This window comes from Mauremys reevesii, linkage group 3, assembly GCF_016161935.1.
Source record: "Mauremys reevesii isolate NIE-2019 linkage group 3, ASM1616193v1, whole genome shotgun sequence".
NCBI lineage: Eukaryota > Metazoa > Chordata > Testudines > Geoemydidae > Mauremys > Mauremys reevesii.
The window spans coordinates 115425772-115497860 of NC_052625.1; the positions used below are offsets into that span (position 1 = coordinate 115425772).

General features: G+C 41.1%; 1 long non-coding RNA gene across 1 annotated transcript; it reads right to left on the bottom strand.

Annotated features, from left to right (window-relative positions):
- Nucleotides 1-13118: 13118 nt before the first annotated feature.
- Nucleotides 13119-56647, bottom strand: LOC120401763. Its single transcript, XR_005596718.1, has 5 exons — nt 56546-56647; nt 39615-39830; nt 36417-36555; nt 13582-13743; nt 13119-13263 (listed from the first exon to the last, which is right to left on the bottom strand). It is a non-coding gene; the product is annotated as an uncharacterized LOC120401763 (long non-coding RNA).
- Nucleotides 56648-72089: the final 15442 nt, after the last annotated feature.

Here is a 72089-nt window from a genome sequence, read left to right on the forward strand (position 1 = left end):
AGGCATTAGAGCCCTTTAAAAAGGAAAGCTGGTTAACATTGCTTAGATTGTATTCACAAAAACAACTGAAACCTTTCCCAAAAATATTCAACCCGAGACAAAGTCCAAGGATGGAAAGTTTCAGCCTGAATGGTTAAAGTTTGGCACAGTTATAAGCAATTGAAAATGGGGATATAACAGGAAATGTCAGGAAACCTTAGAAATAGGGACTGCTACCATAATTCCTCAAAATGTTCCAAAATATACAAATGAGGACAGAAGAGAATGAACAACAATCCTCCTTGTGTTGAAAAGTTGAAACCAACAAATGTTACCTGTTTGCTTTTTTCATGAAAATTCTGGGTGTGTTCCCAGAAAAAGTCCACTTTTTTGCTCCGTCATTTGCCTTCCTTGTCTGCACTCCTCAGCTTAGAGAAACAACCCAAGGTGATGACCTGTAAAAAGTAAAGGAAATGATCTTTAAGAGATCCCACTTCTATTCAGCTGACAGTTGCAGATGGGCTAAGTGTTCCCATTTTGTTCTTGATCAGTCACCTGCTGTACCACAGGCCTTGCTCTTATCTGCCAGGCCAGAAGAACAAAGGGTCTACACTGCAAAAATATCCTTGAGGTTAGAGCAGTTTCAAAGGACTTGGGTCTTACAATTCCCTGTCTCGGGGTGGCTTTGGTAGATTTACACGAGAGTTGAATCTGGCCCAGTCTGTAATGGTCTGATGATAAACCAGCCTATGGAAAGGAGTGTAGCTTTGCAGAAAATTACATGATGGTGCAATCAAACAAATGTTGGTTGGCCAGCATGATATTCTGCACTGTTTTGGAGAAAACTTTGATTACATTGCTGTTCTCAGTGCATATTTTGGGAGGAATCCTCCTGCTGCAGAAGTGGAGCCCAGCTGAAAGCCAGCAATGAAGCCTTCTCACTTGAGGGGATCTGGCTAAGGCCTTGGCTACACTACAAACTTCTGTCAACAAAAGTTATCCCAATAATCAAAAAGCACTATAATTACATTTCTAGTGAATGTTCACACTATGCTTCCTCTGTTGGCAGAGCGTGTCCACATTTGGTACTCTATCATTGACAGTGAGAGCAGTGCACTGTGGGTAGCTATCCCACTATGCTGCTCGCCATCTTCTGCAGCTTGCAGCTTGGGGAAAGTGGAGTTCAACATCCCATGATGCAGTTTTTTCCATCCCAGCATTCCATGGGCTTCTGACTGTGTTTCATGGCATTTTTTCAATGGTCATGTTTACTATGCGCCGCCATCTCTGTCTGGAAGGATGGATCCCACACTGCTCTTTACTGTTGTGGTCACTTTTATGAACACATCGCAGATGGTCATGCAGTATGTCATGAGCACCCAATCTGAACAGAAACCAGAGTTGCCTGACTTGCTGTGTGCCATGGAAAGAAACAACACCAGGTTACTTCTGGCATTCACTGAGCAGCTGCGCATGGTGGACCATTACTTTTGGGTGCAGGAAACAAGCACTGAGTGGTGGGATCGCATCGTTATGCAGGTCTGGGATGACAAGCAGTGGCTGCAGAACTTTCGGATGAGGAAAGCCACCTTCCTGGAACCATGTGCGGAGCTTGCCCCAGCACTGTGGCACAAGGACACCAACGTGAGAGTTGCCCTCTCAGTGGAGAAGCACACGGTGATTGCTGTGTGGAAGCTGGTGACTCCAGACTTCTACCAGTAGGTCACAAATCAGTTTGGAATCGGGAAGTCAACCATTGGGGCTGCGTTAACACAAGTGTGCAAAACCATTAATCTCATCCTGCTATGAAGAACCATTATTCTTGGCAATGTGCGTGAAATAGTGGATGACTTTGTGGAAATGGGTTTCCCTGACTGCGGAGGGGGGATAGATGGCACGCATATCCCAATTTTGGCACCAGACCAGTTATGGTGTTGCAGGTGCTTGTGGATCACCACGGGCATTTCAACACATGGTAGTCAGAGAAGGTGCATGATGCATGTATCTTCAGGAACACCAGCCTGTACAGAAAGCTGCAAGCAGTGACTTTCTTTCCAGACCAGAAGATTCAGTGAGGGATGTTGAACTGCTCATAGTGATCCTGAGAGACCCTGAATACCCTTACTCCCATGGCTCATAAAGTGTTACACAAGAAACCCAGACGGCAGCAAGGAGCGCTTCAACAATAGGCTAAACAGGTGCAGAATGACCGTGGAATGTGCCTTTGGGAGATTAAAAGCACGCTGGTGCTGCCTTTATTGCAGGTTAGACCTAAATGAGGATACATTCCCATGGTCATAGCAGCATGCTGCACACTCCATAATATTTGTGAGGCTAATGGTGAAAAGTTTCCCCAGGGGTGGAGTGCTGAGGGAGATTGCCTGGCTGCTGATTTTGAGCAGCCAGATATCAGGACTCTTAGAGAGGCACAATGGGGGCTATTAGAATCAGGGAGGCTTTGAGGCAACATTTTGATAATGAGCACCACTAATGTGTATTTCTATACAGCAATCTGCCATGCTTCAATAATTTCAGTTGTCTTCTTTTGCCTAAAAATTGTGATGATTCCTCAGCGGGATTTGTACTAAGCAAATGATTAAACTGCATCTATGTATTACTACCAGTATCAATCATTACATGTAGGACACAAATAAAGATTGGTTCTCTTTCAGAGAGCTTGTTTTTATTAAACACCAATTCCCACACACAAAAGATAGGGATATAACAGTGAAGGGCAGTATAGGCTCTCAGAGCTGTGCATAAGTCCAATTATCATTTTGGAAGCTGTCTGAAGGGGTGGAGTGAATGGGGTAGCAAGATGTGCTGGGAAGTTGCAAGGAATGTGTTGGAGGAGTTTGGGGAGGACATGGAAAACAGTTCCATATCAGTTGCAGGAGTTAGGCAAGTACTCATCTCTAGGGTGATTAGGGACTTCAACATCTCTGTTTGCGTGTCTATCACTGTTATCATCTGCGCCTGGCCCTTCGTAATGTGCTCCTCACTCTCCCTTCTGTCCTGCCTTTCCTTTTCTCTCTACTTCCTGTGTTCTCTTTTTTCGGCCTCTGAGGGTTGGAGCCCTTCGTGGAACACGTCCTCCTTGCTACGCCCTGATCACTTCCTTTTCCGGCAAAGGTGCTCCACTGGTGTGTAGTGGGTTCCCCTGAAAGCCACATCTGCAGAAGCACAAGAAACAATAAACAGAAGCATGATTGTAGTTAACGCACAGCATTCAGTCATGACAGTAAAATACACCTCTTGTAACATACCAATCACTTTCTCATTGACCCTTGGGAAGCAACATCTCAGCGAACACCCTAAACATGGTGAGTTAGGCCCAGGTGGGGTGTGTGCCTTTGTGCCACTTTGGTCCCTGGACAAGTGATAGCTGAGTGGCACGGGAAAGTTTTCTACAAAGCAGCTCTGCCACGGAACCTTCGGCAGATGATTGGCGAGTACCTCCAGGAAAGTTTCCTAGAGAGCTCTCTGGAGGATTCCCATGAAATCTCAGGATGCATTAACAAACTGTTCCACCGCACTGCTTAGCTGCACAGGAGACTGAAAAGCACACACAAATACAGCTAGTCTTGTATATTTCTATACCTTCACCCACTTCTACAATACACAGAGCAAAGGACAGCTCTACTTCGTATAACGAAGCAGCATTAACTCAAAAAGATCACTTACCAGGATTCTCCTCTTCTACATCATGTGCACCAGAGACAGAGACAGACTGCTGCGACTAGCTAGACTCCTCCGTAGTGGAAAAGAGGCCCTGATTCTCCATGCCATCTGACAACGCCGCCACTGCTCCATCTCATCCTCTCACTCAAGCCACAAGAAACCTGCCCGTAGGTATCAAAGTCCCTATGACTGCAACACAGCTGGGACTGGACAGCCTCCTCTCCCCATGTACTCAGCAGGTCCAACAACTCAGCTCTGGTCCAAGTGGGAGAGCATTTGCTGCACTTGCGTGGAACTGCCATGGTCACCTGAGAAAATGCAATGTGAGCAAACAGAAAAAGGAATTTCAAACAGTCCGGACTGCTAAAGAGGTAGGGGTGGATGCCTGTGTACCTGCATGCCGGGCAGCAGCATTCAAACTGTTGACCAGAGCAGTCAGGATGGACATTGTAGAACACCTCCTGAAGGCCATTTACAGCAACAAAACCAAGCACAGTGTCTACACTGACACTTTGTTGATCTAACTGTGGCAAAAAAAGCTCTACACCACTCTTTGAGGTGGTTTTATTTTCTCAGGAAAACAGGAGAATTTTGTCAGTGGAAGAAGCATTATAATGTGTACACCTCAGTTGCTTTATCAACAAAAGTTGCCTTTTGCCGACAAAACTGTGCAGTGTAGACATGGCCAAAGAAACAAAATCCAGAGACAATTTTGCGAATCCAGAATCTAACTATCTTTAGGAAATGTTGCAAAGATTTTCCACCATAAGAAGAATGACATTCATAGTACTGATATCCACCTCCACCCATCTCCCACCCTTTAAAAATAACCCCGCCACAAATAAAAAAGAAAAGAAGAACTGGCAGGAGATTGATCCGTAAGCCACTCAGGAGCAATTCTTCCAGTCTGTTAAGATGAGGCATGGATAGACTCTGAAATGAATCCATCCATACTTTTTCAGTTATAAAGGAAGTGGCTTAAGAGTGGGCTGTAAAGCAGAGGAAATAGTGGGTTGACATTCAGGACCTATGGCAGGGCTCTGATTGTCAGTGGCTCTAGAGAAAAACAGAGAGAAGTTACTTTTAAAATTAATGAAGACGTACGTGGAGTGAGCTAGGGCCCAATTCTGTTACACACAAAGCATCCTCTGCAAGGTGCTCAACACCCTTTCCTCCATTTGACTTCACAGGATGATGGCTGTGCACCTCCAGTCCCTTCCCCGTCCTTTTGGGGGAATTACCACCACCATGGACAGTTATCTCATGCAGTCCTGATGCCAGCTACAATAACTCTGATTGATCCTGGCCCCTGCATAGGGTCACAAGATAGGGAAGAGTGGAAATAATCTGGTCCTAAAAGCTTCAGCATCTTGTACTATTCTTTTTACAACTGCAGACAATTTTTTAAGGATAACATTTTCAGAAGTGCCTAAGTGATTTAGGAACCTAGGTCCCATTGGCTTCTAAGTCACTTAGGTGTTTTGGAAAAGTTTACCCTATTGTGATGACCACTATGTTGGCCAACATAATGGAGATTGAACAGAGACCTGCAAAGCTGAAAGCATGAGCACTATAGTTTGAACTAACGAGCCAAGTCTGCTGTGACCCTAAAAGCCCCTCAGTGCCAACTGGCAGAGGGCCCACCATAATGTAATTCATACTAGACCTGACACACTCATTACCCCCAATGCATTTTTGTCATACTATGTATCTAAAAGGTATCATGTAAGGTAGCATATGTAAACTGGTGACAGACCGGTCCCAAAAATCATTGTGTGATGTATATACAGAATGCATACAAAGAGTTACATATGTGTGCTGGAAATATGATCTGACAGTATGTTTGGAGGCAGTGCATAAACCCAGCCTGCCCTAGACAAAGGCATGTGTATTTATCTGTCTGACTGACTTGATTATAGGCACTGACAATGAAAGTACATTTATATATAAGGTAAACAAAGTCATCAAGCTAACACGCGGTGGAGAAAACAGTTTAGCAATCATGCCAGGAGACAGAATCTGCACTCCAGGAAGTCTTCCTGGCTTTTGAAGCAGAGACAATGGGCTTTGGGTAATAGAAGGAAACCAAAACAGACATTTTAGTTATCCATCACTGAGGGGCCATAGGGTAACTACCCTCTGAGCCTTTGAAAGTTGGATCCCCTAGCCTAGAGATGTCGGTAACTTGATGTAAGTAAGAAAACTGCTCAGTCAAAGACTGTAACTTGCTAGAAAGTTGCCAATAGAAAGCGTGTTGGGGGGGGGGGGTTGTTTTGTTTTACTTGTGACCACAGCTGTCTTTTTTTTCTTTGCTATCCCTTAAATTTCTGTCCTTTAGTAATACAAAACTATTTCAGTTCTGTGCATTAAAGTCAAGTGTGAATCTTCAACTAACTTTGCAGGCTGATGTGTGCTCTGTCTTTTTGGAGACAGCAAACTTAATTTCTGTGAGTGTCAGTGAGAGGGACTGGATAGTGCAGGGAGATGTCTCTGGGGGAATTCAGGAACTGGGGTTCACTGTATGTTACCTGCATGGCAAGGTTTAGACTAGCAGATTCTCAAAGAGTTGGCGGATAGGCTGGGGTGTCAGGGAGCTGACACATATTATAACAATTGCAAAGCTCTCACTTGACGCAGTGGGGTAACAAAGTGGCTTATAGTTCTGGGTGTCCTGAGGAGAATGTCACAGCTTCCTAGTGAGTGGCTGTAAAAATTCACATCCTTTGTGGAGCAACACAGAGGGAGCCCTATAACACACACTCACTAGTGAGTTATATTACCATTTTGAATCCTAATATTATGCATTTTGCTGTACTGCAAATATATATATATCAAATAGCAACAGGAAGGCAGGCAAACCTGACAGGAAGTGCATATACTCTACACATATATTCAGCACTGGGAGTACCAAGCACATCTCCATCTCAGAGAGAACCCTGGTTTATTAGAAATCATTAAATGTTGTACTAAGACCAGCTGATATTAATAAGGCCACACAATCCCTGTTGTCGACAGCTCATTCGCATAATTCATGGCTGCCCCCAATTATCTGTGGGAGATTTGCAGGCCTGACTCACAGCCTGTGAAGGAGGTTCCACATGGGCAGGCGCTTAATGACCAGATTGGCTTATAAACACTAGCTAATCTTTCCCACATGGACACCTGAAGAGTATCACAAGTGACAGCTGTTTAAATTTCCAAGGAAATTAATGACTCCTAAGGAGGCAAAGCTTATCGGGGCTTTGACTAGTCCTGATAACGGACAGCCACCAAGGGGCAAACTGTTTATAATAGTCCATAAGTGCTTCATTCTATGGGTTCATCTTGGAAACTTTTATTGACACAGTCTTTTTTATTAATGTTTGTGCTGGCAAAGAAGAGAACAGCTTTGTTCAATCTACCGGTGATATTAGGCTACTAAGGCCCCTAATGAGCATCTCGTATCTTCAGGTCACAGTCAGTTTAAGATGATCAGTACCATCGGCAGGATACCATGTGTTCAGTTAAATCATATCAGACAAATGAATTGTTTTCATTCTGTATAAAGTGTACATGCTTATAGGACTTATTGGTGAGTCTGCCGAAATGTTAACTTTCGGGGAATGGATCAGTGGCTGCACTCACTATCTTGGGAACAGTGGAAAAACGAATAATCAAAAGCAGATTTGCCATGAGACCATAAGCAATTTTTTTAATAGACTGCATATGGGAAAAGTAAGCCCCCTCCCCATTTCCCTTTCTATACAGCGTCTGTACCTTTACAACAGGACACAAAACCTTGGTGTCAGTTGCACAGGCATTCCACATTCCCCATGAAGTACTTGGCAGGAAATGTGCTCATTTCCAAGGGGACTTTTCAGAGTCTGGTTCTATTTCAAAGAAGGTATTGTGAAAAAAGAGAATTCATGCTGGTCAGTAAATGTGGGAAGTGGGAAGATCTTTGTTAAATTTGGGGGGCTGGGGAGAAGGGAATTACAGCTCCAGCAAGCCACGTTGCTGAAGACACTTTCAGTGCTGTAACTGCCTCAAAAAACAGGGTAGGAGGAGTACTTTTATGTTAAACGTCTCTAAAATATCTGTTTTACCCTGAAATGGGGAGATTGCAGAGGATCACAGCATGAATTTATATGCAAGACTGCAAACAGACTGAACAACTTGAGAAGAGTTTAAACTTTCTAGTGGACTGTAATCAACACAACATATCTATTATCTGTTTACCCCTCCATTTACACTAAGCTCATTGCTGGTATCGAAGCAGGTGTGCATACTATGGGCCTGATTTTTCTCATACACTGGAGCAAATCAGAACTAATTCCACTGAAGTCAATGGCGTTGCACCAGTATTAGGAAAGTGAAAGGAGAATCAAACCCCGTTTATTGAGGTTCATAAGAATATGGGTTCAAATGTACACTCTGCAATTGGCTCTGCTCTGGATGTGCGATGTATATATAGTGGGCCAGTTCTTCACCTACTGCACAGAACTACACTGATGGAGCTATGCTGATTTACATTAGCTGAAGGTCTGTCCCAGTCTTGGATGCCTATGCTCTGTTGTCATTCGTAATCAAAAACTATTTGGGGGTTTCTTTTCCTAATGAGAACTTTGGAGCCTCCAAAGTCTGGAAAACTTTTTCCGCATGGGCTGCTTCATTTGCTTTTTCTGGCTAGCGTGTCATTTTTCCCCAAGAGTAAACACAAAAAGTGAATAAATCGCTCATCTTATGATTAGATTAATAAATAATGAACAATCCAAAGTACAACTTTCAGACAGAAGAAGATCTATGTCCTCTCAACACACACACACATGCTTTATTTCCTCTATTTTATTTAAGAATGTTATATTGTTGGGCTTATTTTTTCCTCAGATGCTAAATATCTGTCACAAATCATGTTTACCACAACCATAACAGTACAACTACTATATTAGGCAATGAACTCCATTTGTTCAATATTTGGCATCTTTGCTGGTTATAATTCAACCCTATTTGTTGTCAGGGGGCAAAGAAAACAAGAACAGCTAATCTAAGCAGAGCAGATATTGTTATCAGGTAAAAAGACTACTTTGGTTTAAATGACTTTTACTAAACTTTTCACTGGAAAACCAACAAAATCAAATCCTTAAATGACCTGGCAAGGATACAACAGTCCTATTTGCTAGTCTGGTTTGTCTGTGTGCAGTTTTATATTCTGGTAAGGGTATTTCTGCTGCTGCACACGGCACATCAAGAATCAAACATAGCACTTTATTATCACTGTATAACATCTCCTTCCTTCTTGAAGCATGAAGTAAATTTAAAGGGCATGAACATAATATATGCAGGTGTGTACAATGCCAACTGATAAAAGCCAGGCAAATGAGAAGCTGAAACAGTCTACAAAGAAAAATCATGTTTGCAATATCCCAGCCTTCTCTCTCTCACTTTTCCCTCCTCCTTTTGTTATTCTCTCTCTCACTTGCTATGTCTTCTCTTAAACTAAGGCCCTGATTCTGCAAACAAGACTCCCTGGGAGGGATTCTGCCTCCTGTTATGGTGCCTGTATCCTGGCACAGTGTACAGGAGGCATGAATCTTCCTGGCTGGCCAAAGATAAAAACCTTCCTATATAGACGTAGCGTAAGACACTCACAGGAGGTGCTCTCAGTCTCCAGTGTGTGTGTGTGTTGGGGGGCATTTGGGGCATGTCAGAGGGAGCATAGCCACAACACATGGTGCTATAGCAATTCTGAGTAGCTCAGTGTTGCAGAGCTGTTCATAGGCAGCCCAGATGAGACTGGTGCAGCTCCCTGATCTGATGGATTTCACTGGGGGCTGCACTGGCCCCTGACCAGCCTAGAATCCTGGAGGTGCAACAGAAATTTGGGCTGTATATGTGTGTGTTGCACCTTCAAAAGACATAGCACGCAGTAACAATCATTGACTGTAATGAGATTATTCTCATGCCTAAAGTTAAGCATATATGTGTTTGCCAGATCCAGACCTATCACTGTAGGTTCTTTGAGACAGAGACTGTTTATTACACTATGTCTGTAGGGCGCCTAGCAAAATGGTGTCCTGACCTGGCTGGGACCTTTAGGCTCTACTGAAATACAAATAATTATGGCTCTAAAGCAATTAAATAAATTAATTGCGTGATTAAAAAAATTAATCTCGATTAATCGTGTGATTAATCACATTGTCAAAGAATAATAGAATACTATTTATTTAAATATTTGTGTATGCTTTCTACATTTTCAAATATATTGATTTAAATTACCACACATAATACAAAGTGTACAGTGCTCACTTTATATTATTTTTATTACAAATATTTGCATAGTAAAAAACAAAAGAAAGAGTATTTTTCAATTCACCTAATACAAATAATGTAGTGCAAACTCTTTATCATGAAAGTTGAACTTACAAATGTAGAATTATGTAGAAAATATAACTGTACTCAAAAATAAAGCAATGTAAAACTTTAGACCCTACAAGTCCACTCAGTCCTACTTCTTGTTCAGCCAATCACTCAGACAAGCAAGTTTGGCTACATTTGCAGGAGATAATACTGCCCTCTTCTTGTCTGCAATGTCACCTGAAAGTGACAACAGGTGTTTGCATGGCACTGTTATAGCCAGCATTGCAAGATATTTACATGCCAGATGCATCATATGTCCCTTCATGCTTCAACCACCCTTTCAGAGGATATGCGTCCATGCTGATGACGGGATCTGCACGATAATGATCCAAATTAGTGTGGACCGACGCATGTTCATTTTCATCATCTGAGTCAGATGCCACCAGCAGAAGGTTGATTTTCTTTTTTGGTGGTTCTGTTCTGTAGTTTCTGCATCGGAGTGTTGCTCTTTTAAGACTTCTGAAAGCATGCTCCACACTTCATCCCTCTCAGATTTTGGAAGGCACTTCAGAGTCTTAAACCTTAGTTCAAGTGCTGTAGCTATCTTTAGAAATCTCACATTGGTATCTTCTATTTGTTTTGTCAAATCTGCTGTGAACGTGTTCTTAAAATGAACAACATGTGCTGTGTCATCATCCAAAACTGCTTTTTCATGAAATATATGGCAAAATGCAAGTAAAACGGGGCAGGAGACATACAATTCTCCCCAAAGGAGTTCAGTCACAAATTTAATTAATGCTTTTTTTTTTTTAACAAGCATCATCATCATGGAAGCATGTCCTTCTTTGCACTTGCCAGAGCTCCCACAAAGCATTTGCAAATTGTTTATTAAAAAAACCCACCAGCAAGACAAGATTAAACATTTGCTTACAAAGAAAGAAAAAGAACTTGTAAGACTACGTGTAACGGTGCCATCTGGTGGCCCCGGTCATTTAAAAACAGTAAACTGGGTGACTGGTTAAGTAGAGGACTGCCCTCCTGACATTGATTCCCTGCCAAAAAATGGAATGGTTGATCCAAGACTCGATCAATAAAGAATTAAGGAGGATAATATAATTAATGCCAATCAACATGGGTTTATGGACACTAGATCCTGTGAAAGTAACTTGATTTTTTGTTGTTGTTGATGTAACATACTTTAGACTTTTGAAAGGTGTTTGACTTGGTACCCCATGACATTTTGATTAAGAAACTAGCATGACACAAAACCAACCTGGCACACATTAAATGGATTAAAAACTAGCTAACTGACAGGTCGCATAATTAACTGTAAACAAGAGGAGAGAAATTACCATCAAGCAAGTGTGTTTCTAGTGGGGTCCCACAGAGATCAGTTCTTGGCCCTATATTATTTAACATTTTTTGAATGACTTGAAAGAAAACATAAAATCATCACTGATAAATCTTGACACAAAGATTGGGGGAGTGGCAGATAATGAAGAGATCAGTTCTCTGAATCAGAGCATTCTGGATCACTTGGTAAGATGAGCATAAGCAAATAGTATGTGTTTCAATATGACCAAATGTAAGATCATACATCTAGGAACAAAGAAGGAAGGCCATACTTACAGGATAGGGGACTCTACCCTGGGAATCAGTGACTTTGAAAAAGACTTGAGCAGCATGGTGGATAATCAGCTGAATGTGAGCTTCCAGTGTGATGCCATGGCCAAAAGGGCTAATGTGATCCTTGGATACATTCACAAGAGAATATTGTATAGGAGTAGAGAGGTTATATTACATCTGTATTTGGAATTGGTGCAACCACTACTGAAATATTGTGCCCAGTTCTAGTGTTCTCAATTCAAGAAGGATTCTGATAAACTGGAGAGGGTTCAGAGAAGAGCCACAAGAATGATTAAATGATTGGAAATGATGCCGTAGATCGAGCTCCTTAGTCCCTCACTATATTTAGCTTATCAAAGAGAGGGTTAAGGGGTGACTTGATAACAGTCTATAAGTACCTACATGGGGAACATAAGTTTGACAATAGAGGGATCTTCAGTCTAGCAGAGAAAGGCATAACAAGATCCAATGGCTGGATGTTGAAACTACACATTTTCACATTAGCAATAAAGTCTATATTTTTTTTAACAGTAAGGATAATTAACGACTAAGGCAATTTACCAAGGGCTATGGTGGATTCTCCACCACTGGAAAATTTTAAAATCAAAATTGGATGATTTCTAAAAGATATGTTCTAGTTCAACCACAGTTATTGGAATTGAAGCAGGAATTAATTCAAGTCCTATGGCCTGTGTTATGCAGGAGGTCAGACTATATGATCACAGTGGTTTCTTTCAGCCTTATCTATGAATAACAACAACAACAACATAGTATGTGGTGCATGTGTACTAAAGCTGCGTGAAAATGCAGAACATTTATATGCAACATTTCATCTGAAATTTTTGGTCATCTTGCTATTTTACAAGCCAGAAATGCTGTTTTCTGCTTCCCCCCCCCCCAAATATGCTTAATTTCACATCAAAATTTCATGTTTTGGGAGTAAATTAATTTTTGCCCCCCAAAATTTCCAAAGTAGACTATTATCACTCAAAAAAAAAATCCCACAGAAACCCAAGAAATATTATGCAGGTTTTGCCTAACTAGTTATTTTTTTCATTTTGGAAAAATGTTATGTTTTGTTAGGGGTTTTTAACTTACCTCTAAGCGTTCACGTGGAATGAAAGATATATACAGACAGAAATCTGGGTAGGGGCTGGGTGAATGGGTCATAAGTGGGCTGAGCTGGAGGAAATAAGGATTTTATTTGTGTTGGGCCAGGAGGTTAATTTTGTGCACACAGCTCCATTTGAAATGTTTAGCTGTTTTTATAAAAATTGTGAGCTGCCTACTATATAGCTTTTGAGAAACACTATAGGTGGGATTTTCTAATGTGCTTAAAACTGGCTTAACTCTGCCCCCATTGAAGTCAATGGGGGTTTTACCATAGGTGCATGTGGGGGCTGAGTTAGGCCCATGCAGAGCTCTTTGAAAATCCCACCTGCTATGCCCCCAAGGGCACATTGCAAAACTCACCTGAACACAGAGGCATTTTCTTTCTACATAGCAGTAACTGAAGGAAAGTCTTGTGGGTCAAAAAAAAGCAAGAAACTAAAACAACAGAAGAGTAGAAGATCTGTTTCCAGCTTTGGGCATGCAGATTGGCCTGGTGTCCTTTAACTTATAGATCCCTCGCCTCGGATACTATATTTTACAAATGCAGAGAGAGAGAGAAACATCCAGGTATAAGCATTCATTTTTGATTCGTTCAGGAGTCATTTTATTATAGTAAGTATATAACTGAAAAGCCAGTGATCTGGGCTTTGGGGAGGGAGGGACCAGGGGGCACATTTATTCCTGCGTCTCCCTCTGGGCCAAAAATACCTAGTTGACATTAGTGGGAGTTTGACTGAGTAGTACCCATGCCCATGGTCCTCCAATCAAATCTGCAAGGGACAACCTTTGCATCTGTGCAGAAACCCTTTGACGTTAACAGTTACAGGGGCATAAGGCTCTACTTACATGGATCCAGTTCCTGGATTGGGGCCTGAGTCAAGACTTCAAGCTTCATCCCCATAGTTGCACATCTGTCTGACAGCTCCTCATTGCTCCCCATTGTGAAGCTGGTTAAGGTTTGAAGCAGTCTGTCAAGAGGGCAGATCCCAGAAGCTGCTTGAAAATGTGCTAAGAGTGGGTTGATAAAAATTAATATTTACCAATAAATCTGCTTCTTTTTAGTAGCTTTTTAACCTATAAATGTAGACTTGATTATAGGCTGTTAGAGTACAGGATGGAATCATGAAACACTGTCCGAGTTTAACCTGCTAAAGTGGATTAATAAAAACAACTGCAATGGCTTATAAATCTAGCTTGTTTTGTAGCTGCTGTGATCCTGCTCTATCTGGGAATCTGCACGTGGCCTCCAAATATAGTTTCTGGAAGTTCATCTTTCTGATCTAGAGGTACTCCTGGAGTAAAGTAGATTTCATACAGAGGATCTTGTGGTAACATATCACAAGATGCATGTTTTCATTCTCCCCCACCAGAAAGCCAAGATTCAGTTTCTCTTCTGTCCAAGTCAGATTAGCTTCCCATAACAGCACTCACCCATGACAATCACCGTAGTGTTTCATTCCATGACAAATTGAGGCCTGTGAACTAGAACACTAGAGTTTGGGGCTGACAGCAATGGGTGTTGAAAGAGCCTGGAACATTTGGACCTGGAAAGAGGCAAAGCTGTATATGTATATTCAAGCTGTGTATTCGTTTATATGAGTATATATTTCCTCTTTGGTCAACCTATAAGTGATCTTCTGGGGAGTTTATAAGCATGAAATAAAATCATTTCACTTGCAGAGCATAGACAATGCAATATAGAGATTTGTAATCCTCAACTCTCTTGCTAGCCAGGAGAAAGCAACTGATAATATGTCTTACATCTAAATACTATTCTAATATACTTGTTCAAGCTGTTTGATTGTAAAAGTATGTAGTGTTGTAATTTACCATGAGAATAAATGTAATTGTTGAGAGCATCTTGATAGAGGTATTACACTCTTTACTTTCTATAACAGCACTTAAAAAAAGACTCTTAACTTAGTCCAACTATTTGGAAAGATGCCTCTAACAATTTCTTGCATACACACGCACCTGCCCATCTGAGTCTTTTCTGGTAATGAGCACATATTTCTACTGTATACCTTACATACAATTATTCAGTATTAATCAGATGAGGGCATTTTAAAAAAATCCGATTAATTCCCTATTTAAAACCTTTCATGAAAGAGGGGGCAAGGGAGACAAGAAGAGGGATTTCAAACCATAAAGATTGTTTAGGTCATCAGTGTTACCAACACAAGCATTCAAAACTCATGAGTAAGAAACCAAAAATAAGAGATTGAGATTTTCAAACTATAGTTTTTGCCAGACGGCTGATTTTTCCACCTCTAGGAAAAAGTTGCCCATTCTCAGGGTGTGATCATTTGAGGTTCAAAATTCAGCCTTAAACACCAAGACAAAAATGCAGGCCCTGTCCCCCATCACTCCTTAGATGGAACTTTATTTACCCTCTTCTACCCCTGGGATATAAAGAGATGCCATTCTACCTCTCTTCATCCTCCTTCCTAACTCAATACAATAACCAACTGCCTCATTCTTAATCTCCATCTATGCTCCCCAAGAGACTCTTGTCCCCAGCCAGGGCCCTCCGTTCACTTGCTCCTCATATTTCTCTTCTTTCCCCTCACATTTTCTCCTTCTGCAATAATGCATTCCCCGCACACTCTCCGTCTATCTCTGCTCCCCACAAAGTTCCCTGCACTCCCTCAATCCCCTCCGTGTCTTCACATTCTCTTTCCCCCACATGCCTGTTTGCTCCTACTCCGCATATTCTCCTGCACCCTCCCACTGCTTCCCATTCCCTGCATTCCCGTTTCTTACTCAGTATCCTTCTGCAACCCACATCTCCTTCAGTATGCTGCCTCCTTCTCCTCTGTTGTAATAATTGCATCTACAAATTTACCCTACTTATGAGCCTAACTGCAGGAAAGCAGATAAAAGTTTCTAAAGTGTCACAATAACCTATAACAACAAATGTTGATGGGGAAAGGTGCAAAAGGGAGACAGAAAAACTGAATTAATCCAAACGACAAGGCCTGCTGATATAACTCAAGAACTGTGTTAACATCATGTCTGGAAAACAAGAGAAGTCTAGGACAGAAATCCATGAACCAAAATTGGTATGTCAGATATCAGATCTAATTGGTGGACAGAATAATGGGGGGAATGGGCTATTCCACCCTTCACTCTCTTTTGGGGTCCTTAAAAGAAAAACTTTGGAGGGAGGGGAAATCACGCACAAGTGCAACAATTGCTATCTGAAAGAAGGGGAAGGAATGAGCTTCAGCATTATTGCTGCCACACCCACCATCTCCTGAGATCCTGGAATCCAGTTATAATTGGGCCTTCCTCATCCCGATCCTGAAAGATGCCAACCACACTGCGCCACCTCCACTGGCTCCAGCTGAATCCCTAACACAACCTGGGATGTGAGATTTTGTCGGCTGCCCCTGCTCTGCCCTTTATGTGTCCTTTTCCTTCCCCACCATATCTCTTCTCTTTGCTATCCCTCTCCTTTTACCTTCTGTTTAATAAGATTCTGGCTTAACCAGCAAGACCGTATATTTTACAGCACTATTGTAAGCCTGTAAGAAAAACACCAGAAGCAATGCCCTTAACAGCCCAATACTGCTACGAGCTTGCTTGCAACTAAAGTGTACACCAGAGACAGGAACTGTATTTTATATCTGTGCTGTTCTTTTCTCTCCCTTCTTGTTTGTCTTCTAGGAAATGGGATTGGACTTTAACAACACCAGCTCCAGCCCAGCTCAACTACCTACCTCTCTTTTCCCCAAAAAGGACAGCTATGACCATTTTCAATCCCATCTAAGTGACTGCCAAATGGGAAAGGAGATTCCCTTCTAAAACTCTCTCCAGATAAAGGGAAAGCATGCAAGAAATATTGTTAAAATGAAAGCCTTGCCTAATATTTTACAATTCAAATGTTTTAACTGGTTTTCCTTCTTTTCTGTATCTTTAATAAAAGGCTTAAGAGATATTTAAGGATGTGTTTGCCATGGTACTAAGCAGGCTGTCGTCTCTGGATACCAAACCCCAAAACCTGTTTAACACAGTTTAATGTTGGACAGTGACAGGGTCATATCAACACCTTTGCCTCTTTGGGCCCATTTATTCCAACACCCAATACAATACATCCCTCACCGCTCTCAGTCTCTTCCCTGAATTCCACGCACCCCTGAATACTCCCCATTTTGCTCTTACAACCTCTTCAGCTTTTCTTCTGCTCCTCACAATCCCATGTCTCCTCATAGTGTTCTGTCTAGCTTTCTATCTAGAATGGCAGCTATTTCCCCTTTGGATAGTCTGGTTTCAGTCTCATTGAAAATACTGAGGATTAGTAGCCATCTTACTAAGGGCAGCCTCAATTTCACGTGTGATGTCTGTAGTAAAATGGTGGCCCTCTTCCCTGGCTTTAGCCATATTAAAGTAAAGGAGGTTGGCAGCCATTTTGAATAAGGAAAATGTTGCAAGATTGAACTCCTGAATAGGAAGGTCATGTGAAAGTTTAAAAACCCCAGATATTGTGAGCGTTGGCATCACATGTCATACACACACATATCCTGAAGATAAATATGATCCCATTTGCTAGAGCCCTCCCAGTCTTTTTCTGCCAGAGAGATTCTTATAAATACAGTCCCACTTGTAACAATGACTCCAGGATAAGAAATGTCCTGCAAGTCTCTTGACTGGAGCTCTGATTTTGGCTTAAGTCACCATGGCAGCAAGAGCCCACCTCATCAGAAGGTAGCCAGAAGGGGCTTGGAAAGTTGTCCAGAGACTTTTCAAATGAATTAAAAGCCACAGACTTTTCTCCAATGTGAGGGGGAATACAAGCCGAGGAACATCAGCAGTGAAGTTTGGGAGACTTAGGCAAAGCTTCAATGGAAATGGATGGCACATCTAGAACTTTCAGATTATTGTCTGCAAAATGCAGTCCTTGCAGCAGACCAAAGGAACCCATGACCCTGTTATCATACTGCCTGTGATGACTCTGGGGAAAACACCAGGCCAGAGAATAAGAAGCTAGAGTGGAAAGATCCTTGTCAGGACAAAGGGATTGATCCCACCCCAGGAACAAGCACCTGGTCCAGTGTAAGTAAGATAATAATCAAGCACGGTATCTGTGTTGGTAGGCCTACTTCCCTAACATTTGGATTGGCCTAGGGGTCAGAACACTGATTTTCACAGTTGCAGAAAACCTATGACCAATTCCTACTGAAGTCAATGTAAAGGCACCTATTAACTTCAATGTGAGTTGGATCCAGTCCCTGATGAGTACTTTCAAGTCAGTGGGAGTTCAGATGCTCAGCATCAGCTTTATTATGTTTTTTTCCATAGCAATTTGACAAGAACTACAAAACAGCAATGGCACGCAGAAATAAAATTTGTAGCAAAACCAAACATGCAACGCTACACTCATTCGGTCTTTATTTAAATTTGCACAAATGCTATAACGGGGAACTCTTATATACTCTAGGTGATCATGACATAACTTAAAAGTACATCACAAATCATACTCTAAAAGTGCAGCAGCACAATTCAATATAACCCACCAGTTGCAAGTTAGGCTACTTAAAAGCTCAGATCAACCTCCCCACCCAACATTCCCCATACCCTCTTTTGCAAATGCCTGGGGTGTGGCAGATATAATTAGTTACATTAGTTAGCATAGCTATGATTGCTACTTTTAACAATGTTCTTATATTTGGCCATATCCAGTACCACATGAATCATAAATCTGGGAAATCTCTAGTTACTTTAATTAAGGAGACCTAATATATATTATACACACACATACACACACTCATAACATCAGGAGATTTAAAAAAAACGTTTGAAATACTTTTCCTTACTTGTGTGCAAAAACTCTCCCACCACACATCAGTTATAGGGGGGGTCTCTTCTGCCATCTCCAATGCACACGTAATTCCCATTGCCACTAATAACAGTGATCAAGGAGAACACCACTGGCCTTTCACGTAAAGTGCGAACTATTTTCTTTTGTTTCACATAAGATGGTGTTGTTCTCTGCATGATTTCTTGATACATGCAACAGAAAGAACAAGACGCCTCTCATCTCGATTAAAATAACCAGTAATGTCAAGATTTTTTTTCAATAAAATAGATCAGTCATGAGGAGGGTGCGTGGGAGGGAACTGAAACACTTTTGCTTCTTGTGTCACTTGTCAAGTGTTTTAAATCTAGAGATTTTCCCATCAACTAGAAACTAAATCCACTTGTTTGTTGCCAGGGAGGATGGGTCAAGATGCCATTTTTCAAAGTGTGTAAAGTCTTCGTGGTTCATTTCAAAATAATATTTGTTGAACTTTTGTGGCATTCTTTTAGAGGAAGCGAGATCGAGCTGTGTTAGTCATTATTAACTAAGTAACATGTCCTAATCCCTCCTAGTTTGTGTTTATTCATGCCTTGCTCTTGGATTTACAGTGTTAGCTCATGGAAAGAAAAAACAGTCCAAGTCGACAGAAAGAATCAGACTTTCTATCCCTCGGCTTAGGGTCAGGTTTGGATATTTCTTTGGGGGAGCCTCAGGAAGACTTACCTCAGTTCTGATTGAAACCCAGATATACAGGCAATGGGGAGAAGGGATTAACACAGATTGTCCTTCAGCTCTCAAAGATGGAGACTGAATAAAGAAGGCTAAACCTGAGAGATGGAAGCTCTGAACTCTGCATGACCTGCAATATATGAACCCAGTCCTGCCAGGTGCCAAGCCAGGTGATCTTGCCTTCAGTCGGAGCACAGAGGCTGTAGGCTTCTATTTAATACAATGACCACTACAGTGAGCACTTCAAAAGGCTAACTAGTTATGTTTGAAAGTTGAAGCTTTTCTCAGACATTTGCCCATCTTCACACTCCAGCCCCCCTTCCATCCACCCTGTGCTGTATTAGGCATCTATTTTGTCTGCAGTAGGCTGCTGGAAGATTGTAATACTGCTCACTAGCCCATCAGGTTGTATGTTGAAAAGTTGGCAGTAAATGACAGAAGGGCAGTAACTTTGCAGCAAAGGTTAAGAATAGAATGTAAGCTATGCTTAAAATGTTCCCACCAGGTCCCTCTTTCCTTATTAAGTTGTTTCAAAGGCTGCTTTTATTCCCCATCTCTCCAGATCAAGTTGACTGATAAAGGAGCTTTTATTATTTTTTCTCACCTGATGGGAAAGAGGATCTACTCATTTTAAGAGGCCCTTTTGTTAGAGTGGGACATATCTTTTTTTGTTTCCTCATGACTTTTATAGGCTGTAACCTTGGGAGAACTGAAGGACAGTGCTGTAGCTTTGTCATGGGTCGCAAAATTCCATCCTGGTGCTTGGGGATGAGGGGGAAGACAAGGAGGTGGTAAACAAACGAGTGAATGTGTTGAAATCCTGCCTATGCTTCTCCGGTTCAAGTGATCTGATCAGTGATAGATCTGGTCTGAACCACTGCCATGGAGGAGGAGGATGAATGTGGGGAAAGTGAAAAACCAAAGCTTGTGGAGTATAATGAAATCCTTATGAGATTAAAAGTGGCATCAAATATTACATAGACAGAGAGGCTGATAATAATGATCTGTGCCCTGGAAGAGACCTAGTCTGTGTAAGGCTAATATGAAGCTTAAAAGTCTAAAGAAAACAATAAAAACCAATGCAAGGAACAATGCACTAAACCCGGATTTTTTTCTGTCAATAAAACAGATTATTTTTCAATTTGCCAAAGACCCAGAGGAAAGATATCATAAAATTTCTCACATATATTTGAAGGTGTTATTAGATATTTAAAAGATAATTTTGTAGTGAGATATCCAGAGCAAGTGAGATGGAATGATAGCATTTGTTTATTAAAACCAGATCTGATTTTAAGTTGTTGTTTACATCAATATTTTGCAAAGCTCGGAGAGGTACAAGGAAAAAAATAAAACCAGCTTTGTTACTTGCCAAGCTTCCCATTTAGTACAGATCTTTTGTTTAACAACCTGGTCTTTGCATTATTCTTAATTCACCAGATTTCAAATAAATAATTGGAATAAATCATTTTAAGTCCATTTTTGCAGTGCTTTTGTTTTTCAGTTCTCAAGGTCATACATTTCTGCTGTACACAGGAGATTTTCATCAGGTGAAGGATTACAGGCAGAATGAACAATAAGTACAGTAGGATCCCTCTATGGTTAAACCCTAAAGTATATGTAATAAAAATTCTCTCTTGTCACCACAACTTCATCATTCACTCTCAATCATATCCCCTTGGACATATGATATGCTGATTCAAATGCCACCCCATTGCTTCTATGTTGCTTCATGAGGTATAAGTCAGCCTTGAATTTCACCCAGAATGCATATTCCATTCCACTAAAGTCTTGATTGTGGAGTCTTTGTACACACAACTTCCACCCATGAGGATTCATTTAATCACAAAATAGATAACCCCATACTCCTCTCTTACACCATTTTGACACCAATGTAACTATTGAATTCAATAGTGTTGCTCCTGATTTTTTCCAGTGTGAGAGCGGAATCAGACTCTCAGATATTAGAATATCATAATCATGGCACCTCTTGTGCTTTCAAGGCTAAATTTTTATAGTGGGACTGCAATTCACATGCTTTTGTGCCCCCTCCTGCAACACAACAACACATACATTGCTTTGGGGCATGTAAATACTTGCACACACAATCATGGGCACACAAATTCAGAAAACGTGAAAGTTTGGCTCTCATAGTGTAAGAAATCATGGCCACCTCTATTTTTTCTTATTCAAAATGTGTGTGCGTGCACATATTGATATAGATAATGTGTGTTAGTTTCAAAGTTGTTTGATATTGAGAATGTTGCAGAGTAGTTCTTGATTTATTGTACTTGTGAAATGAGAGTAATGATTATTAACTGTATGAAAATTATCAATTAAATAGAACTATACTGTAGTTATTTGTGATCAACCTTCTTACTAGTACCAAATGTCTAACTAAAACACAACCAACACAGTTTGTAATTCCTGTGCAATAGAAGCAGTGTCCTGCTTTCATTACTCACTCTCTGTTAGAGCTCTATGGGCTAGATAATGCAACCTTTAATCAACTGGTGAGCACTTACGGGCATAGTCCCACTGCAATCTAAGTGAACGCCCACCAACATGAGTAAGGGTTGCATAATTTATCCCTAATTCCAAATGTAATGAGACCAGAGAGAAGGCTGTCGCTGCACTAAATAGATGTGACTAGAAAATTCCTCTCCATAATAGATCTAAGCAGGCACATGCTGTGGTGCAAGGTGTTCATTCTGGAGGACAGGCAAATAATTACTTGCTTGCTAAACTAGACAGGAAAGAGCAATGCTTTATGACACAAATATGTCTTTATTGCCTCCTGGTCGGAGCTCTGCTTTAAGCCAGGGTTATGATAGCATGTGCCTTTGCTCAGGGGACACATGTCAGTGCACAGGCACTTCACTTATGCTGAGTCATGAAAAAAAAAAAGGCCATTCTCCTCCTCAGCTCACCAATACCCTGTTTACAGGAGGAAGGTTTAATTTCAGCACTTTCAACTTGGAGTGTAATTTGGAAACATTTAGCTCATAAAAAGTCTTATAGTTCATGCTTTGACCTTAGCATGACCTGAACATTTTGTTAACAAAGGACCCTGGTAATGTTTTGACCAAAAGAACGTATGTGCTTGGGGCTGATTGTGTTGCCAAAATGGTGCTTGCTCCTAAAAAGGGAAAGTTTTAATTCTATTTTCAAAAGCAACGTCTCACTCCTAACTATATAAGGAAATGTCATCAATCAGTCCTGGAAACAGTGTGTGTGCTGCAGTGGCTCTAAAATAGCTTGTGTTTTTGCATTCAGTGCAACACATCTCACCATAGCATAGCTCACAGCGGAAGTCTTTTGCTGTGTCAAGTGGTCCACTGGTTCAAATAGATGTGAATAGAAAATGACATTTATTACCAACAATGCAAGAGCCATTTTATTTAGCAATCAGATAATAAATGTGTAAAGTAAGGAGCTGACCAGAACTAAAAAGGAATAAACAATTTTTTAAAAAGCAAAAACCACTCTCAGTTATATTTACAACAGAATCCTAAAACTAGAGGGTTTTTTTAATAAAAAAATAATCCATGCTAGTTTTCAGATTACCCTTCTGTTTCCCCTGTTGTGCTGTCAGCTTTTTGGATTTTGGGACACTTCTTTTATGTATACATGCTTTTTATGGCACTTATCACAGGGCCATCTGGACACCTAACATTTTTTTAATTAATTAATTCTACATCAAGTACTGATGCACTAACAATCACACTGGATGTATCCGTGTAACAGTATTGCATCAAATACCTGCGGGTATATTTTTGTACAACAGTGTTCCACCAAAAACCTGCTTATCTTCTAATAGAAAAGAACACTAGACTGAGTAGGTGTTATCTCACCTTATGTGTCATATCTACCTGTGTAATTTGCAAATATATTTACCTGTAAATCTCTCTATAGGACACAAGCAGTTTTTCTAATGCATGACACCAACAATTAGAAGGTAAAGAATTTCACCTCAGATTTGTCAAACAAACTGATACCTTTATAATTAAGTGGTTGCAACCTTCTTCCATTGGCTCCTTCTTAATGCTATAAAATAGTAATATAGTCAGAAGCTCTGAGCTTTAAAAGTGTTTGTTTTTTACTGTGCTCTCAATGTCATTAAATCAACTAACCAAGGAAGTGACCTCAACAAATGAAAATCCTTCACTGAGAGCACTCTACAGATGGTCATATAAATTGAAAAGAGAAATATCCTAGTTGATTTCCACAGCTACATAGGATACAGAAGAAAAAGGTGTTTCTCCAGTAGTTGGGCTCCCAGAGCATTTAGCAGTTAATAGATTGCACCCAAAAGTATACCTCCTTAATAAATTAAGCAGCAAATAAGATATATTCTGCCTTTCTGTGGAACGTAGGCAGCAGTGAAAGTAGCAACTGAATTGTGCTAAATGTACAGTGATAGAGAAGTGCTGTATTTAAGAAATGCTGCACCAGGCAGAAGCAGAATCATAAATGTTGTACCATGCAGCGTTAGCTCAGAAATGCAACGTATTGGAACGTACTGTGTGTTCAGCATCATTTAGTAGCATCTAAAAATGATTTTACATTATCTATATATTTTGATTTTAGGTTGGGCTATTTGTAGAGACGAAAATGTAAAAAAAATGTGATTGAAGGGTAACATTTAACTTGTGTCATGCTGGCTACATTATTTGTATGCATTATTTCAAATACATTGCATTGATTTAATCTCTAGATTTTCAGTCATCTAATTTATTAATACTTCTCTGGGGGAATGACAGCAGTTTATAGGCTTCTCAGAAGAAGTGTACTTTAAGGACATGAAGGAAGAGGAATGGAAGACTAAGTTGGTGCAGGGAAGTGCAGAGGGGACAGTACAGAAAGAAGGCATCTCAGTGAAGAAGACAGGAAGACCAGACAGACCATTTGGGCAGTTGTGTAGCTTGGGTGGAGTAAGAGAAGAGAGAAGGTTTTGCAGACCCTTGAAATATTGCCAGATAAATACAGAACTACTAGGTACCTGTCACAGTTAATGTTCAACATTACATAGCTGTTTGGGATAGCTTATCCTGTCTGTAAGTCTGTTTTGGTGGAGAAGGCAAAGTCAATGCACCTTGTTTAATTTCTAATAATGTTATAGGCTGCATCACCTCAATGTGGTTAGTGATATTGAAGCTAAAGATCAGTTATAGTAGAATTGCCTTTGAGAAAATGCTGCAACTCCATCTACCCATGTTCCATCTTGCAAGAGAGTGAGCATCTCGACTGCTCAGCCTCTTGCAGGATTAAGCCCTTAGAAGTGATTTTGTGACACTCATCAAACTGTTCTCTCCTAGTGAGACTTTCCTCTTAGCAAACAGCAAACTACACATATCAATTCTTCTAACCCTCAGATCTAAGGTACAAGATCTCTTTTATACCAAGGATAATTGACCTGTAACAGTTAAAAAGGAGGAGCCATAAACCTTCCACGAGATATGTGTAACTTTTGCTTCACTTATGTAACAAACTATTGAGCACAAACTCAGGAATATTTTGGTGAGAGTGGTTACAGGGAAGGGAGAATATCTTGTTTGTTATGAGCCTTTACATTTTGGAGATTCCTAAATCTCTTAATTATTTTGTTCTCGCTAAATAAAACAGATCAGTCCTATTGACCTTACTAGAAAGTAGGATCCAGCAGTCAGATAAGAACTCATTTCTGCAATTAAACACTGATAAGGATTTCTTTATTTAAAAATTCAGCACTTTTCCAATTTTCTAATGTCCAATTCTTTGAACAGAGCTATGAAGCATATCTGTATAAAGGTCAGTTCTGCAGACATGTGCATGTTTGAGGAATATCATCTGTTATATTAGTAAAAACAATTTTTAGAAAAGAAAACTTTAGAAGGGATAATAAAACCTCATGTGTTGAGGTTTAAGCCAATCTGTTAGGGTTTAAGAGAAATCTCCTCTGGTGGGTAGATTATCTCTATTGTGTGATTACTGGCACCTTATTCTGAAGTTTCTGGTGCTGGCTACTGTTGGTGACCAGGATCTGGACCAGACAGACCACAGGTCTGGTCCAGTATGGCAATTCCTTTGTGCCTTATAACTGCATTATAACCAAAACCCGGTTTATGTGACTGAACTCTTCATTTTTCAATTTATATATAAAGTGAAGGGTCCTAACCCCAGATTTGAAAATACTCCTGACATTTGGGGAATTTCCCATTTGAATATCTCAGCTTGTCCCATCTTTATCATAGGCCAGACCAATAACCTGGAATCCAAAAACCTCAAATTCTTTCAGCTCCTTATCCAAGATTTGTTCTTCAGATTCATCTCTGTGTGTTTTAGATGTGTAAAGTTTTGCATCTCAAGGTAAAACAACTGCTTGGGTAAAAGTGGATACATAATTAGGCCTGACTTTCATGTTTTCCTCAATTTCTCATATGTGTGAGCTGATTGGAAGAATGAAGGATTTTTGGACTCATGATCTTACTCAACGCTCAGGCCAGCCACTGAATATCATTGTGATGAAGACTATTCCATAGCTACTTAAGTCATGAATTTTATTCTATCTCATTTTTTAGATAATTTTGTGAGGTATCTAGCAGGGTCTTTTATTTCTGATGAGAACAAAACAGTTTCCATGGCCGCATATTATGTTTATTCTTTAACCACCTTGTTCCTCTACCAGTCAGAGATGAAAAATTGGCCAGTCACAATTGAATCATTATGTTGCTTTTTTCTTTTTATTATCAAAGAACTGCATGGAAAACAGTCACTGATGAAGTCCTGTACTGCCTCTTACCCACAACACACTTAAAACTTTCTGATTCTCTTATTGTAAGCTAGTGTGAAGGAACTGGTTTCAACTCCACAATCCAGACAACACACCACCTCCCTCAAGTGGCCAGTGAGATTAGTTTTCTGCTTCAAGAGCTGATGCTTGCCTTCCCTAAATAAATTCAGCAGTGTACGGGGTTATTTTGGTATATCTAAAACTAGACTTTGTTATTTTTTTGTTAGGAGATCAGACATTTTAAACCATTCTGTAAAAACACATTTTTCAATGGTGCCAAGCGATAAGGTTCATAAAAAAACCAACATAGACATGTAGTTGGGTGCTGTTTGGTTTTGGATGAGAGGACAGTGAAATAGCCAACTTCTTGTGGTTAAGCTGAAATAGCTGACTATTTGTGGTCATAGGCACTCTGTTACAATTACTTTCATGAAGCAAGCCAGATAAGCAGACAGACTGATCATCCCACAGCAGTTTTTAGAAGGATAATGGTGTTAATTCAATCTCCTGCTCAAATTCTAGTTTGCATCATTACAATCTTCCTTTGCTTAAAACTCATTCCATATTTGGATATGATTTTTACTTCCTGTCCTAAGATGTTAGAAATGAACCTGTGGAACTCTCTGATACAAGGTATCAGAGTTTAACAGGATTCAAAACAGAATGAAATATTTATATAAATAAGAATTACCATAATGACACTAGCTAAAATAAAAATGTATAAGGGGATATAAACCCTCATCTTTCAGGACATAAGCCAATCACTGAGAGAGTTAGGAAACTTTCTCCATGGGCATGTTATGATGTACTAGTCTATTACGGTGGTGGTGGGGTTACATCTTCTCTGGCAGCTAATACAGGCTGCTGTCGGACAGAATATGGAGAGACAGCAAACGTACAGGAAACCTGATTAACAAAGCATTGCACAGGCTTGGGAAAAAATCTGTGACACAAGACAATCTGCAGTTAAACTAGTTAGTTTAAGAAATACAATCCTTATGTTTCAAGGCTGAGCCAATCCCCAGCTGAAGACAAGAACAAAGTGGCATAGTATTGCACATTCAGCCAAATGTGTTGTGGGCATGTTTTGCTTCTTCTAGAAACAGGATACTTAGCTGGATACTTGGTCTGTTCTGGGATGGTAATTCCTATGTTCCTTCGGGCAGTTGTAACTGAAGTCAGGATATTCCAATCAGTTCCCTTGACATAAAGTTCCACCATCTAGCCTGTTTTATAGTGTTAATGAAGTGGTGTTGGGAAACATTAAGAATTTCATTTCAGAGCATTTAGTACCCCAAGTAGAGCTGTCTTCTTTTTTCATCTGAAAATTTTGAAAAGCAAAGTTTTTGAAAGGGGGAGGGACTTTACATCCTCACAGCCTTTGGTTTTTCTGGACAACCCTAACAGGTGTGAAATGAGATCCTTCTTGCCCTTCCACAGGTCACAGAGGAGGTTAGATCATCTGTTTGCAGAATTCTAGTAGATTTAGCAAAAACAGAATTATTTGTTATTTGCAGATGCTATACATGACACAAAATTAAGGACATTAATCCTTCCGCTGAAGTTTCTAGATGTGATGAGATGCAGAGCAAGGAGTTAATTTTAATTAACTTTCAAAGTTATCTGAATTAATTTTTTATTAAATAGGAGCCAAAGACACGTTTCAGTTTTCTGCAAGGTCCTTTTATCCCATAAGTCCCACATAAGATCTGCTTTCATTCATTCTGGGTTCTAAACTCCCTTCAAAAAATCAACTCCTTGATATTAAATGTGAGTCAAAACCAACCTCCCTCGCATTCAAATGCCCTAAAATTTTGGAGTTGTCCGAAATGAAAACTCGTATCTGTATTGCAGGTTGGGTGCTTAAGCTCATGTCTTCATGATTTCCATAAAAAAAAATAGAGTTAACCATCTGATTTTTTTCAACTTTCTAGTTCATGATGGGATTGATTTACTAAAGTTTCTGGTAATTTACGGTACATGTTGTGTTTTCTCCATTCATTTCATAATCTTCCAGAGATGAAATTCAAGATCCTCCTCTAATTGTAACAGGACAGTTTCTCAGACAGATGACTTTCCAACTAACCTCCTCATTCTGCTTATATTCAGGGAATGAGAAAGTATGCCAGAGGGTTATGTGATGACGGATATGGGCCAACATTAAAATTTATATTTGTGACCTGGCACATAGATGAAAACACAGAGTATGATTGAGTGTTTTTTGAAGCCTTAATCACTACTAAAAAGTGGCTTTGCCAAGGTAAACCTGACATTTTAAATGAAACTGCTTTGCATACGTAGTATGGAACCTGAGCTCCCACTTTTATGCTGTGGTTTGCTTCTAAAATGTAGCTACTGCCTGACAGGGCAGGGTAAAAGTGCAGTCTGGGGTCCCCTGTATTAACATTATTTGTTCTACTTCAGCAAAAGGCAACACCAAGACTATCTTGGAAAGAGCAGACCATGCAAAAGGACTGAGAGAAATATTATTTGAGAGTGTATATGCACTAAATCAAGCAGAGGTGCTAAATTAAGACACTAATTCTGCATTCCTTGCCCACCCAGGAAACACATATGTAACAAATACGTAATTGGGCACTACATTTTTAATGATATCTCATTTCCTTGTAAACCAATCGTTAGTATAAAAAGAATTGTTGAAAGATTGATGTGTCGTATTGTTATATCCATAATTTTAAGAGATTTTAGCACTAATAAGTGTTTCCTGTTTTTCTTCATTACTGGTATTATTAAAAACAGTGAGTTTAGTAATTAAAAAGACAAAAAAAGAAATTATGGAAATTTAACCCTCTTTATCGCCCCAGTTCAGCAAAACACTTAAGCACATGGTTGACTTTAAGTATGTGTGTGTCCAAATAAAGTCCATGAGACTACTCAAGTGTTTACAGATAAGCTCGTGCTACACTGCTTTGCTGTATTGGCGCCTAAAGGTATCTGAGGGAGCATTTATCCACAGGAGTGATACAGCATAGATGGGAACAGTGCAAATTTTCCTCAGGCTGCACCACCACCACCGGACCGTCTCAGCCATCAGACTTAAACTTCCAGTGCAAAGGAAGTATTTGAGTCTCCATGCCCATCCACTCTCTGGCCTCTCTGCCAATTATTGGTGTAATAAGGATACTTATTTACAAGGAACAAGACTGAGCCCACCAAGCTCCGTTCACATAGGCCAGGGAATAGTCATTAGATAGTATGTACATTTGGTAACTATGATAAGGTCTAGAGTCAAACTGGCAATATGGATGGTAACTGAATTACAAATCCCAAAACGTGTATGTGTGTGAGTGTGAGTGTGAGTGTGAGAGAGAGAGAGAGAGTGGGGGGGGGGGAGGAACAGAAAAACTGGAGAATATTGGCTAAAGCAGTCATTCCATGACCCAGAGTTGTAACCAGGGTGGGGGCAAGCGCGGCAGCCACCAAGAGTACAAAGCTGCAGGGGTGGGAAAATGGGGCCAGAGGTGACATGGGGCGGGGAGGGCATGGGGTCATGTGCCCCCCCCCTAGATTTTTTGGTTGCTCCCCCCCAACCCAGACAATCTGCTGAGGTGAGTCGGGGGGTGGATGTGGTGCTCCCTCCCTGACCCCCCAGTTCGGGGCACCATCATGTGGGGCTGGTCTGAGCTGGCTGGTATCACCAGCCCATGCCTCCTGGCATTGCTGGCACAAGCCGCCTGACATTGCCTTCCCCCCCCAAATGTTTCTCTACACCCCTGCCAGGGTTGAAAAACTTCTGTGGGGAGGTCATGAGCCCCCAGAACCCTTAAATTGTGCCCCCCACTATCAACAGTTGCCTCTGAATGGGGCAGAAAAATGACCAAAAAATAGTAGGGGGCACAAATATTCTTGCTCGCCCGAGCACTAAAATGCTCAGTTACAGCTCTGTCTTGACCTGCCATTTGGTCTCTGCTGTGAGAACAGACTAGAAAGCATGCACGTACTTCCCCCCACCTCCAGTGATTAATTTGTGCCTCGGCTTGCCAGGGCTGAGCCCCGGCACCTCTAGGCTTGGCAGTTCATAGTCCCGGCACCTCTGGGCTTGCTGCATCAGTTATGAAAGTAAAAAAAATTGCTTGAGTCCCAGCACCTAGTTGCTTGAGCCCCAGACCTCTTTCATTACAAATTAAGCACTGCCCACCTCGTATAATTACACTGGGCCAGGCAGACTTTAGCTCTAAGCATCTGAAAATTCAAAACACCAGCAAAATGATGTTTGTAGACTTTGTCCTTTACCCTAAAACTGGGTGCTGAGATTACAGTGATACTGTGCGATACTCCAGAGCCTGCAGCCAGTGCTCTTCTTCCCAGGATTTTCTCCTCCCCACTCTCCCCAGCACTGACACTCTGCCCTCAGGTGTCTTCCTTGTTCTCAGACCAGGATGGTCTTTCTTGCTTCTAACAGCCACCACTTCAATCAACGTCTCTCCAAGGTGGGAGGGAATACCCCAACTTATGTTATTCATGGCTTCTACCCTCTGCAACTGACACTCACCTCACACACCCCTGAAATTGGGCTAAATACTTTTTTTTAATTCAAGTTTTATAATAAGGGAGGCTCAAATTCCCTAGATATTAACAGTTATTTTCTTCCATGTACCCAAGACAACCCAGGGTCTCTTGCTAATTTTCCCCAATCCTCCAGAGGAGATATCATGGAAGAGTAGAAAAAGACACACTGTAGATAATCCACTTTCATACTGGCATGGAAAGCTAAGAGAATGGATGCACCAAAATTAAACACTAGTTCCTTTTTCTTTTAAATTGACTAAAGCTCCTGAGGGGACCTAATGTTAACATTCAAGAAGCTGAGTCAACCTTGAAACTAACTCATTCCTTGGCCTCTCCTGCACATGTACTGTCAATATGCAAGTGCCGCACACCACAAGAATATGGGCCTTTCACTCAAGTTTAAAGGTTGATCTGGACTTCAACCACAATTCCAGTCAACTAGAACAGCCTCCCTCAATCAGCTGTAACATTTTCCTAGTGCAGTGGAATCTACTAACGCTGAAATATTTTTCCAGAGTACAATTTAAAACAAGAGTGGTCATAATTATATATGTTTTGGAAATTGGAAAAATCATATGATAGGAAATGTATGTTTCCTGCTTTCCATCACATTGATCTTGAGGCTGTATAAATTGCTCACAAAGGCTTAGAAAACTTTTCTTCTTCTTTTGTTAACCACATATTATTGAAGTTAAAGTACAGCTGCCCAGAAATCAGAAAGCACAACAGTCTGCCTCTCTCTCTCTACCTACCTATCAGTAATTTCACTTCAGGAATATTTATCTTTAGAAGGTGGGGACTTCAAAAAATGTCATAAAAGTGCAATAGCAGACAAGGGGAATAGCAGGTGCTAAATATCATTTCTTAGATATACCACCTGCAGAAGAAGAGAACATTGATCTGCTCAGTATGTACAGGAAGTAGAGTAAGTCAGTTTCCAGGTACCTACATGCTCAGTGGAATTCAAATCTTAGAAGGGACACTTACAATCTGACACACACACAATACATGTCTCATCTTTTTCTGCAGTGGCGATATGAGTTACAGTATATTTTAAACACAGCAAGATGATTCTAATGGTATTTTTCTGATGTTACTAAACTGTAACACAAACACTATTCCTAAACTCTTAGGTAAAAGATTAGTGAAGCCCATAGACTCTGATTAATCTGAATTTTTTTATTGAGAAGTAAGACCAGAAGTAGCTTTTGGGGCATATCTCATACCTGCACTCAATCTTTATGATAATCTTTTTCATCTTTTTGAAGATCCATGGCTCTTGAGAATTTTCAATTTGCGGGGAGAGGGGAGAATGAACTGTTGCAAATAAAGGCCCTGGCCCACAATATGTTCATCAACTGAAGCCAGCACCCAAACACAGAGGGTTGAAATTGGAGCGTTGGCTAAAGTAGTGTAAAAGTTAGAAACAAAATGATCAATCATGCAAGGTGCTGGGCACACAGGATCAGGCCCCAAGAAAGCCTGATCCTGCTCCCCTTGAAGCCAGTGGGAGTTTTGCTATTGACTTCAATGGGACTTATTGTGTGAATAATAATTACTTGTGTGAGTTAGGGTGCTACAGGATCAGGCTCTGAGTCAGGGATGCTGGAAAAATTTGTATAGTGCAGGTGCTGAGAGCCACTGAACCAAACGGTAAACCCTGTGTATGATGAAAACCACTTCACCCTCAGCACCGCTAGTTCCAGCTCCTATGCTTTGAGTTCAATTGTGTGTGGAATTCTGAAACTAGGCGGGTTTTTTTTGTTTGTGTTTTTTTGTTTGTTTGTTTAAAGTTCATACTTGGGAAAGAAGAGCATCCATTAACTTAGCAATGATTCAGGTGAGTTTCAAGTGAAGCTGAAACACACACGTGCATACAGACACATGTAATGTTCCAGCCAGACTGTTACGAGGTTTGAGGTTTTGCAGTGATATAAAACAGCTGTTTGGTGAGTTCTGAATTTCTTAGCTTATTTAACTCCCTGGAGCAACATTTTAGAACAAACAGAAAAGGCATCTTTTACTTCAGCTCTCTTTTCTTTCACACCAGACACTCCAAAACGGAACAGGTTATTGACCCACTGGCAATGCTAGTTATACAACAGTATTGTTTCGAAAATCTGGGGGACAGGAGAGGAAAGTCAATGTGACATTTTCCCAGCAAAATCATACTTTTACCCATCATTTGATTTGATACAGTGGTTTGCTACAGTAAATTGTAGAAGCTGTTGTTAACTTTAAACAGACCAGAAAAATCTCTCACTATTCAGGATACAAATAATAAAATAAATGCAAACTCTAAAGAACAGGCTATTGAAACCTAATTTAGGAATTTACCCAGACAAATAATTGCTCCCCACCAAAAAAAAAATTATTATCCACATTTCTTCTCTTGCTATGAACAAGCACTACTTTTAGAAGGAACACCTGAACGGGACTGGCCATAAAACCTAGTTCTAAACATTCTTTCCCATCACAATCATCTGACATAGGAACCTTAGAACATGTCTAGGATTTTGAGTCTAAGCTCTTGTGCGCACATGACAAAAAGTTCCATGCAGAAGCCAGGGAACGGGGGGGATGAAAGAGGGAAGTTCCAGAACTTGAGTATGCTCACTCCACTCCAGCCTTGTGTAAAGCCCTCTCCAATAGAGATCAAGATCTGAGGGTGAGGAGAAAACAGGCTAGAGGCAGTGATGCTGAGCCTGGGGTGGCCAGTCTCCTGTGCGTCATCCCCCACTAACCTCACAAGGTTTGGGGGCTTAAATTAATGTTGACTGTTACATGCTATAAATTAGCATAATGCTCCCACTATGCTGTGAGCTTCTAAACTCAAGGGGAGCTGGGAGTGGGGGCAACAAATAGTTGGGAGTGCAGGTCTTTCAGCATCTACAGAAGATCTGAGAAAGGGAGAATTTTCATTCTTTCCCAGTCCAACCACCTTCCCTGAGAGTGACTGGCCCTCTTCTACCTCACAGGCTCCTGCTAGGGTTCCAACACTCAGAAAAGAGTAGTGACAATCTTCACCCAGGGCAAAATAGCATCAAATGCAATGGAAACCATGGGAGAGAACAGCAGAGCTGATTACGTTGGCACAGCAAAATGTCTGATAAAACTGGCATAAATTACGTACAAAATGTGCAGAAGGATATCGGCTACTCTGCTTGCAGTCACAGCTACTGGGGAATGTATCTATGCATAGGCATAAATACACATTCAGCTCTTTTATACAGCACTTCAACGTGCATTTTCCACCCTTGCTTACCTGAACTACAGTGACTTGAGGACTATTTGAATGGACCACCTTTACTGCTATTTATTCTTGAGCTAAGCCAAGATATTAACAACATGATTGAAAAATACTATTGATCCCCTTGCAAGACAGGACCTCAAAATTATTGCTTGCATAAAGCATTAAATAGCATGCAATCATCTGTCTTTCATAAAGGTCAAGCTAATTTTCATCACATCTGCATGCTTGTTCAGCCCACTTGCCCTACATTGCAATATCTTTGATCTGCTATTTTTTGGCTCACATAATCGACAAGAGCAGCCTATTCCATGGAGGAGAGAAGATTTTGTGGTAACCTAATATAAGTAAATAACACACATTAATTGAAGAGACAACTTTCAGAATGGAGTGTGCAGGGAGTACAGGTCAGAGAGATCTACAGACGGTTGGCTTATAAGACCATGGCCCTTTCCCAGTTCATCACTTCTTTCAGATCAGGACAGAGGCATATTGCTGGGGTGGTAGGTTGCCTGTGTGTTGTGGGGGTGGGGTGAGTGGGGAAGCTTGCACTGCTGGTGGTGGTGTTTTATGACCCTCAGGGAAGTCATGCATGGATCCAGCAGTGCAATGACCAGCCTGCCTTTATGGGGGGAGAGGGGCGAGAGAGAGAGAGAGTGTGTGTGCACGCTAAAGCTCTTTTCTATTGTGGCCTGGGGTCATAGTCTGAAAAAAGTTGAGAACCACTGGAGTAGAGGTCTTCAAGTCTCCAGCACTAATCATTCCAGCATCTTTAATGAGTGGCAAAAAATCACTTTAAAAAATAGAAAGTGATAACCTACACAGAGTACCCATGGATCATTTATATTGCTGACAAGCACATAGAACAGCCAGTCTTCTGAGAAATATCCAAAAGGAATCAAAATAATTAACTCCAGCTGTAGACTGTGGGCATCTACCCTAGTCCAAGTACAATTCTTTTTTAATCTTCTTTCTGTCAACATTGCAAACCTCTACTTGCTGGGCCTAGTCATTCCAGTATCCATACCACTGACAAGCTTGCTACTAGCAACTTCATTGCAAACATTCTCACCTATTGACTGTAGGTAGACAAGTCTATTGAAATCCAACCAATCAGTAAGAAAGCAGGTGAGGACTGACATCGTCTTCTGCTTCTGGGATTACTCCCATGCTTAATGTTAAGCAGATGCACATAAGCATTTTGCTGGATCAGACCAGAGCACTCAGCACTTTACAGGATAAAGCCCTAAGTGCTTAGCTGCGACAATGATAAACACAATATAAGTAGATGGATATAACACAGGAAAAACTAGTGACCACTCATAGGGGTGCAATTAAAATTATACAACATTTGGAGGGTCAGACTCCTGGGAAGAGACCAAGGGGCTAGACTGATATAGTCTTTAAAAAAAAAACGTGTGGGGGGGACAGAAGTGGTAAAAGATCACTTTCTAGCTAGACCTTCATGCTTATAACAAATTAAGAAGGAAATTGTTCACGGTCTGAGAAGGTTGTAGGTCAAGAAGTATTAGCCTGACACTATGGAAGGAAAAGTTGATGCTAACTATCGGGGTAAAGTTCTTAAATGTAAAAGCACCATCATCTGAAGATGTTTAAGAACAGGTTAGATACGATATTATAGGATATGGAGTGGGGAGTAGTCCCACTAAATGCCAGGAGCTCTTTTCCAACGTGTTTTTTTCTGGCCATCTATGGGCCAAATATTGCTCCCACTGAAGTCAGTGGCAAAATTCCCATTGATTTTTATGGAAGCAGCAGCACTATGATTTAGCTGTGTACAATTTCACTTAAGTAGTCTATGAATCACGTCATTCTGCCATTGGCAGCTGAGAGCTGAAGACAGCAGGATAGGAAAAGCACAACTCAACTGACTGGAAATAATTTTTCTATTAACTTTAAAGAAAAAAGAAAAGAAAAGAACACAGCATAACTTATAGTTACAATTTTTCTTTCCTGCTGTTGCTCTATTACTAATACCTCCTTATATGATTAAAACAGAAAGAATAATTAATGCCTCGTTTACTTTTCACGATCTGTGGGACCAGTCCTGCAAGCCCTACCCACTATGAGTGAAATTCACTCCTCTGCAGAAAGCCTTCTCTGCTCTATGTGCCTCTTACTCCCTGTTTTGAGAGTAAGTCAGGAGATCAAGTGGTGCCTTGCCCTTTTGCTGGTTGCCTGGCCAGGGATGAATTTCATCCATAAAGTGTTCCACTAGCTTCAATGTGCCACTACAGAAGATGAGCAGGGGGAATGGATGCAGGATGGGCCCCAGGTTATTAGTTTAATTTTTGCATTTCACTCAGCTTGGACTTTTGAACTGAAATGGTTCCACACTTTCATTTCCAGCCATTTCATTTACTCATTCTCATGTACATAACATGTTGGGTTTGAAAGTTTCACGTCACTGCAGGGTAAAGTTTACATTAAAAAGTGTGTGTGTTGAAAGGAAAAAAAAAATTCAAGAAACAATCCCAGTCATATTAGGTTATGTTAAAAACACTCCCATCCAGACTTTTTCAGAAAGAAAGAAAGAAAGAAAGAAAGAAAGAAAGAGGATTCAGCAATGGATCGGTACTCACGTGATCTGGGCTCCAATCCAGCTTTCCTGGGTGACCTCAGGCAGTTCATTTAATCTCTCTGTGTTTCAGTTCCCCAATGTAAAATAAGCATAACAATACTTCCTTTCTTCCACTGTTTGTCTGCATTGTCTGTTTAGACCTGTAAGATCATTAGGGCAGAGACTGTTTTACTGTGTATACGTACAGTGCTTCGCACACTAAGGTTTCAATCTCTAGCTGGTACTGTAACTCAAATTAATATATCTTTATTATTAAAAAATAGAATGTACATTTATTACATAAAACTGGATGCCCCTTGAAGTACCAATTAAATATACACTCATGAGTGCAGTCCTGTATGTCTTAGAAAGGTGTTGATTGGTGAATCACCAACTGACTTCAAATGTATTTAGAGTCATGGAAATTTCAGGTGGATGAAAAGATCTTTGAAATGTTTTTAAGAGTGGTTTTTCCCCCAAAATAATGTCCTCCAAATCATTTTTCTGCTTCTCCCCTGGTATTTCTGTTATGTAACACTGATGACTGTCAGTACATAGCAAATTGATGGGGGTGTTAAGATTGTAGCTTTCCCTCTTGTAAGAATGTAAGCATCGGTCTATGTTGCAGGTGACTTTAGCCTGGGCCAAACTCACTGATCCAAAGTTGAACCATTAGAATGTGGGATAAAATGTTGACTGCAACAGTACAAAGGAGCAACCTATTTTTTACCTAGAAATATTTGTTTTTCTTCTTCTAAGACATCCAGCCAAGAAGGGGAGACTGAAATGGTACCACTCCTTGTAAATCTCTTAATCTTCAAGGTCCTCTTCATGTCTGTGGCATGCGCCTCCTAGTAATCTTTCCATTTAATACCCATAATCCATAATCTCTCATTGTAATACCCATAATCCTTTGATACTGTGTGGAGCAGAGTTCAGTAGCTTCCCAGGCCAAGACATTTTTTAAAACAATTTATAAAGTTAAACAGAATTTCCTTTGCCCACCCACAAAAGTTAAAGCATTTCTGTGACTGCAGTTCATTTCCAAAAGTTTCCACTCACGCAGGTTTTCTTATTAAAAAAGATTATTATTATTTTGGTTATACAACTGCCACTCAGATCTTTAACAGTGTCTTGTCTTGGACCACTTGAAAGAAGACTATAAACAAATTCATTCCTGTTTAGAACAGTCCTCCTACCTCACTCCATTGCTTTCATTATAAGCCATTTTGCCACACTGCAAACATACAGAGCGTAAGAAAGAAAAAAGGCAGTTCCGTTTTCAGCTTTCATAGTCCAATGCCATCCAGAGTTATTTACACCTGTTGTACTGCACAGTGGAGCAACGATTTGTTCATTTTCACCAGCAATGTCACACCTTAAAGCCTGTTAAAATCATTTCTGGGAAAATCAACTTAGAGCCATCAAACACCAAAAAATTCCCTTTCGCACTAAAACATTCTGGTAACTCCCTTGGTTAGACACAGACTGGCAACATAGACGTGAAAGCTTCTGTACCCTATTACCAATTCCCTGAGCCACCGTGTCCCCAATGACAAACAAACTGATTAAATGAATAAGAAGAGGACATATGGATGGATATTAGGGCCTTGTTAGAAAGAAGACATGCTATGGTGTAATAAAATTATAACTGGTATTGTCTGGGATATTAAAATCTTAAATGTCTGCAAGAGTTGCAAGCAAAAAAAAAAAAAAGCCTAACAAACAAACAGAAAACCACTCCACATATACAAGAGCATGAATTAAATGTAAGAAAAAAGGCCTTATGGAAAATCAGGAGAAATGTCTTTACATTTAGAATAATTAATGTGTGGAATAGACTACTGAAAGAATCAGCAAATGCTGCAACTGTGGAAGAAAAAATATTATAGGCTACATAAACACTAGCTAGAAAAGTAGCATGGCCTTCTTCCATCTTGGAAGGCTGTGTTACTAAAAGGGAGCAATGAAAGATCAGAGCATTTTTAATCAGCATGAAAGGAGAAAATCAGCCAAGAACAGCAAAATATGAATATTTTTAAATGGCTTGTAAAAATCTTAAGTCTTCTGGCCAAGCTGGGAGTCTGGGATGTCTGGTTACCTTACCATAGGAGGAGAAATGTAACTGAATTCACCCTTTGGTGGTTGGGTCAGGAAAGTCTGATTCTAACAGTATCTGAACTATATGAAAACAGTTAACATTGGGAAATCATAGGGTCTGCATCTTGGCATCTTGGTGTCCACTTAGGAATGTCACCTGTTTGTGCTGAGTGACACTGTAACACCATGATAGTGAATCAAGTTTATAACATTTTATCTTTCCCTGGGATTTTGCAGCAGTGTCTGAGGATGTTTCATCCCCACCCTCACTTTGAGAGGCTGTGTCAAAAGATATATATCGAAATTCTTTAATTGGAATGGAGGAATTAACACTTGCCACACCACAAAGAGTTTGTGCAAGCTATAAGTGCTAGAAATAGAGGCAGAGAGCTGGGCCTCATGAAAAGAGTAGGCTGTTAAAAGGAAGGTGTCATGAGGCTTCTTGCTTTTTCATGTGCCCCCTCGTGGCCAAGCATTTGACAATGGCAGCCTTGTCTCCATTTCTCTTTAGGCATCAGTTCTAGGGTGACTAGATGTCCCGATTTTATTTTTGTGTCTTTTTCTTATCTAGGTTCCTATTACCCCCCCCCCCCCCGTCCCGATTTTTCACATTTGCTGTCTGGTCACCCTAATCAGTTCCAAAATGAGGCCTATAATGCTTGGCCTCTCTTTATGGCTTCAGCCCTCTGGTTACGTTGTTTGAGTCTCTCCTCTTTTACAGTAGAAAGTGGTCTTACCCCAAAGTATTAAGGGCCCAGTGATTGGCCTCAACAGCTAGTCCTGGGGCCTGATGTCCCTCTCTGCCTACTCCACCAGTGGAGAAGCAAAGGAAGTTAACACAGGAACAGAAATAAAGTCCCAAAATCTTATATTAGGCCTGCCAGCCTGGATATGGAGCTTTGGCAGTCCCTTCCCCCGAGGAATGACCCAGGCCTGCCCTGTGCTCTGGGTGTCAGCCCAGGTACCCCGCATTAGGCAGTCAAGGATTATTTGTTTAGGTCCCCTGCCTCTTCTCCAGGCTGCTTTGCGGGTGTCTTCCACACGGCACCGTTTCCTGGATCCCTCTGTCTGGAAGTTGATCTCTCTGGATGGCTTCCCCATCTGATGCTGTGGAGCTTACCTGTGGTGGATCCCAGCCTCTTTGGCAGCTACCATGCTCTGTCTGGGTTGCAGATTTTTATCCCATTTGTTGCTAACCAGCCATTCAGCTCCAGCCCGATACATTGCATATACCCACGACTACTTCCAGTGGACTTTTGTGGTGGGCATGACATTACTAGTTAGGGCGTCACACAGAATGCAGGAATTCGCCAGGTCATTCACACCTTCAGGGAACCTGAAAAACATACAAATCTAAATTTACAGTGAATCATATGCCAGAAATCTCTCTCACTCTGGGTCCATTCAATGTATAATTTCAATCAGATGCATTTTTCGTAATACTATTTGCAGATCACAAAAAAAAAAAAAAGTATAGTCCTTTTATTGCCCAGCTATTTCCTCTACTGAAATATAATTCTGATATCCTTTTGGGTGTTATTTTAAGATGTTCTTAATCTTTTTATTTTTAATCTTATATTGCTTAATAAAGTTTGCTATTATTAAAATACAAGTGGATTTTTCTTTCAACGAGAAATTTCCACTGTTTTTCTTCAAGACACAATCCCACCTCTTCTTCCTTGTATAATGGTTCATGTCTTAATAGGAGGGGATCCTAATGCTCCCTCAACAGCATACTTTTGTTTGGTTGATTTTAAGACCTTTAAATGACCTCTGTTTGAGTAAAGGATTTGGGCACAGGAGAGAAGAAAATTATTCAGATTGATCCCTCTGTACACCTTCATGTTTACGGTCATTCTTTCTGAGCAGTATCTCAGACTAAATATAACTGATTATCAAGTAAAATATTCTAATACAAGGTACCAGATGGGAAACTAATAGGATAGTTTAGGATTTTTAGAAATCCATCTATTGTTCATGATTGCATTAAGTCTGACCTTCAAGGGTAGTGAGTGGTAGAAATACATTTCATTTCACACAAATCAACATAAAGTTTAGTCTAGTCTAGTTTTTGGCATGGCATTTCAGCACCTCAGCTTCCACTCCTGGTCAGAAACCAGAAGTGAAGAAAACTAAGCTGAACATTTCAGAACCTTAATAACTGTTCAATTCGGTTTCAGTTCTGCGGAGGACACACAGTCAGGTGAAGGGAGAAAGAAAGGGAGTTGTATTTTTCCAAACCAGTTCACCTATCCATAATTTGTACCATGAGCTATCATGTGCATATTTTGGATAAAGAGAATTTCCCTCTAATGTGATTTTCTAAAGTGACTTAATACACAAACTCACCAAATTCTGCCTTCTGTTACTCCAGTAGTCCCCCCACTACCTTACACCTTGTGCAGTCATTCCCACCCATGAAAAGCAGTTGTAAAACATCACCATTCTGATCTGGCAGCATTTCACACAAGTGCAAATGACTACACAAGGTGCACAGCAGTAGAGAATGAGTTAAAATTATGCAGTTTCCTCAGCATGAGAATATACTTCTGGGGAGTCCTGCTTGATTTGGGAATAAACTGCAGGGGAGTTCCAACCTGCTTTCAACAAAAAGGGCTCACTCAATGTTTGGGTCCTTTTATTTAATGGAAACAAGGTTTCAAGTTCCCAGTTCATGAAGGGGGCTGGCAGAGACAATAAAAAACGATCAGTTATGTGGGGGATGAAAGTCAACCTTCTCACAGTCCTGCTACTTTCAAGACTTGGACCCAGCACATTCTAACCTCTTCCTTCTTCTTAAAAATTAAGGGCCAGAGCCACAGCTGCTGTAAATTAGGACAACTCAACTGCTGCCAATTAAGCTATACCAGTTTATACCAGCTGAGGATCTGATCCTCAGTTGTTTTCAAGCACTGGGATTGCACAGAGTGTACTGATTTGACTCTCACATACAGAGCCTTGTGAACTAAGCAACTTCTCCAATCTGTTTTATCACTTTAGAGTGTTAGGCTTTTTTTTGTACTTTATTAAGTACATTAATAAGATTGATGTTAAGTGTCAATAGACAATGTCATTTTAAATAACTAAAACAATAAAATCAAGGAGGGTTAAAAAAAAAAAAAACCTCCTACCAACTTTGCCAGCATTGTAAAGTGAAAGAGAAGCAGTTAGAACTGCTAATAAATTCATCTTGGATGAGGCAAGCTAAACAGGTTCTTATTAGAAAATATGGAACATTATTGTCCAACTGCATCATGACTTAATAAAAAATATGTATTTTACACAGTGGTTACTATATCACCCAGTTAAACTTGTAAAAATGATCTCCTTTTATCTCTCAGAGCTGTGGAACATCTGGCAACCAGCTTCCACTCTGCACTTTTTGTTGGCCACTAAAAGTTTAAGATTTGAGGAAAATCCATTACATGACTTAAGCTTCACCCCCTAAAAAATGAATATTTTAGAAGGTCCACTGAGATGTCTGGTGATAATTCACTTATGTATGGACATGCTATTAATTTTTTTAGTTCAGGCCAGTTTTGCACATTTCTGCATCTGATGGGAAACCTGTTCTCCAAGGCAGATGGGGTGGGAGGAAAGATATCCATTCTCAAAAGGAATACTTGTAAAAACATTTCAGAATGAAGCTGTACTCAGCAATTTAACTGAATGTGCAAGGCAGTATTGGAACAAGGGCTGATCAAAAATATCCATCAATACTGTCTTTTGGTGGAAACAGGTTTCCAGTTAAATAATTTTTTTCACAAGCAACATCCACTTTCTGTGGAAATTTTTAATTTTTCATTAAAAAAAACAAATGCCCCCAAACCCAAAATATTTCAATTCAAATATGCCACTGCCGTGCAAGTTGTAATTCCGTTGCCTTTTGACCCTATTCTCCTCTCTAGGATGCAGGGGTGGCTCTAGGTATTTTGCCACCCCAAGCACGGCAGGCAGGCTGCCTTCGGCCATTCTACCACAATCCCTATATAGAGAGTGTGATGTTAGTTGAGAACATTTAGAGCTAGTATTCAGAGTGACCACTAGGAGGCATATAGTAAGGAGGTAAGAGGGAAATAGATCCAGCTATAAATCCAGGGACCATGCTTGGGGATGGGATAAGATGGGCCAGCTTGTGCCAAGGCTAGTGAGAAGATGTGCATCTGTGCACTTAGGAACACTCTACCCCACACTCCTGTTGAGGAGATTTCTCAGTAATACTCTTCCAGGATTGCTTCTGGATACATAGGTCCTGGGTCACTCCGCTACGAAGGGTGCTGGGAAAACAGAGCTTCTACACAGGTGGCCCTGTTCCTTTGATAGACCCCAGAAATGTGTTGGTTCTGAGTCTGGAACTCCTCATTGTTCCAATGGGAGGGGACACAATCCCTAATTCCCCTCAATCAGATGATCTGGGAAAATTCAATGAGGGAACCTGGCAATTTTTCTTTGCCTGACCCTTTCCTGTGGAAGGGATTGATTTCACACACACAATTACAAAGTCCAAACCCCAGAAACAAAGGAATCCTGCTCTCATTGCCCACAGTCAGAGTTATTTTATTGACTTCTGTAGACACAGAAGCAGACTCCTAAAGACAAAACCGTCCCTCCCAGCCCATACAAGGGTGGAGAAGCCAGGCTTGGGGGCATTTTGGACTGAGTTAGGACTTCAGGATTGTGTCCGAAGGGAGCAGATAAAATAAAATATTGCTTTACGCTGATAACATTCTACTGCACATTTCAGTCCCTGAACGCTCCAGACCAAAACATTTTAATTTGAGAGGGAAGAAGGCAGACATGTTATGGTTTTGCAGAACTACATCAGTCAGGTTGTGATTTATAAAACCCAAATCAGGGATGGTTTAGATCCACATTCCATTTTTATCCAAACCACCAAAGTTCAGGGAGGATGGAAGGTTCAGATAAAAGGTCTTGAGTTTAGTCCCATCATACCGGCGTGGTTTGGGTTTGAATTTTGCAAAACCTCATCACTCAGGTTTTGCCTTTGCAAAAACAAAAACAAGTCCAGGATGGTTTGGATCCTGTTCCATTTCATCTGAATCACTACAGATGGGGGGAGGGCAAAGGGTCCAATAGAGGCTTCCGTTTTGTCCCATATCTAACTGAAACAAAGTAATACTGTATTCTTCCAGGAGACAAAAACAAACTGTCTAAGACATTAAACTATTTCGTTCATTTAGGGCTTAGTCCTACAAGATGCTGAGCAATTTTGTTAAGTACTGTGCACTTACCACTACCATCACCTTCACTGGGAGACAAGGGTACTCAGCACCCTGCAGGACTGAGCCCTTAGACAACATAGAAATAATGGGGGCAGATCCTCCGCTGGTGTAAACTATCATAGTTCCACTGACTCCCCTGTCTTTAATGCAGTTGCACCTGCTTACACCATCAATGAATGTAGCCCACTAGGTAACGTAATTGGAACCTAAAAGGGTTCCAAATTTAGGAATTCAGATAACACCAGAAATTAAAGACCTATGTAAAAAGCCCATGGAAAACTCCACAGATACCGCCGCCCCCTCCCACAATTGAAAGCTAACCTAACACACAACGTTAGGGGACATATTCTAGAAACTATTAATGTGAGCATCTAGCAGTACCTATGGCACAAGGCTCCTTCAGAAAAATAATAGTAAAATGTTTCCTCCACTGACGTTCCATCGATTATTGAAATCAAGTTGCCCACCCCCACAGTTTAAACAATACCAACACAAAGCTCAGTGGGTGGAGCATTGGCCTTCTAAATCCAGGGTTGTGAGTTCAATTCTTGAGGAGACCACTTAGGGATTTGGGGCAAAAATCAGTACTTGGTCCTGCTAGTGAAGGCAGGGGGCTGGACTCCATGACCTTTTGGGGTCCCTTCCAGTTCTATGAGATAGGTATAGCTCTATATTATATAAATCAAATTTTGATATTCTTTCTTCTTTTTATTCCACTCACTGTATGTGTAGTTTTTACTCAGCGTTTCCACCAGGCACCAATATTTGGGGTTTGGTTAATATTTTCATTTTACAATATTGTTCCTTTTAGATACAGTTCAATAATTTCATAAACCAATTTATAGTTCCTACTTACAGACTTTAGCATGAGCCCACCCCTTTTTAATGCAGTTTGTAGCAAATGGAAGAACATGCACTAATATATACAGTGCCGTTATAATTGAAGGACTGTCACTGAAGTGAATAGCAAAACTCCCATTGACTTCAATGGGAGCATGATCAGGCCCACACCGTTTGATTTAAACCATGGTTTACATTTTCTCTGAGGGTGGATTAAATAGAACAAAACCTGATCAAAAACTCACTGAAGTTTTTTCATTGACTTCAATTAACTTTGGATCAGGCGCACGGTCAGCACACTCATGTTTGTAAAGCACTTAGAATCCTTTGGTGAAATGTGATAAAGAAAGGGAAAGTCATTTTGATTTATTAGAATTATGAGACTTGAAGATTCTACACAGCCCCACACTGAGTGCATCTCCACTCTCATTTCCTTCTAGAGTTTCTCTCACACCCTGAACATACTACCTATTCCTCTCTCCTGAATGTTCTCTGTCCCTTTCTCGCAAATCCATGCTTCTTTTCATGCTGCCAACTAGTGATAACTAGTGTTCAAAATAAGTGGTGGGGTTATGGATGCCAGAGACATCTACCCTCAACAGCTTCCTACTCTTTCTTCAGAAGGCAACCGGATTTCCAATGTGAAAAATAGACACACCTGTTGCTGGAAGGATGTGGGAGTTACGGAGGAGGAGCCTTTTCTCACTCTTGGGTATTACTAATTATTATTCACTGTCTACACTCTCTTCTCCTTCTTCTGGGTTTTATGCTCTACATTGCCTACACTTTCTTTTCCTGTTTCTCTTCCTGGTCTTCTCATTTTTCATTTCCTTATTTTTGACTTTTCTCTTTCTCCTCCAACTTCAGTCTAGTCCCCATTTTCCACTCAGCTCTCAACCTCCTATCTGGCCTCTCTCAAATCTCCCCCATCACTTCTCATCTGAAGCTTCTCTTTCTCTCTCTCTCCACACAGCTACATTCACCGAATCACAAACTCACCCAAACTCTTGCCATGTTCATCCATTCATCCTTACACATTCACTCCATAGCAATGGAAAATAAATCCGGGCAGCTTCTTGTGGAGTTTCAACAAAGAATTTGCACACGTGCTACCTCAATCTGTGTGTTTAGGTTTCCATACTGTACTCACCACCATGGTATCCCAGTGTGTTTATCTCCGGTGTTTTGCATATAAACCTGCACACATTTTAAAAAATTGGCATGCAACAGATGAGATTTTCCATCTTCTACAAGCACATAGAGGTGCCAACAGACGTGTATTGTAAGTGAACAAATAAAACAAATCTAGAATCTTCCCTGAGTGCTAAACATTTTATTTGTTCCTTGAGTGCTAAACAATTAAAAGCAGTTGTATAGCTATACTGCACTGAGAGTACACTTGAAATGTACTAATACTATGAATGTGCTAAGCCTAACCTATACACTTGAAATGGGTTAACCCCATATATATTTAACCTAAACATATTCGACTCATGCAACCTTTTCATAAGGGTGGTAATACAGACTCTTGAAATTCCTACTACTCTTTCCTTGGGATACGCATGAAATCTTATAATGCATTTCTGAACAACAATCTTGCCTGTTATTGTTAAATCCTGCATAGTTATCTCCCCTGTGGAATGAGGTCCATGAGGGAAGAGGATTAACTCATTAGAGCCGTTCTGGGCTGTAATGTGACCAGGTCCTGCTTTTACAACGATTCTCTTATCAAGGAAATAATGAACTGATTCCCTGGTGGTGTGTGATTGCCTGTTGTCTTCAGGCACTGGACTTTATTACCATCCTGCCAAATGGGGATTAAAACCAAATTTTAATGGGGGGGCCTTTAAAGTTTCAAACACTTTCCAAAAATGTGTCTCAATGTGAGGAGTTCGCCTTAGAACAGATAAAAAAAAACAATGTGATAACAGTCAACTGCACTTCATGTTGGGAGAATTAGAGAAACTCTCATGAGACACCACAAAATCTCCAACAGCACAGATAAGGGCTTGAAACCTTTTAGTAATGAACATAGGAACGACATAATAATGGGCTTTCCCCTTAGCCAAGGAGAACAGGCATTCTGACAAACACCAGGCATTGCATGGTTATGGGAAAGGGGAAGTGGGACAAAGTGGAGGACCACAGTTTTGAAACAGAAAATGGAGATACCTTTCTTTGTGTATGTCTACACTGCAATGTAAGCCTGGGCTCAGACTCAGCCTTGGGCCCAAACTCTCTTTCCTTCTACACACAAATCTCTCAGACTCAGGCTTGGACCTAGGGTCCTAAGGCCCTGTCGGACTGGAAGGTTTGAGTCTGAGTCAAGCCAAGACCCAGGGTTCAAGCCCTATTGCTTTGCAGTGTAGATGCAGCCCTCCCATTTTGGGTCCTGTGAGTCTGCCAAAAGTATCCAGCAATCCCATGGGCCAACTTCCTTTGTCCTTTCTATCCCAACAATCTCCAGTTGACTTCAGGGAAATGGAAGCAGCCCATTACAACCCTTGGTGTAATGCAGCAGCTTGGAGAGTCAGTTTGTAATTCTTCCACTGAAGTGACTTCAGTGCAGCAGCTGTGTAACCACTCTGCAATCTGTGGGAGAAAGTTCCTTTCTGTTATCATGCATGCACAGAGTCAGCACCACCATGTTGCGCAATGGACACTTGACAAAATTACTGGACTTAGTGACGGACATTGGTGGGAGGGGGCTCCAGGCTGAGCAGGGGGTTGGGATATGGGAGGATGTATGGACTCTGGGCTAGGGGTGCAGTTTCTGGGGTAGGGACAGAAATTAGGGGTTATGGGTATGGGAGGGGGCTCCAGGCTGGAGCAGGGGGTTGGGCTTTAGGGGGGTGAGGGCTCCAGCTGGGAGTGGGGCTCTGGGGTGGGGCTGGGGATGAGGGGTTTCGGGTGCAGAAGGGTGCTCTGGACTGGGGCAAAGGGGTTCAGAGGGTGTGAGGGGGATCCAGGGTTGGGGCAGGGACATGGGAGTGGGTCAGAAATGCAGGCTCCGGGCAGCACTTACCTCAAGCAGCTCCCAGAAGCAGCGGCATGTCCCCTCTCTGGCTCTTAAGCAGAAGCACAGCCAGGCAGCTCTGTGCACTGCCCCGTCAGCAGGCATTGCCCCCACAGCTCCCATTGGCTGCAGTTCCCGACCAATGGACTGAGGCACGGAGTCAGCACTTGGGGAGGGGGGATGGAGGCAGCATGCAGAGACACCTGGCTGGGCCTCTGCCAGCAACAGCAGGATTGAGAGCCACTTGCGGGGAGCCACCCGAGGTTAGCGCCCCCACAGACCTCAAAATTTTTACCACGGACACTTGTGTCTGTGTACAGACATGTTGCCGACCCCTGTGCATGCCTGCAGCACTCAGTGCAGTTACTCAGACTGGGAACTAGAAGGACAGTCTAAGCTTTGGTGCATTTTCTAAATGTTCATAAGTGCATGTTTTTTAAAAATCTGCACCTGTGGCTTACTCAGTGAGCAGACACTTGAAAAATAATAAAAAATATCTGCCAACTGCACAGTTTATGGTACAGGATATGACATCAGCTGGTCCTTTGCCTCTGTGGTGACATCTGAGATGCTGGAAGCTGAGTGTGAGGTAATCCCTCAGCCAGAGCTGGAATGAACGATCCTTCAGGTGTGTTGCAGCAGCCAATCCATGAGCAAGGATGGGGTTACATGCCCCCTAGGGACAACTATTTAATCCCACAGGAAGGTCAGCAAGCCAGTCTGTGCAATGTCACAAAGTGGCTGGGAACTTGCCCTCTGCCTTGTGGTGTTACAGATTCTGCCAGGCATCCAGCCTGCTCTTACCACCTGGCCCTACACCAAGATCCACCTGCCCTTGCCCGAGCCAGCTCTGCCCCTGCCGGCAACCCCCTGACACTGAGCTGGGGCAGGAACAATTTGATATATGGTTTGCATCAGTCCAAATATCACCATCTGGCATCCAGTTGGGGAACTGTGGCAAAATTTATCTTCTCTGTATCACCATATGGCATTGGCAGGCAGAACAACTGGGTCACATGTGGTAGGTGGCTAACTCCTCTGAGGGCCCAGAAGCTAAAACATTAATGTCTTCATGAGACCTTAATTGGAGAGCTGCCAAGTTCCAACCGGAGGTTGGGGGAAATTTTGTGTGGTGCTCAGATGGGACTGTGCAGAACTACAGGAGATTTGGATTTTGCTTCTCCTACTCTGATTTCTCCTTTTATCTTCTTGCCCTTTCCAAAACATGCTCACTACCCATTGCTCCTCTTCTCCCTCTAATTCTGCTGCCCAGATTGGACTGCTGACTACTGGCTCAGTCCTCTCCCTTTGTCAATAAAATCAGGGAAAATTGGCTAAAACTGGGAGCCTATCATCAATCAGTGATCACATGCTAAACAGAACAAAGAGCATTCCAGGGGTCAGGTGCTAGCATAGGCTTGAGAGAGATGGGTTCAAGTCCCTGCTCTGCCACAGACTTCCTTTGTGACTTTGAGCAAGTCACTTAGCCTCTCTGAGGTGCAGGTCCCCATCTGCAGAATGGGGATAATAGCACTGCCCTACCTCGCAGAGGTGGTATGCGGATAAATACCCTATATATTGTGAAGCACTTTGAGATCTACAAATTAAAAGCAGTAAATAAAGAGATAGGTATTATTATTAAGGCTTAGCACCCCATTCTGCCCATGTGCCTGAGAAAGAAGTCACGGACTAGTATGCAAGCATATAATGGACTAAGCAGGTAATGGGAAGCAGGAGGAGTTTTCAGAGTGGAGAGAGGCTAGTGGAGACTGGCTGGGGAACAAGTGAAAAGACTAAAATATAGGACACTTCATCCAGAATTTTGGCAGGTCTGACTGTTTTTGGCTCAGAGCACTGTACATAACTAATAGTTATGTGGGAGAACAGGAGAAGGGAAATATTGTATATTTTACATACATTTTGACCAACCATAATCAAATTGGTTTAGAATAACCAGCCAATAGCTGAGTGGTAATGAAATGATATAGAACATGTTCTGTGGAAATTTCCAGACGGCACCAAAACTCTATACTGAGTTCTATAAAATGCTGCTCTTTCAAAGGGGAATGAGGCAATCTGAGAAACAACCTCCAGTCAGCCAGACAATCGAATGTAGTTGATGAAATGAGTAGGGGGGAAGAGGGGAAGTGAAAACGAGTATGTAGCATAGCACCACTACATCCAAGTGGTGGCCTAAAGGTAGCAAGGGAAGGAGTATGAACAAAGATGGAGGCTAGAGCACCGAGAAAGATCTGGTGGAGGAATAAAGATGACAATCTGGGGAAGAGCCTGAGTCTTGGACAGAGAGGGCTCCAGCCTTCCCATAGAGACAAAGAGGTGAAGGATTAATGCAAAGAGAGGAGCTAGAGTAGAGAAGGGGTTTAAGGCCTATAGGATGGAGGTATGTCCTCACACAGGGAGCGGGTGTGAGGGTTGAGAGAGATTTGAGAAAGAGAAAGATACGGTCACTGAAACAAAAGAAGAGAGAAAGTGGTGATGAGGTGAAACAAAAAGACAGAGGGCCAGGAAGCTTCTCCTTGGCACTAGAGAACCAGTTGTCAGCTACCTCGGAGATGGATAGGCCATGCAAATAGAGTACATTAATGGATGGGTATGATTCAGAGCTTCATTGGAAATTTTTACACTATAATTCAGGAAAATTCCTACGACCCTTCCACATAGTTTTACAGTATGTAAAAGAAATGGCTGCAAGGCCAAGGTTTCAGGATAGTATCCGTGCTCAAAGCCATCAGTAGAAATGCATGCTTCTGGGGAGTGTTCCAGTCTTCAGCTAATCATTGAAAACTCCTTATCACACTGACTGCTGGGCAGCTTTGTCAGCACAGGAGTATTTCCTGGTTGGAACTGTTAACAAATGTGATCCACTGTCAGTAGTAAAATTCAAATATACAATGGAGGCAGAATAGAGATTCCATAATTAAAGTTGCATTGGGAGTTCCGTTGTAACCCTGGCTTTGACCTCTTTCACATGCTAACTTTTCAGCCGAATACACGATTTACATTGGATAGTTTCATGTGTAACGCAACTTAAGAGAAGAAATTTTTTGGAAAATTTCACAGCTCAAAATTACAGTTTTCATCTGCTAGTTCAAAATTAGCACTTCTAAACATTTACTTGCACTGCCACGTGAATGTTCCCCCTCTGTTAATGATGCCCGTGTCAGTGCTGGAACTTGCAGAGCCCCGCTGCGGCTATGCACAGTCCCCTTCTAATTTAGCTGTGTTTCTTAGGGTATGTCTACACTGCAATTAGACCTCTGTAACTGACCCATGTCAGCTGACCCAGGCTCACGGGGCTCAGGCTGTGGGACTGTTTAACAGCACTGTAGACTTCCCAGCTCAGACTGAAGCCCAGGCTCTAGGACCTTGTGAAGTGGGAGGGTCCCAGAGCTCAGGCTGCAGCCCAAGCCCAGAAGAAAGAACAGGAGTACTTGTGGCACCTTAAAGACTAACAAATTTATTTAAGCATGAGCTTTCGTGAGCTGCAGCTCACTTCTTCGGATGCATAGAATGGAACACACAGACAGGAGATATTTATACATACAGAGAACATGAAAAGGTGGAAGTATGCATAACAACAGGAAGAGTCTAATCAATTGAGATGAGCTATAGCTCATAGATGATAGCTCATCTCAACTGATTAGACTCTTCCTGTTGGTATGCATACTTCCACCTTTTCATGTTCTCTGTATGTATAAATATCCCCTGTCTGTGTGTTCCATTCTATGCATCCGAAGAAGTGAGCTGCAGCTCACGAAAGCTCATGCTGAAATAAATTTGTTAGTCTCTAAGGTGCCACAAGTACTCCTGTTCTTTTTGCAGATACAGACTAACACGGCTGCTACTCTGAAACAAGCCCAGAAGGTTACACTGCAATTAAACGGTCCTGCAGTCCAAGCCCTGACAGCCTGAGTCAATGCACATGGGCCAGCTGCAGATTTTTTTTTTTACAATGTAGACATACCCTTAGATTCATTCCCACAACCTCCTGTCCCCTTCTTACCACTGTTCTCCCCTGCCCTGATCATTTTTTTATATATTTGCAAGTGTAATATATAAAATTATACATGCTGATTTTTTCCTTAAAAAAGAAAAAAAACAGACTGCGATTTTGCATCCCCACTGAGCCAGCAGAGCCACACATGCAACAATCTGCAGGAATGCAGCCTCAGTTTATAAGCATGTTAAAAATAGATGGGGCTAGAGAGAACCAGGGCATAAGTGCGGGCTGGGGGTCAGCCCTGCCTGCTTTGCACTCCTTTGCTATGATGCCTACACACAAAAACTGACAACATGTAGGCAGCTAGTGTGCTGAGAGCACTATGGATCCTGCTGTGGTCAGTAGTGTCTCATTGTTTCCTTGTGCGCCCCCAGTGTGGTTCTGTCTATATCAGTGGTTCCCAAACTGGGGTTTGTGAACCCCTGGGGGTTCATGAAATGTTACAGGGGGTTCTCAGGGAAAAATTCCCCAATGGCAAACAGAGCTGTTCCTAGGGAGCACAGGGCCAGCAGCCCAGAGGCCCTGGACTTCCAAGATCTAAGCAGATCAAAGCAAGCACATCTATCACACTGAGGAGATTTAAACTTCAAGACTCCTTATAAGCAATAGAAAGGGTGGTGGATATTTTTTGCTGTTTTTAAAATTAAATAGGCAGCTAGTATTGTTTTAAAATTATGATGAAGAGCAAGTTGGGACCGGCTCTGTTCAATATCTTCATCAATGACTTAGATATTGGCATAGAAAGTACACTTATTAAGTTTGCAGATGATACCAAACTGGGAGGGATTGCAACTGCTTTGGAGGACAGGGTCATAATTCAAAATCATCTGGACAAATTGGAGAAATGGTCTGAGGTAAACAGGATGAAGTTTAACAAAGACAAATGCAAAGTGCTCCACTTAGGAAAGAAAAATCAGTTTCACACATACAAAATGGGAAGAGACTGTCTAGGAAGGAGTACGGCAGAAAGGGATCTAGGGGTTATAGTGGACCACAAGCTAAATATGAGTCAACAGTGTGATGCTGTTGCAAAAAAAGCAAACGTGATTCTGGGATGCATTAACAGGTGTGTTGTGAGCAAGACAGGAGAAGTCATTCTTCCGCTCTACTCTGCGCTGGTCAGGCCTCAACTGGAGTATTGTGTCCAGTTCTGGGCACCGCATTTCAAGAAAGATGTGGAGAAATTGGAGAGGGTCCAGAGAAGGGCAACAAGAATGATTAAAGGTCTAGAGAACATGACCTATGAAGGAAGGCTGAAAGAATTGGGTTTGTTTAGTTTGGAAAAGAGAAGACAGAGAGGGGACATGATAGCAGTTTTCAGGTATCTAAAAGGGTATCATCAGGACGAGGGAGAAAACTTGTTCACCTTAGCCTCTAAGGATAGAACAAGAAGCAATGGGCTTAAACTGCAGCAAGAGAGATTTAGGTTGGCATTAGGAAAAAGTTCCTAACTGTCAGGGTGGTTAAACACTGGAATAAATTGCCTAGGGAGGTTGTGGAATCTCCATCTCTGGAGATATTTAAGAGTAGGTTAGATAAATGTCTATCAGGGATGGTCTAGACAGTATTTGGTCCTGCCATGAGGGCAGGGGACTGGACTCGATGACCTCTCGAGGTCCCTTCTAGTCCTAGAATCTATGAATCTATGAAAGTTTAAGCTTTGTTGTAATGTGTGCTGTTTGTCTGGACTGCTCAAGACCTGAATGCTTGTGTAGGTGGAACTCTCTGAGTTGGCTTCTTAAATACTTTCATGCTGTTTCACCTCTGATACTCCTTGATGAAACATAGGAGCCTTGTCTTATAATAGGCTTATTCAAAGTGATACAAGCTACAAAAGTGAGATCTTGGAAGAGTGTTGCCGTTTTCATAATGTAATAAAAATACTGTAATGATAATAATGAATAATAATGTGTAATAAGCATGTCACGAGACTTGCCATTTTAGTGAAAGGGGTTCACAGGTTGTTAAAGTTTGGGAACCACTGGTCTATATCAGTCTGTTGTCTCTTGTCTTATACTTCAACTGTAAACTCTTTAGGGCAGGGAATGTCTTTTCGTTTTGTGTTTGTACAATGCCTAGCACAATAGGCCCCTCGGCTATTACTGGTGCTCATAGATGATACAGTAATACAAATAATCAATAATAATAGTCCTTGGTCCCTTGCCTCCTCTCTCATCCCAGACTCTCTTTATGCCCTGGGTCTCTTCATTTGTTTTTACCTTACTTGAGTTCCTCCGGTGCTGCTGATACATCACTGATTCCCATTCCTTCACTGATTATGGTCACTTGCTAGTTGTGGTACTTCTTCGCAGGTGATGCCAGCCCATTCACTAACTCTCATCTCTGTTTTCTGCCAGTTCTTCCTTGGCCTTCCTCACTGTCTCTCCCCCCACCACCATCACCACCCCAGGTGCCCAAATCAGTGCTTGCTTAGCTTTTCATTCACTTTTCATTTTATTCATTTTGTTAATAATTCCAAACTTAACATTTAACATTGTTTATATTGACAACTTTTAAAAGTTAACAATACACATGTAAAAAAGCTGTGGCTGCCGAGTAGAGGAGGTGTTTTAGGGAGGGGTTGGGAAAAGGCGCATTGAAGTTATAACTCTCTGAGAATAGGAGGATATGAGGGAAAGCCTGACAGACCTATAATTATGTGCTCTGCAGTAGTGGCTCCCTAATCCTGGGGGTGGAGGTGGCGGGGGAGGGGCTGGCTTTCTGTTATATACCCTTATTTGTAAAGGTTTATATCATTGGCAAGGACATTTCCTCTGGGCTTAGAAACTTGGCATCAGAGATTTCAGTCCAGAAAGGGGATTTCATCGCTCACTTTGAAAACCCAATAGATCTAGGCAAGGGAAGGGGGCATGTATCATGCTCCTTTGTACTCCTATACTTCCAAAATGGCTGTTATGTAAAATGAGTGAGTATTTGTCTTTAATGGAGCCTGGTTGCTTTAGATCAAAATATTTATTTGGTTTTTAAGAAGTTATTGTCCCAGTGTGCAAAAAGTTTTATATGGCCAACAAAGCTTTGCGGTGTTTCTAGCATATGACATGAGTGCACGTTCTTGGCAGTTCACTTTACATTTAGTCCAAGAGAATCAGTGTGGTTTAGAAGAGGCAACACGGAATGAAGAACTCCTGAGTTCTAAGCTGGCTCTGCCCATTGACTCACAGTGTAGCCTTGACAAGTCACTTAGACTAACACTTTTATAAGCAGTCACTAGTTTGGGGTGCTTAATTTGTGGATGCCCAATTTCAGATGTCTTGGGCCTAATCACCCATACTCCAGCTGAACTGAATAGGAGCTGCCAATACAGTAGAACTCAAAGTTACGAACACCAGAGTTACAAACTGACCAGTCAACCACATACCTCATTTGGAACTGGAAGGATGCAATCAGGCAGCAGCAGAGATGGAAAAAAAAATACAGTACAATACTATGTTAAACATATAAACAACTAAAAAAATTAAGGGAAAGCAGCATTTTTCTTCTGCACGGTAAAATTTCAAAGCTGCAGTAAGTCAATGTTCAGTTGTAAACTTCTGAAACAACAACTATAACATTTTGTTCAGAGTTGCGAATATTTCAGAGTTACAACCTCCATTCCCGAGATGTTCCTAACTCGGAGGTTCTACTGTACTCAGCTTCTCTGAAAACCTAACACTTGGGTGACTCAAAGTGGTCACCCGATAACCGAGGCACCCCAAATTAAGGGACATGAATGAAAATCTGGGATTTGTCTCCTTCAGTTTTTAAACTGGGAATAGTATTTACCTGCTTCACTGGGGTCTTGTGGAGATTAATTTGTTAGTATCTGCAGAGTGCGCTGAAGATTGAGACCCGGATTCAGAAAGGTACTTAAACAAGTAAATAGTCCCATGAACTTCAATACATGCTTAAAGTCAGGCGCATGCTTAAGTAGTCTGTTGAAGTGAGACATACATGTGCCATATACTATGTATACTTTTGAAAGGAAATTAACCCAACATAAATTATATACTTTTAAGAACCACATTTTCAAAGGTGTCTTAGGCAGGCTTTCATTTGTATGCACACAGCTTAGCCTGCACAAATCACATGCATATGCCGTTTTTGTGCATAAATGAGTGACAGAGTACAGATAGAGCACTCTGACCCCCTCATGGCTTCTTTGAGGGCATCTCACTTAAGTCGCAGGCCACCAGCTGTCACCCTTCTCAGGGCAGAATCCTGTGATTGACTCCCTCCAGACCAGGGCCTTAGGCTGCAGACTCCTGCAATTCACTGGGACCCCATCAGCAGGTCAGACTTCAGTTCAGCACCCATAGTTCTGTTCCCTCAGGAAGAATGTGTCAGGAATCAGGAGCCTGCAGCATAGCTAGTCTCCAGGCAGCCTCATCAGCACAGCAGGCTGCCTGAATAGCAACACAAGCTGATTGGCTGCAGGGGCCAGCAGGCTGGCTCTTAAACCAACAGCTGCAACAAGTTGCTGGTTTCTCAGTGCTCATGCCTACCACTGTGCCTGCTCCTGCATTACCTGCTTTCTGCTGCTACAGCCTTCCCTCTGTCCTGCCCCTGCCTAGAACCTCTTCTTGCCTGATACCCTGCTTGCACCAGTCCCTTCCCTCCGGTTTGATCCTTGCCTCCGTCTCCTGACAATGGACTCCAGCTCAACCCTTGACTCTGGTACCCAGTTTCGGCCTTCCAGTTGGATCCTTGACTTTAGCTCCTGACAACTGACTAAAGTTGTGACCCCGGGTACTAGATCTGCTGCCTGCTCCAGCCACTAGACTAGACCACCCTCATCCTGGTTGGCTGACAAAATGACAGGGTTTAACTAGTGACCATCTCTCATAAAGCAAAATACTGTTTATTCAGAATAAAAACATTCCAGAGAAACATAGCTTAAAATAATAGACAGTTTATGTGTCTGCCTAACTTACCAGGTGAGCAGCAATCTTCCACACGGTGACCCTGGCAAATTTAAAGCACTTCAGGTCCTCTGCAGGTGGAAACCTGTCCGTTTTCAAATGGAGAATGTATAAAACAACAGCTTCTGACCTGGGGAGGGAGAAGACAGTTTCAAGCCCTTCGTCTCCTAAGGCTTTTGAACCAGGTCAAACCAGCCTGCATGCATTTCCCCAGGGGGATGAAACTTCAAAGGACTTGTTACATGCATTGGTTCACCACTGGGGATTTGCATTCATTATCCCTGTCACAGATGCGGTTGGGCAGCCCCTGCTGACAGCTCACCAGACTAATGTGAGGGGACCCAGCTCTAGGCATATTCTTGGAGAGCAGACCCTCTAGCTAGTATCCCACCCTGAGAGCTTAGACCATATGGTTCCCTACCTAGCCCCAGAATGAGAGCTGACTCCTCAGACTCCTTTGTAGCTTAAACAGACCTTCTCCCAGAAAACCACCAAAGGTGTGAGCCTTCTGGTTTATCTTGTCAAGGGGCCATGTGGTAGGTGTAGCATATACCGATACCTTGCACAGAAGTCTAACACATTATTGCTCTTTACTTGATCACACAAGAAATACAAAGATCCATACAAAGATAATAAATTCTACACACAATTCCCTGCCTCAGTTTCCTCACCACTCCAAGGCATTCTTTGGGCTGGGGGCAGAGTCCTCTGTGGGATCCAGGATCTTTCCCCTACAGCTGTCTGACTTCTGAAACATAAAGCTCTCTCCCTATGTCAGAGGAAGCAAGCTGACCTTAATCAGTCCATCCCTTCCTGTCCCCTTCCTCTCTCCTGCCCAAAACTTCTGATGTGGCTCTCTGTGAGTCCTTTTATAACCTTTTGCTTTGGTCAGTTTTCTCTTTTTCCTGTTTGAGTAACGGCTCTCCACTTCCTCCTACCTTCTGGCAGGAGGAAAATGAAACTTCTTCCATCTCAAGCAAACCAATGGTAATTTGTCTTGAATAGGCAGTCATTCAGTTCTAATGACTCACCATAGTCCCTGGTTTGGCAGAGATGTGACAGCTCTGCTAGCTTATCATGGATACATAAACAGAGGAACATTCATGATACAGCAATTTCATAGTAACAACTTCATAATACCAATCAAGCTCCATAGGTTGCACAGACAAAACCCCCAAATCATCACAATCCTCCAATGCCTTTAATTCCTTAAGGAAGCATTCCTTACCTTATCCATTTAGCCAGGAATACAATCACTAGCAAACCCATAAAGATACGGAGACACCTTGTACCCCATGTGACACCCTATATCCCGTGTTCACCACTTTTATATGGCTATGATACATTTTGTACAAACTATGCTTTGTGAGGTATCATTTGAAAACTCATAATCTGCTGAGCATCATTGTCCTATTAAGATGCGTGTAACATCGCTGCATATACAATTATGAGATTTTGCAATACGATTGTTACTGACATTTGTTGTAGTTCTGGGTAATGCCCACAAACTAGTTTTTCTGAGACAAAGACACACTGGCAACCCTAGACAGGTATCAACAAAGTCAAGTAGGCTATCACTCACTTAAACAGCCATTCTACAGCAATGGGGAAATGTAAGCAAGAATCTTACATGTGAATCTCATGTACTTAGGGGACTGTTTATCTACACCCCAGCGGGGGGGGGGGAGAGGGGGAATCCTCAAAGAGATCAAGTGGGGTTAAAAATAAAGGAAAGTTTCTTCCATGGGACCCTTTCCTTTCCTCTCATGGATATCTGAAGAATACTGAACAAAGGGGAGGCTGAAAGGAAATCCAGCCTATGAACTGTGAGCTGAGAATTGCCTGCAGCATCTAGTGTGGTGAGAATGATGCTTGCTTCAAATCTTATTTAGCACGGTAAAGTTTAGGAATTAACTTGCAGTTTTATCTTTTTATCTCTTTTGAAACCAATTCTGACTTTTAGGCCTTACCACTTATAATCACGTAAAATCTGTCTTTCTGTCATTAATAAACTTATTTTATTGTTTTATCTAAACTAATGTGTTTAATTTAAGTCTTTGGGAAACCTCCACTTGAGACAACAAGGCTGGCATATATTCATTACTCATTGTTGGAATGACAGACTAATTATGAGCTTGTATGGTTCATAGTAGTACAAGAAGCACATTTCTGAGGTGCAAGTCTAGGACTGAGGGATATGTGGGTATCACCCTCTATGTGATTCCTGGTTGGCTGGGGATAGCATTCATGTACTCAGCTGGGAGTGACTTTGCATGCTGGTGGCTGAGAGTGACCAGAACCTGGAAGAGTTTGCTACTCACTAGCAAAGCAGTGTAAAAGGTATCCCAAGCTGGAGAGCAAAGGGGACTCAGCAGTTCAAGTTGCACCCTGGGGAATGTCACAGATACATAAAAATTTACAACATCAGTGTCATAGCATGTCATAGGTGTAAAATCTATGTATATATTTTAGTGCAAGTGAATTATATCATTTGGATGCATACATGCACAAAAAAATTAACATCAGACAACTTTGTGCACACAAACAAAGGCCATTTTTTGAAACTCTAGCCCTATCTTTTGACAAGGGATGGAACACTTGATGATTAACTATTCTGTTAATTCCCTCTGAAGCACCTGGCATTGGCCGCTATTGGAAGACAAAATAATGGGCTAGATGGACCTTTGTTCTGACTCCAGTATGGCCGTTCTTATGTTCTATATTCTGGCAATGTCTATTACATAAAGTGCCATATTACATATAGGGAAAAAATCTTTTTACGTAGAATGAGTGGTTTATGGACCATTTCAATATGGAGCATAAGCCAAATTACAAAATAAAATGTGAGGAGGTTATATAATTCTATTGGCAGAAAAAAATTAATGCTTGCCATCATACCTGGCAATGATGCTGTTAAAACAATTAATGTTCTGGGGATTTTAGAATTCTCTCATGAATGCTTTTCAAACATTGGTCTTTGTATTTCAAAGCAAATGCTGTGATTACTCACTGTAACCAACTGGAACATTCTAAAAACTGAAATAATTAAATGCTTTAAAAATGGTCAAATATGGAGGTGTGGCAATGTCCATGCTGTAGGACAAAGTGCTCAGATAGAATGCTGATAACCCTTGTATGAATACCTAGGTAGATCAGGGAAGAAGGTTCTTCAAAACAAAAACACACACTTTCCAGATTAACCACTGCAACTTCCATTTCTTGTCACTGTTATCTCACAACCCAGATTCTGAAATTCATGCACATCCTTTCAACTATGCGGATCCCAATGACTAGGGAAAGGAAGGGTGGCCCAGTGATTGGGCTCTAGTCTGGGGCTCCACAGACTCTGGTTCAGTTTCCTGTCCCAGTATAGACTCTATGACCATGGGCAAATCACTGACCTTCTCTATGTCTCAGTTCCCCATCTGCAAAATGGAGATAATAGCACTGCCCTACCTCTTAGGGGTGTTATGAGGATAAATACAGCAAAGACTGAGAAGGTGCTCAAATACTATCATGATAGGGTCGTACAAGTACCTAGACAGAGAGATATAGTATGGCTATATTGGATACAGTGTACCTGGAGCAGCCCTGAACTCTAATGGAGGGAAAGATTTTTTCCAAAGAGGAACTGAAAAAGTGAGGGACTAAGGAGTGCAGAAAAAGTTGAGAGGAAAATGGAAAAATCTCCCCATCAAAATCTGTAAAGCAGCCACTTTTATCTTCTTTTAAATCTCTTCTTAAAACTTACTTCTGCTGTGATGTCTACAAATCACTACAGGCAAGTGGAGAGCTGTGACTTCTGTTTTTCTGCAATACTCTGTTCATTCTATTACCTCATCTTTTCACTGTCTGATACGTAGATTCTGAGCTCCCTGAGGCAGGGACTGTCCTCTTTACTATTTGTATGTACTGTGCCTAGCACAATGAGCCTTGACTGGGGTTGCTAGACACTATGATAATACAAATAATAATCTCCATAAAAATTAAATGCCTCCCATGTTTAACACACAAGCTGCCAAAGCAAGTCCAAAGTTCATATATGTACATCAAGACAATCCTCCAGATATCATATAAATGCTGTGTAACCTTGACACTCTGTCAAACATATCTGATGATATGCAGCTAATAGGTACAGTGAATCTTTTACATCTGGCAGACTGGTCACTGCTGTATTCCTAGTTTCTGGGAGCTCCTTAAATCAAGGTCCTGAGACCCAATGGTGATACATAACTATGAGCTTTACTGATCATGGGTAAAATTTTCAAAATTACTTAGGTACTTAGGCTCCTAAACCTCATTGACTTACAGTGGGACTTGGGCGCCTAAGACACTTCTGAAAATGGAATTTGGACACTTTTGAACATTTTACCCTATGTCTGCACTCTGAACCTTATTTGTATATTGATAACAAACTCTGCCACTGCTACTAGGGCCATGTAGCTTAATTAAATGCATTGAAGGCATTTTCTAAAACAGTTGCTGCCAATAAGGATAAAATCCTGGGGAAACAAACTTTTACAAAACAAACAGTAGCTGTGACAAAGCCCCTTCTCTCCCCACACCTCCCTCAAATTGAAGGCATCCATAGGAATCTTCCAAGAAATAACCACCTTTACACCTTCCATATGGAACACAAAGAATCTTACTTAATATTTACAGTGTTTCACAGTAACACATTTTTCCACCACCAAGTTATTGGTGTTGTTTCCAAAGAGATTTCTAATGATGCTCTCATGTATTTCCATAAATAGGGTGCAATTATTATTCTTTTTTATTATGGTGATTTAATATTCAATAGAAGCCTGGAGCATATTTTAAAATCACATGATATAATAAAACTGGTGTTTTGCTTGGGTTTTTTAATTCTTAGATCTGACAGAGAACCCTATTGTGGTATCTTGTTTAAAATGAAAAAATGACTAAATCTCTCAAAGCCCAGAAGAGAATATAATTTATTACAGAGGCTTCTAAATGTCTTCATAAGCCTTGTGTATTATCTGGAAAACTCCCTCAGTAGAACAGCCCCTAATTATTGTCTACCCACTCAGGCTAATGGTCTTATTTTTCCTTCAGTTGACTACTGCGGGTCAAAAGAGTTGGTTTTATGGGTAGTTATTCTTGGCATTAATTTACCTCCAGCTATTCCACTACTGTATGTCAAATATTTCTGCTTTTAAACACAGCTGAAACCTTTAAGGGCTAAATCTAACTGCCACCTCTACTTTTAAATATTTGTATCATTTTTGTTAATATTTGTGTGTTTTATTTTTGTCTGTACTTTTTTATGCTCTTGGCATTATATCTTCTGAAGAGGCTTCTGTACACAAGTTCTAAGTGTTATGTTGGAATCTTGGTTAAAAAGCAAATAAAATCAGTGTCAGCCCCTTAAGGTAACTTCCTCAAAACCTTAAAAATAGAATCTCACCTGAGATTTCAGCTGACCAATGGAGCTGTAAGGAGTTTGGGATGGTGGGTGGAATGGCAGTTGAGGGAGAGACTCATTTGGCATAGCAGCCAGGAGGCAGGGTGGGAAGCTTGAGTGGAGCCAGGTGAAGGATAAAGTAGAAATTTCTGAGGAATGAGTAGAGAGAAAGTTTGGAGTGGGGGGAAGTGAAATGGCATAAGAGGCTAATGATGTCAGAACAAGAAAGAAGAGCAAGCCAAAGGAGGCGGTTGGTTGTAGTGGCCAGCAGATTTGGTTGTGGGGCACTGAGCTGTGGGAGGAGCTATGAAGAGGAAGGGTTGTGATAGGAGATAGGACTAGCAGGCTGGACTGGATGGCTTGGAGAGCTGCCGGATAAAAGAGGCAAGATCAAAGGATTGCAGGACTGACAGGGGCAGCCCTGGCAATTAAGTGACTGATTAGTATTTGTAATGCACCTGGTGACTCCCAGTTATATGGTACTGTACTGTAAGGTGCAAACCCTTGGGAGTACAACATTGTTCTTCTCTCTTGGACATCTCTCTTAGATCTCAGTGAGGTGCAAAGATAGACTTTAAGCCCCTGTTGTGAAAGCATTCTATAGCTGCATATATGTCAATAATTAATAAGGTCCCAGGAGATGGCACTTGTGACATATCAATTATTGCAAAGTCTAGTTTGTGGAGTTCACCCTTTTACAGATACATCAATGTGCCTCATCCCAAGGAGCAACCTAATGTGCCACTGTAGCATGTTACCCAGGAGTTGCTTTTCAGCAGGTTGGAGGATTTATCTTATACAATTTTGCAGGTATAGCCACTATCAATTTCACATTTGAATGTCTGAGCTGGGTGTTGTGGTGATACTTGAAGTTGTTCAGATCACGTTGTCCATTTGTTCTTCACAGCCCCAGCACGGTGAGTAGTGGTGGAAGACAAACGTATCTGAGTAGGTATCGTTGTCACTCTCCCCTTGGTATACATTATAGGACTCTCTCTGTCACCATCTGCATACCTTGAAAATGATTTCTTTTCTTGAGGTAAGCACATGTGGCACTATACGCCTCTCATGTTTTTTTCCACAATACATTAATTGCTTGCCCTACTTTGTAGACCACTGTTCTGGTTCTTGTTTTAGTCTGTTTGTCCTTGTTTTGTATGTGATGCATATCTTTCATTGTTTCTAACCCTTTCTATTTTTGTAACTGTTTCTTTGCTTGTTCACTGATGTGTATCAACAATATGATTAAGTTCCAACTGTGACTGTCACAGCATGTGCCCTGATTTCAGTGTCTGAACGAAGAACGGCTCTACACTGAACTCAATATGGCATTTCTCTGTTTGTCTGTGTCTGTCGCAATGCATCATTCATATATCTATATATATGTATATGTATATATATATCTGTATATCTATAGATATAGATATATACGCACATACACACACAAGGAGCCAAAACCTTTCCTTGTATATAATTATGCAGCTCCCGTTGATTTAAATAGGATCCATGAACATGCATCCAAGGGAAGAATTTGGTTTGTAGAATCTAAATGTCTATTTATTACTTACATAGCACCATAGTTGCCGAAAGTGCTTTATAACCCCTTAGAAATACCAGGTCCATGCCCTGAAAAGCTGATATTCTAACTTAGAGAGAGAGAGAATCAAAATGATAAGGATCAGGCATGAGATTGGGGGCAGACAGCGTCAGAATGGAGATCAGCACTGCAAGGCCATGTGAGCTGAAAGATGTTTGAAGGAGGAGAGGGGGTGGATTTTTAGTACCCGGCAAGAAAGCAAGGCTGTTCCAAGTACATGGGGCACAAAGACAAGAGTTGGAAAAGGAGAGAAAGGGAGAAGATTAAACAGAGTGTATTGATGGAGTGGGGCAGTGTATGGGTGTGTGTAAATATTTCTCCTCTTCTTCTCCACTGAGTTTATACCTGAGTTTAGGACACTTGGGGGCAAATTTCCCCCATCGCTGCAAGCATACAGCTCCCATTCAAGTCAATGAGTTCCACTTGCATATGTATCCAAGAGGAGAATTAGACCTACAGCAGCACCAAAGTTTATATGGGGGGCCGGGACTGTGAGTAGAGGAGGACAAGTGAAGAAATCATGGTGCTAGATTCAGCTTTAAGGGTTTTATAACCTACTCGGATTGAGAGAAACAAGTGGAAATTGCAGACATACGTTTTGAATGAATTAAACCTAAAAAACAGCCCCAGAGTTCTAAGGAGAAAATAATATTTGATTAAAAGACAAAACATGTATGGGGTCACTTTTTCATTTCCTGCTCATGATGAAGGTATTACTGACATTATTTAAGCTGTGTTGAGGACATATAACGAGAGGCTAAGCAGATATAAATGTTCTTTTTGGAATGTTATTTATAGTTCCTTGGTACCTGATGCCAAACATTAATAAGGTTTATGAGAAGCCAGAGGAGACTGTAAATTGTTAGACTTCTCATTTAAATCATGCTGCTGACTCCATTTGTTTCCTACACATTGAGCTGACATTCAGAGATAAATCTGATAAAATTCTCCAACTTGGAGAAAGATTTGTTTTCTGCCAGTGGGAATCTGACTATTAGAAAGACAAGGGGTGGGGGGAAAGGTTATTGGGAACAAAGCCACAGGCAGTAATATACTGTACTTGAATTACTCCTTTTTTTATTTATTTAAGCGTTATAGTAGTTGATAGATTGCTTATGCAGCCATTTAAATGACTCTTATGGAAAGTGTTTATTTGCAATCACCTCAGTGTCAGAAGTGAAATGAGCTGGGACTGAAATTTCATTAAGAAAGTCATATTTCACTGTTATGGCCCTGGCACTCACCACTTTGTATACATTAAACACAAAGGCTATAGAATGTTTCAATAACATTAAGTCTGAGACACAAAATGGGCGCAAGCCAGTCAGGAAATTCAATGTAAATGCAGAGACCCCACCCTTTACTCATGCTGTTGTGGGAAAAATAGCAGAAAGAGCATGTTGGCCTTAACTCTGAATTTCCTTTTGATCTGACCATTTTAAATCACAACCTTAATGATCTTTGAATGCAGTAAAACTCCAAGGTCCCCCTCCTGGCCTGATTGTCCCACCCTGCAGCAAAACCTGAGCGAGGGGCTAATGAGGGAGGAAAAAAGCCATGAGGTTTCCCTTCTAAAGTTTCCTCCAAGTTCTTGCCTCAGGATAGAGGGACATTTGCCTCCTTTTGTGAACCCCTGCACAGAAGAAGTAAGTCAGCCACCAAGCTCACTGGGTTTTCTGAGAAACACATGAGGATCTGCCAGGGGCTAAGTCAATCCTGCTCAAAATGCTGTGCCACTGCAGTGGCTAAAGGGGCCCATGTAGATTTTGAAAAAGGATTCAACTGTGCAGCAGGAGCCCAGGAAAAGGACAACAGATCAAATGAAGGATGTTCCAGTGGTTACGGTGCTAGCCTAGGATCTGGGAGACCTAGCTTCAATTCCCTGCTCTAGCACAGCCATCCTGACCTTGAGCAAGTCACCTAGTATCTCTTTGCCTCATTTTCCCATCTGTAAGATGAGAACAATTATACTACCCTACCTCATGCCAGTTCTGTGAGGCACTCAGATATCACTGAAATGGAAGCCTTTAAAATATTTGAGATAGAGATATTATTACAATAGAACCTCAGAGTTATGGACACCTCAGGAATGGAGGTTGTTCGTAATGCTGAAATGTTCATAAATCTGAACAAAACATAAGGGCTGTTCTTTCAAAAGTTTACAACTGAACACTGATTTAATACAGCTTTGAAACTTTACTATGCAGAAGAAAATGCTGCTTTTCCATTTTTTTTAGTAGTTTACATTTAACACCGTACTGAACTGTATTTGCTCTTGTGTGCACCTCTGCTGCTGCCTGATTGTGTACTTCCAGTTCCAGATGAGGTGTGTGGTTGACTGGTCAGTTCATAATTCTGGTCTTTGTAACTCTGAGGTTCTACTGTAGCGTTTTGGCAGAATTGTTTCTGAGTGTTGGACATAATGAGTGTATACCCCAGCCCTCCCATGCTCAAAGTGCAGCATCCAAGACCTACAAGAGGTGCTTTAAAAGGGGAAGTTTGACAGCCACACAGGACAGTGGGTAATCAGAGCATGGAGGGGACATTTCATTCATAGGATCAAAGGGAATTATCCCCATAGCTTCACTTTTCCTCTCATTGTTTGCTAGGGCAAACTTTCAGCAAAAGCAAGGGGAGTTTCTCTGAACAAGGTCAGAATGAAAACTGTAGAAGTCCCTTCAGTTTTGCCACTCCACGCTTTGGTTTCTCATTTTCTTTTCAGTCTTTTTAAATTGACATTGGCCACTGCCAAAAGCATGATATGGACACACAAGACCGATAGAGTAAATTATAAGAAGCAAACAAGCTACTCTATATTCATTGGAATGTGCCTTGTAAACCACAATTACATCTAACATAGTTTAATCTGTCCTGACTATCGATTCATTCTGATATCTCCTCCAAGCTTCTCCAGTAGAAGACTGTGAGATTACACAGCCCTAGCACAATGGGGTCCTGGTCCATGACCGGGGCTCCTAGGGCTACCGCAACACTTCTACTCTTAGTAATAATGATAATGCTCCATGTGATTTATGCCACTGCAGCCGTTCACCTGGTATAAGTTTCTGGAGTGGGTGTGACGATCTCACTCTGATTTTCAGAAGTGGGTGCCTTAAGTTGGGCACCTAAACTTTCAAAAGCGCGAAGCAGCTCCCATTGGCGTCATTGGCCACTGAGCATTGTTGAAGATTGTGCCACTTCCTTTTAGGTACCTAAATAAGGATTTAGAAAACTAACTTTAAGGAAATAACTTTTGAAAATCTTGGCCATTATTTATATGTATTATAATAGTGATTAGCGACCTCAGTAGAGAATCAGGGCCTTAGTGTGCCAGGCACTTTACAGACATCTATTAGAAGACAGTCCTGTCTCAAAGAACTTGATACTATTCTGACTTTTCTCTCATTTTGTGTCTATAGGAAAAATACTTAGAAAATAAGGCCCACAAAAATAAGCACAATTTAGATACAATAAAAATAGCACAGAAAGGCAATCCCTCCCCCCCCCCCCAAACACACTTTTGGAATACACCAGGTTGCACCAACTGGGATGTATTTTCAGAAAGCTGCCTTGAGACAGGTTATCCCTGGCTTACCTTACAAAGTCCTGATCCAAAGCCCATTTAAGTCAGTAGGAGTCATTGGCTTCATTCACGTCCCAAGTGCTTTTTACCCTCTTGGAGCACTGGAGGTGCATCTTACTCGCCATAAAAACTTTTCCAAAATGGCACCTCTGCCTTTCAGCCTTCACTCTTTGCCCTTTGATTTTTTTTTAAGCTGTACACGTGTATTCCTAAGAAACTCCACTCCAAATTCAGGATAAACTCATGCTTCCTCTGCTTGCCAGAGGAAAATGAAAAGTAAAGCCCCATCAAGTTTATTGCTCATAATTGCGGATAAAATGCAATATATTCGGCTCATATAAATTTGCTAGCAAATTATATTCAATAAAACCCTGGTGTGCAATTTAAAGGCATAAATCCCCCCATGCTGAAAAAAGCTCATAAATTATACAAGAGAAAGGAGTGACTTCATCAAAGAGCCAAGCACTGCCCATGGAATGTTTCAATTGTACTGAATTTATAGTTTTCTGAGGGGCGATTTATGATCCCTAATTTTCTGCAATAAAAAGCTCAGCAGGGATTCTCCGAATGAAATATCTTTTGAAAAAGAAATAAATAAGAAATCCCTGTGAGAGTGAGTGCAGACAGTGCTGTATTTGGAGAGCTACCCCTTTGTGGGACTGTTCCAGAATTAATCATGGAAGACCCTAATAAAGATTGCACGGTGAGAAAAGAAAAAAGACCATTTCCCTTGAAAATAAATGTATTGCCCAGATGGAAAGAGCATTTTTAGTCATAAATTCATCTGTGATACTTCAGGAGTCTTTACTTTTAAATTAGAATAATATAGTTATACATATTTAAACAAAAGTTAAACATTTTAAAGAAGAAAATGTGTATGCATATATTATATAAATATCTAGATGGACCGACTGTGTGTGAATCTATCCACGTATGTGTCATACACACACATACCCAATCTATCCATCAAAATACTCATATGACTCCTATTACCATAGTATGAGTGCCTTACAAACATTTAATTAATTCCTCCTCACCATATGCACTACCATAATAAACATAATTAACAACAACACTCCAGTGAGATAAGGAAGTATTATTCCCATTTTACAAAAGGGAAAGTGAGGCACAAAAAGACTCAGTGACTTGTGCGAGATCACACAGGAAGATGGCAAAGGAACACAATATCTTGTGCTCCAAGCCACTGCCTCATCCATAAGATAGTTCTTCCTTTCCATCATAGTATTTTCCCATGACAATAGCTTTTAGTAAATACCAAGATACATGGGAATTTGATGTATGCCATGTAAATGCTTTTTTTTGTATGTAATAAAATACTTTACATGTATACTTTTGTGACTTTTGCTCAAGAAACTCAAAGTAATATCGTTGACAAGCAGGATATCAATACATGCTACGATGCTTTAGACTCTAAAACTGAAAGTACTATTCAGTGAAGAATCTCTCAGTGAAGAGCTGGTATTGTCAGTAATGACCAGCCAGCAAAAATGTTGGTGAAAGCGTGTAGTACAGAAAACATTTCACTGGCCATTGTCTTTGCCACCAGGTGTTCTGAAATTGAATGAGAACCACTGAGAAACTTGAGTTCAAGTAGCTACCCTTTATATTGCACAGCAGTCTCAGGAAGAGAAGCTCCAAGGCGAGGGGGTGGAGATGGTTTTTCAGGAGATGAGTTTAAGCATGCAGTGCAGCCCTTAAAGATAGACAAGCTGTACAGAACGGAGGCAGAACTGTGTGTGCCAGCTGGCTGAAAGGAAGGAAATTTGTCCTAAGAAAGATAATTTGCGAGTATTAACTGTGCTGGTTTTGCCCTTTAGTATCTATCTCTGCTCCAAAATATTCTACAGGTACTGGATGTATTGTGAGTATTGTAGACTAGACTAACGTATTTGTCCTGTCTCTTGGACCACTCATTTTTCTCCTAAACAGAAAATAATTCTCTAGCCCCAAATTTCCTGAGTGTTCATAAAAGGTGACAATATGCTCACAGCCTTTTGCTGTGGCATAATATGAGATCAATCAGAGCTGACAGTCCATCTCCACTCCTCCTGAGTTTGTTGTTTATCAGTTGCCACTGTCTCTTTGAAAACACACTGTCTCTCTTCCACATCAGGAAGCCAAAATATGTATGTGTATATATATATATACACACACATACATAATGTGTGTGTGTGTGTGTGCGCACGCACGTGTGTGTGCATATAGGGGTATTTCAGTAAACTATTGTCACTTATTCTATGTATCATTCAGTACATACCCCACGATATAGACTCCAGATGGAGTATTCACATATGGCCATATATTAACACATCTATTTGGCATCTCAGTCAGCAGAGAGGTAGTGTTTTCTCATGCAAATAGTGGTAACAGAGTTTAATACTGAATAATAACAAAATTTATCAGACATTGTCATAAACAGATAGTTAAGGGTTAAAGTCTCTTTTACCTGTAAAGGGTTAACAAGCTCAGTAACCTGATGAACACCTGACCAGAGGACCAATCAAGGGACAAGATAATTTCAAATCTCTGTGGAGGGAAGGCTTTGTCTGTGTCCTTTGTTTGAATTCGTTCTCTTTTTGGATCTAAGAGAGGCCAGACATATTCTTCAAGTTCTCCAAAGTTTCCTGAAGTATTTTCTTCTATTCAGTATAGTGAGTATTAGAAAGGTGAATTAGTCTTATAATTTAATTTCTGCATTTGCAATTGTGTGTTTGCTGGAGAAATAAATATCTTTACTTCTATTGCTGTTACTTTGATTATTCTGAGGAGGAGGGAGGGGAAGTCTCTCCAATTTTTATAAGTTAGACCCTGTAATTTTTTCCATCCTGGTATTACAGAGATAATGTACTTTCTTTCTTTCTTTTAATAAAATCTTTTCTTTTTAGAACTTGATTGATTTCTTCCCTTGTTTGGATTTTCAGGGGAAGGGGAGGGGGGAATGGATTATTTCCCTTTGTGTTAAGATTCAAGGAGCTTGGATCTGTGTTCCCAGGGAAGGTTTGGGAGGAATGGAAAGTGTACCAAAACACTATATTTTTGGTTGGTGGCAGCTTTACCAGATCTAAACTAGGATTTTAGTTTAGAGAAGTCCATGCAGGTCCCCATCTTGTGAACGCTAAAGTTCAAAGTGGGGAATAAACCTATGACAGACATCATAAGTGAAAATATCCCTACGGAACAAAAGCTCCCCACAAAATAAAGTCATTCAAAACTGGAACTCCGCAGCCTTTGAGTTGTCTGGCTGCGTTGAATTCCAGAGATGAAAATCTTTATATATATAATGCTAATGTTTAGCTTTAAATAAATGGGATTGACCTATGATATCCCAGGGCCCTATTCTCTGCTCTGCAGTAGTCAAGTAATTCTGACCTGGCCTGGGCAGAACACAGCCAGAAGAGAAAGAGCAGTTCAGTCTCCATGTCCATTTATCCCTTGGGCTCTCTACCAAATCTCAGTAAAGGTGCCAGGTTTTTTAGAAGGTGGGGTGGAATGTAAAGTGGACATAGAACTTATGTCCACTAGGAATTGCACTGAAACTCTCTCCCAACTTATTTCACACAGTTCATTGAAAAAGTCTCAGCAACATTCATTGGCTAAAGACCTGGACCGCTTTCATATCTTTTGTAGGCTTCATGTTCATGATTAATCCTCTGAGCTGACCAGTTTCACCTTCTACAGGGCTTAGAGCTAGGTGAACTATACACAATTATTTATTTGGCAAATATAACTGCGCTTTTTGTGTATAAATTTTCTATAGTGTGTCCAAGTGTGTTCTCTATTTTAAATTATTCAATAAAACCTTTGAAGAAATTGCAGCCTATGGATTGTTTGTTCACAGTTTGTTATGAATATACTATTCAGAGGGTATGTGTATATATGTTATTTCCTATCCATTATTCATGATGTGTGACTAAATATAATTGTGACCATAAAAAAAAATCCCAGTGCCAAAAGGCAAGGGGCTCTCTGATATCAGGTAGTGAGTTCCAGCTGGCCTGATCTGTTCATGTACCCCAATTCACTTAGGGTGTCATGTAAGGTATCATTGGAAAGCCAGTATAACACACTGATCATTAATGATAGTCTATGGTGTATGTACGGTAAACGCCCAAAGGACTGTACGAATGTGAAGAAAATATGGGACTAAAACGTGTTGGAACTGGACAAGTCTGAGGAGTGGGTAAACAGGTTATTTCCAGACAAATTAAAGGCTGATGCCTCCATTCAGGTGAAATCACGGAGAATTGGCAATCATAGTCAAGTGATCATTCATTGGCATATCAGAGGCTGCAGAGACAGATCAATTTGCATTGTAAAAAGCACCAGCAGGAAATAAACAAGCATGGAACCTTCTCCATGGAACATTTCTCCACAGCAGGGGCACTAAACTTTGAGAAGGATACATTTCAAAAGTTCACTGGACTATAAAAGAGAAGGGCAAAGAAACCCAAATTATTTTTCACCTAAGACGACAAAGGAACTGAACACTTTGAACTTTGTCCTGACCAATGGGATGTGTCAGTCTTGGGGGACAGAAGTGTGGTAAGAACCTTACCTTGAACCAAGACTGTAGCTCTGTTAAGTCTTAGTCACTAAAAAGTGTTTTTCACTTTTATTTGCTTGTAACCATTTCTGACTCTATCCCTTATACTGAAACCCACTTAAAATCCTCTATCTTTTTAATAAACTTGTTTTACTTTTAATCTAAAACAAACCCCATGCTGTGTTTGAATTAGCAGTCTCCTCATCTATGACCATATTCTGAACTACTTACTCAGACAAAGCCCACTGACGTCAAAGGGAACGTGCCCGAATAAAAACTGAGTAAAGACCTTTGTGCTTGGTCTTCAGTTTTTTCATAGCCCTAGATTACAAGCGAAATCACATAGTCAGAGTTTTCATCTCCATTTGATGAACCCTGAAACACCTA